Below are 72,089 nucleotides of genomic sequence, written 5' to 3' on the forward strand. Positions count from 1 at the left end.
CTGCCTAACCGACTACAAAGGCGCAAAGTATTTGTTCGCAAATATTTACAATTAGCCTTTCGCATTTTGCACAAGAGTTTGTGCTGTTTGTTTGTAGAATGGACAACGCACGCTATGTGTGTGTGTGTGCGTAAGTGAGGCAAGGTCCGTGCTCTTTTGGCCAATGTATTTTCAGCCTAAGAATCATACAGCCTCATACATACATACATACTCGATGTTCTTACTAGGCAAAACATTAGCGTCGTAAATAATCCTGCGTGTGTGTACCGTCTGCTTTATTGGCGATAATCGCAAATCAAATATATTTACAAATAAACAAGCAAATGCGTGTGCAGAGATTTGCTATCAAAACAAAGTGGAAAATTTGCATCAGCTCATAAGTGCGTATTATACATACATGCATATATGTATATAGGAAATCTGGCTGAAATCGCAAATATTTGAGGCAACATCAATTCACTAATAATACATATATACATATATAAAACAAGTAAGGAGCAAGTGAGGTGTTGGCAAAACTCTATATTAAATATTATATTTCGATTTATGTGCTGTAAAGTGAGAGAATCATATGAAATTTAAAATTGCGTAAGTAGGCGTGGAAAATGAGCGAAATCGGGTCATTTTCACAACATAACTGTTTAAAAAATTTCAGCCCACAGATGCCTGCTGCCACCACGCTACCTTGCACCAAATAACGGTTTTGTATCTTAATTTGGCGCTTAGTTATAGTCTTGCGTGATAATGAGCCGATGCCGCCCATCTGCTATACCGACACCCCTTGGGTGCCAAGCAACACATGCACTAAGCAGCGATGGTATTTGATAATTTTCAATTGTGCCGAATTTATTGCAGTAAATGTGCGAAAATGTAGTTGAGAGTGCCTAAATTAATCAAATTCGAGTAAATTTTTTTATAAAAAAAGAAATTTTAATTGAAACTATTCATTAACACAATCGAATAAAGTCTTTAGTCTGAATCACAGCGGCATTTGTCTTGATAGCTGATTAGTTTCTACATTTTGTCAAGCCGAAGAATAATGGAGTGGCAATCACTGCCCGATACGAACAATATTTGCAAATAAATATTATTTCAATTTATTCTTGTTAAAATACGTTTATCTCTGAATAGCTACTCGTAGATAATGCTCTATATTCCTAACTAATTGCTTTAGCACTTTTTATTGCGTAGAGATTTTAGATACGAGTATATTTACATATTTTCGTCTTTCGTCAAATAGTGCATAAAAGTAATCGATTGTGCGTAAAGTGCCGTCCATCACTGTTACTAAGTTGCATCACGATATCTTAATTTTTGCTCAAGTTATCGCTTGCACGGGCGGATGGACAAACGGATAGACAGACAGTCACTCGGAATTCAACACATCTTGTCATTTTGATAAAGTTTATATAAATACGTATAACTCTATATCTATCTCGATTTGAGGTATTTTAAAAAAACAGTTAGGTGAACAAAACTATAATACTCTGTAGCAACATGTTGTGTGTGTTTAATAACATTTCGGACATTTGCTGCCATATTCTTGCTTTCGTACTTAAAAGAGATCAGAAATTATACGCAAAAGCTTCACAGCTTCTGAAAATTGGCCGACATTCAAATATTCATACAAAATGCAAATAATCGATTTTAGCAATTTATTACTGCTGCATTTTAGAAGAACTTGAAATATGGCAAAATTAATTGATATATATTAAAAAAAATTTTTTTCTATTTTTATGAGTAGAAAAACTGAATTTCGGACAGTCTCGTGTCTGATAGTGTGTGTTTTTTCTTTGATCGCAAACTAGTTAATGCTTTTGTTTTTAACGGCAGGGGAATATAGAAGGGACAAATGTTTACGAAAACAACAAATTTGTGCAGTTTTTCGGCATAAATAAGAGCCACATCCATGTGGAGTCCATTTAAGGCAACTCTACAACTTGAACTGCTGTTAGTAAAACGATATACAAGTATATATACTTGTATGTTATGTACCATACATAATAAATTAATACACATTCTTCTATCATTTTTGCACTAAATTTGAGCATTAGCTTACTGCCGCAATAAGCTCGTAGAAAAAACGCACTCTTAATCGGTCATTCCTTTATTGACAGAGGTTATCGCTGCTTTAGGTTTTGTCGCTTATGGCAATTATTATTGCGCCGGATTCGCTTTTGTTTTTATTGTCGCTCGAATAGTCGGCAATTAAGCTGCTGGTATTCGCGATTTCCGTCGGCAGTTGTGGCGACCAATAAATGCTAGACTTTTATTTTAATAACCACTAAAATCGGAACGGCATATTTTAACAAAACGCTAACTAGACATTTAAATTTCAGAATGGCCGGCGTTTATATACGCACACTTTCATATGTGTGTGTATGTATGCATGAGTGTTAATTGTTGTTGTAGCACACCTAGAGATATGTCGGCGTTATAGATTTGTCGGAGCTTTGTTTCTTTTGTGCTAAACTTTTTCACATTACTTCTAAATTTTTTTATTATTTATTTTATTGCCAAAGCTCGCTGGAAATGTGTAATAATAAAAGTGTCATAAACGACAGAATTAACGACATCACGGCCGCCGTTGGTGCTGCACGTGCAGAATGCCTCAATATGGCACCGTACATATGCATGTACAGACCATATATAATTGATAGTAGTTCATGTGCTTGTGCTCGTAGGTGTGTGCGTGCGTAAAAGCAGACTTTTGTCGCTTTCAAGTATTTGCCTATTTTTCTAGCTATAAGTACAGTTATTAAAAACGCTGTGCGTGATTTTTCAGTTGAAATTGCCATTCCGCGTAAATGGAAGGTGACAGAATTAAATTTTTATTTTAATTGCGAAGGTGTGATAAGATTATAATTTGCTTATGAAAACGAACGTAAAAACACACTTTATTTTTTACCGAACACTTAATGACGTTATTTTAATTTTAAAAGTGAACGAACTTTGTTTGGGCATTGTAGTTTATGCTTTTTTCGTAGTTTAATTAACCTGACCTGCATGTCATACAATGTCTAAGTATATCACGCTTTTGACCCGCCATTTTATTAATGTTACCGACCGTAATGTCCTTCGTTCAAATCCAGTCTTAGGAATATTTTAGTTACCGACAAACATTTTTCTATCCGAGATCGCCGAGATCCGGCAGACTGCAACAAATTCACGATTACTCCTTAAAGCTACCAGACACTGTGGGGTTTCTCAAAACTTGCCGACTTTAAAATTTTCAGATTACAATTAGCCTCACCCCTGAAATGGAGTAGTTTTTTATGTGACAGCACCTTAATAAGTTTGCCGAGTATGTTGTTGTCATATACAGCTACTAATGATTGCTGTTGTATCAAAGGATTTTTATATTACTCAAACTTTTTATTTACGCTTATGCCGCAGTCATTCACCGATTTCTAATTACGGCGTGTATATTGTAAGTATGCTTAGATGTGCAATATTCTCCGTTACCTCATAAAATACAAATGCTTTAGCAGCTAGTTTCAACGCCCACATTTCTATTAGTGTGGTTCCATTCCATGAAACTGTTTCTACAGTTCGAATTACATTTTACTTTGACAACTTTCTCCATTGAAAAAGCATAAAAATGTAAATTCATTTTCAACATTTTCAAATGGAATATTTTTATGATTCCTGAATTAGTAAAGTGCAAGGCATGTAAAGCAACGAGGACCCCATTACTCTAATGCTTTTATGATAAGTTATCATTAAATCACTTAAATGGAAAATGCTTTAAAAAACGCGTGTGGGTTGCTTATTAAAAAATACTTTGCATTTTAGAGTGAGTCGTATGAGTTGAGCCGGGCTTTAACGTAAAACTAAAAATTTTAAGCTTTCATGCTTTAACATATACTTAGGTATTATATGTAATGTACGCATAGTTTTGAAATTGCATCAATGTGACGGGAAGGAAATATTTTTTCAAAAATATTCCATCACTAGAATAATTAAATCGGTCAATGTTGAGCATGAGGCTGATCTACAAGATTGACAGTTCCTTCATCATCTATCTCTGTAATGTAATTTTGACGCTTTGAAACTACTATTTGACGTCGTATTATAGTTATTATGTCGGGATCTGAGCAGAAACCGATGCAGGAGCATTTAAGACTTTAAGCAAATACCAAGCAAATCAGACTCACAAACCTTTAGAGATGTCTGGGAAGTTACAGCACCATACTAGGATTGCAACAGTCGGTCTTTCGTTTAAACTAAAATATTGTTAATTTTTTTGAATTTTTAAATAAATATTCTACCCAGAAACTTTTTATGCGCTTTCAATATGTGTTATTATGTTATTGCCATAAGAAAGCTTCCATTGTTTCAGAAACGCCAGCTTTAATTACCTTCATCAGCTTAATTTGCCAGATATACTCGTATATTCACATGTTTATTGGCAATTTCAGGCGTATCATTTTGCTTCGTTTAAAATTCAATGATTACCACAGATTAGTTTCAACTCTATTGATTTACGCCAGCACTTTAAATAGAATTTCAAAGGTGATCATTAGTTACGAAATTCTTAGATAAATTATTGAATAAAGTGTGCCATTGCAAGTAAACGCTAATATGCGAGTCCATGCGAGGCAGCAGCGGTTGGCAAGATTAATAATTACGCTGGACGATTACATCTGATTGGTGCGAATTCAGGGAACTTCAGAGGCATCGAAAGAGCATCGCGATACACAAAGATCTCCATGCAGACATACGAGTCGCAGCATAGTTCCCTTGCACGGGACCCCGCTGCTCAAACCGGTAGGGAGATGGTTATCTATTAAATTATAGCAGTGCAAACATGGCATAAATTTTCGCAGCTTATAATCGCTTCCCTGTATGGTATGGATGGATGGCTGTGTGTTTGTAAGTATGTAAGTGAAGACATACACTTTTCAGTGGAAGCTCCCAGTGCAATCAGCATTTCCAGCAACAGATGATGGATTGTGTTTGCGCAGCAGCAGCGGGTAGCGTGGAAACGACGGAGCTCGTGATGGAGAAACTGGGCTGTTCCACGCGGCCGTCTCACGTCTCATTATGCCACTAACGGCGTTAGCAGCGATGAATGTGCAGTCGCCGCTGTATCGTTAAAGTGTCGCATGGTCACGGAGTATGTGTGTGTGTGTGGTGAACTTAACGCGGCCGCCCTCCGGCTGTGTGGCAGGACAAATATGTTTTCAGCAGTGATTGAACGCATCGCTGCGAGAATTTTTCACAAACGACCGGTTGACATGAGCCCGGCTGTAATATTGAACAAAGACGCTGCGTTGGAGATAGGCACTAAGCTGACGGTGTTGGTGGACTGGGTGTTAGAAAGCTGTCATCAAACACTATTTGGTGTTGCTGAACATCAAACACCAAATATCAGAGGTACCAGAGCACAACACGAACCAACACATGCTGGCGGAGGAAACCCTGCAGGGAGCGTTTGAACTGACGATGTGAAATTATTTATAGCTCGCGCATAACGGCAAAATTTGTACGGAGGTGGGCGGTGCCAAGAATCAAGTGTTAGTTCTATGATATGCTAGGATTGGGCCTCCAAGTAAACATTAATTGCAATTAACGATGGTTTAATAAAACATACATATAAACATATTTATTTACATTTTACGGTGGTTAATGCTTGTGTATTTCGTCTATTAATAACAATGAGAAGCGTAAAAATTTAATTTATGCTATAAAACTTACTCAACTTAAGATGTGAATTAGCCTCCGCAAAGACGTACGCACTTTTACATTATCCAGAATAGCAACAGAACAGTTCATAGCGATCTTTGTTAGTTCATCCCCCCTAGATCTAATATTTGGCTAATTATACCCTGATCCGGGTATTTTAAGTTTGCCACGAAGTTTTTTATATCCATAAAGAAACGTCGAATATCCTATTAAATGTATATATTCTTGTAAAGCATGATGAGCTCAGTTGATTTAGCCATATCTGTTTGTATGTCTATCTTTCTGTATATCAGTTTTTTCGATATTGATCTGAAATTTTGCACACGTTCTTTATAGCATATAGCTGCCATACAAACTGAACGATCGGAATCAAGTTCTAGTAAAGAACTGTTTGTATTTGTGAAGTGTGATGTCTGCCAAAAATTTAAGAGAAGCTATTGCAATTTCCGTTACTTTATTTTTCATAAACAAAATCGAGATTTTAGATGCCTAAATAATGTTAATGCCATAGGTATCTTTTTTATAATTCATAGTCGCAATATGGTTCCGTGTTTCAGTGTGCCCCTCCATAATAATTTTCTGATATGTTTTTGGTCTTTTTCTCAAATGAGTTAATTTGCAAAATGTAGTTGTTATAGAAAATGTCGGGAATATTAGTGGATTCTGTGAATGAAAGTGAGTTCAATTTGTTTGTCTGAATATTCCCCACAGGGAAAGTTGTATAAGCTAATACACTCTCCCATACTCGTTTACTGACATATGAAGCACATAAACATAAAGTGATATAGTTGCCAGTGCGTGCAGCCGTCGGAAGAAGCTGCCCACAACCGCAAGCCAATCTACTCATGCGCCAGTTTATCTCAGTCTTAGAAGCCCACATATGGCCATATATCTATGATCGGTTCATTTAACCGATACGCTTGCAACCAAGTCAGTGCTCAACAAGTCTTTGCACTTGAGCCACCAACACACACACACATATATGAACAAACAAACACCAATGCTGGCACGCACACATACCTATGCACATGTGTATGTGCAACCGAGACTTACCATGCTCGTAGATCACAATCGCTATTATCTTTGGTTGTTAGAGGCATAAAATATGCGCAGTTCAATTAATTTCCAAACGTTTGACGGCGGTAAAAACATACAAGAGCACCACCTTACTCCATGTCGTTGTGTATGACATGTCTATGCATATACAAGTATGCGCGTACATAAATACAAAGCTGTTGTTGCTGCTGCGAAGTAAGCGTTTCGGGTAGTCATTATGTCCGTTGAATGCGTTGCTTGACATCTGCTGGCTGGACTTGCTCAACTCTCGGCCTAGTTAATTGACTTGCGGCGTGGTCAGTTGGTTGGCCAGCGCTGTACCTATCCCCACTTAGGTGTGTGTTGCTATATCTTATATACGGGTGTGTGCGATGAGCGTCTGCTGTAGGCTGGTGGCTGTGCTGTTGGCACGTTCACAGCTAATTTTACACTTTGCCTGCTTTTGTGTTTCGTACTTTGTGTTTTTCTGCTCTCAAAGACGACGAACAAGTAGCAAGCAGCGCACAACGGGATATCTTAGCCGTATTACGCATCCACAGTCAAACATAGCCGGAGCTAAATATTTATGTATGCTTGTGAGTATTTCTGCCGCAAGGTCATTAAAATTTCTAATTGTTGATTAATTGTGACCAAGAAGCCACTGGTTCGTTTGCCTTATGTCCATCGTTATGGCAGCGGTCACAACGATTGGCTGTAAAGAGAGTGAAGTGAGGTTTGCAAAGCGAAAATCGGAATATGGCGTATGATATTCAGCTTGCTGCATGGATGTTCTTGTGCATATAAACTTATGTTAAATATTAGAATTAGGTATTACACCAAGAGAAGCACTGTGAATTGCTGATTGCCACAAATATTTGTCCAGCATTAATTAGAAACAGTTAGGAACATTAGATCCACTAACTTATGCTTGAATGCTAACCGATTTTCGTTTTCTCTTCACTAGTTACTGCGAACTCTGATTGAAAACATTTTTAAACTTCAGAAAAACAAACTGTGAACTGCGCAATATTCTGGTTAAACTCGGCGGGATCTCAACAATTTTTAGAATTTAAGCTTACACCATAGTCAGCACATTCAGGTATTACACTCCGTCAGAATTTATCTTATCTGCTCATGTTTATCGTCACTTTCCGATTACCTTAGCATTCTACTGAGATGGTTCACCACTACCACGGGCCTCTACTGCGAGTAACGCAGTTAAAATGTTTGTATGTGTTCATTTATGCACGTTCGTTTATATTTTCACTTTCGTGATTGCCTTAGCGTTGTCGTAATCAAAATTTACATTTTATTGTTGCAGATATTAAAAGTGTCAATCGTAAAATGTTGCTAATTATGACATGCGACCGTGGCAATGAGCCCTTTATTGCAACAACAACAGCTTGCCAGAAATGCTGCTAGCCAACGAACAGCATCAGTCGGCGAAGTAAAATGCCTGGAATGCTCGCTAACAATGGGTAATGGCGACTATCGGCTATACAGAAATATCTAGTAAACCCTTTGCCAGATTTAAGGTTAAAAAAGATATGATATTTTCTACTACTAAAATTAGTGCAAATTACAAAACCATTACTTTTTGCATCAAAAATATTTTTTACCTGCCTTGCCAATTTGTCTCGAGGAATTGGTTTTAGCATGTTTTTTTTTTATTTCATCTTTATATAAACCAACGAAGTTCTTAATCTAAATTACGATAATTTATTAATGCAAATCGTTGAAAAAAATTATTGACACACCGCTACTCAGTTCATAGGTTCATTGAAGGTTCACATGTGAGCAGGGTTGCAAATAATGCATTAAAAAATAATTGAATTAACATTTGCATAAATTTTTTTTTTAATTTGTAGTCCCAAATACGGGATTAAACAAACAAAAAACGAATTTAATCCCACATACCGGATTAAAAAATAAAAACAAATTTTAATCCTAAAATCTAGTTTAAAATTTTATTATTCCCAAATACTGGATTTGAAAAATAAAAAATTAAAGTTTTAATTCCAAGCATATGTATATAATAATTAAAAATAAAAAAAAAGAATTTTTAAAATTAACATTATTTTGCGTTTGCACGAAATTTCAATTTATTTTTAATTTTTAATCCCAAACCAATCAATCAAAAACTAAAAATCTAACTTTTAATCCCAACATCGGGATTAAAAAATAAATTTTTTTTTATTCCAAAATGTTGAAATTAAAAAATTCGGAACCTCTTATGTGACCCATTGACTAGAAGGATATTGCCACTATACATAAGCTCTTTTAAAAGCATAAATATGTACTTATGTTATATAAGCACTTTATCTTCAGATGCGTTTCGAGAATGCACAATTCGTATTTGTAACAGCAGAGAATCTCATCACATAAACACTCTCTGCTATTTTCAATACAACTCTCAGTTCTGTTAGTGAAAACGCTTCTGTTAATAAACTGTTATTCAACCTACCGTACTATTCGAACATCATTTCTACGATAACGGCGAATTAGTGGCAAGGTTCACCAACAGATTCGAAGAGAAGCAGTAACTTTCTGAAATTGCAGCTTCAGAGGGAAGTTACCGAGTAAGTGAGAATTATTTGTGCTCTTCGGCCGTGAGCAGCAGGCAGGTTGTACCTTCGTCGGAGCAGAGCATTGCACAATAATGTTTTAGTGACCCCCAAAAGCGACGATATGACGTGGTATGTGCTCGGTATTTAGTAGAAAATCAGTTATAATATTGTGAAAACGCATTTAAATTGACGACGGATGGCAAACGTTGACCCAACGACCAAGCGACCGAGTGACACGCAAAGGCGTGTTGATATTTGGCGAAATTTATTTGTATTTTTAGCGCTATATACACTCTGGAACTCCTCAACGTGCAATCACGTGTGTATATACTGCAGTGTACTTGTATTACATCGAATTGTAGTTCTAGCAATCCCCAATCCCTTGCATTTAAATCATTCAATCGTAGTTGAAACTGAGCCTTTGTTTATTTTTATACACTAGCAGAGGTAAAACTTGTGCAAATATTCCTTCCCTGTTCGCTGCATAGCGTTAAGTTTCGACTTAAATTGCCGTTGCGTTGGACAATCCTTCGAGCAATAAAGTATCAAGCGCGACTGTAAAATGTGGGAGCAACCTTTGTAGTAAGCCCATTTGCTAATCCCTTAGAAGGGAATACAAACTTCCGTACAGATGTGGAAAGACTGTATCGATTTAAATTATTGGGGCAGAGTTCGTAATCCTTCTTCTAGCGATCATCTGAAACTAATCACTAATAAGCCATCATCCTATTTACATGTAAGCTGATTGAGAGAGCTTTACGTTTTCAAGGCCACATAAAAATTGTTCCACTTATCAGTAACTCGGGCATATACATGAAAATTTAGTGCACAGAGTAGATTACGCACTTAAGAAACATAAAAAGTATAATCTTGTACACAAATCATTAAAGTAGACGTAGGACTATCGCACGGCCATTGAAACTTTTCTAGCACCTCATCATCAGACATTAAGATTGGTGAGCCCAAAGTGCTTGGCCGGACATGTAAGTGGATAATATAGCCAATAACCGCACTTGTATTGGTAGACAGATAGGCATGTGCACACGCACGCAAGGGAGACGCACATCTAAGCAAATAGTTACGGCGGTTGTTTATTTGGGCGCAAAAATGTCAATATGTTAGCCAGTGTTGTAGTAAAAGTGGCGCATAAAATTGGTGTTAAATTAATTAATTGGCAATAAAACACCCTGAGTTGTACACAGTGCTAGCTAGTGTTACGTGGGTCAGGCAGTAAGCATTAGCTTAAGCATTTAAACGTAAGCCCATGTAGAGACGCTTATACGTAATATGTGTGCACATGGCTGAATTGCTTATTATTGTCACGGCAGACAAGAATAAAGAAGAAAAAAATATTAATTAATTGATCATTCTATTTAATAAGGATCTATTAGTGAACCTCACATCAGAATAACAATAAATTGAGTTGGAGAAAGAAAGTGGAAGGGAAATGAAATTTGAGTCCTTTATGAAGTATAAAAAATTGGTTAGACCGCACCAAGCCACACCCACTTACCATACGACTCCAATTTTAACTCCATCTGCTTTTTTGGCTTTACCTGAGATAACCTAAATAACTTATTAAGTACATATAAGGTTCGCAATGCGTTGAAATTTTCGTTAGAAACTGAGAAACATCGGTTCATATTTTGTTTTAACGCGCTCCAATCCTATCCTACCCTACTTTTTTTTGATTTTTTGAGATATATTGTTCAATATATGGAAATTCTTAATAAATTTATATAATAATATATCTCATCATATGATGATTTGGTACCAAATAGGCCTATAACTACCGTTAGCCGATATATAATATAATTAAAATAACAATTTTTGGTAGTTCGCTTGATTTTATTTTAGGGCAATGCAAGTGCAAACCTTCAAATGCTTTAATGCTAACATTATGCGAGTGTGTATAATATTTTGATTATTTTCGTTTTTTAATAATAATCCGGCTGCGTGCGCCTTTTTCCTTCCTTACCTGTTAAAACAAGCTTTTAACTTGAAGAATGTATGTCGCTAAATATGTCAAAGACATCTCAATTACTTTCGAATAGAGTTTTGTGAATACTCCCTCGATACAAAATACAAACACATAGGTATTTGATTCAAAAATAACAAATATATGCGTTTTTGCTCATGCAAATCATTTGCAAACAGTAAGCTAACAACGTAGAAAAGATACATGCATCCCTACATGCTCACGACAGCTGGTTAGTTGTTAACAAGCGGCAGATAAGGAAGGAAGAAAAATGGAAAGGCAAAAAGTGTGATATAGTTCACCCATCAAATGCCAACAGAAAAAGCTTGAAAGGCGATTGTGGAGAATTCCACGCTCATGATGGTAGCTAAAGTGACGTTGAGCTGAAGCTACAATCATGCTGGAGGAAAACAAATCTCCTGAGATATTGTTAACGGGCGAATGCGTTGTTGTAGCTGTCAATAAATTGCAAGAAAAGCGAGTGAAGTATGTGACAAAGTGACATTGAATCATCTTGCTTGACGTCGCACAGATATATATATATATTTACATACATATGTGTATATATTTATTTAAGTGCGATGTTGATGAATAGGGATAATGGGGGGTAGAGTTGGGCGGAAAGAAAATAGACAGAACACTCGAACCTTTAAATCGGAAATATACGTTTCAACAAGCAGGCACCTCGAAGATTTAGTTCATATTCCGATATGTTCTTAAGAACAAGTTTTGGTAGAAGATTTATTGCTTCATTTGGAATTCTTTTTACTAAACCAATTTTTTTAACACCGCAACGAAATCGGGATTGATGGTTTAGGTAGTTATATGTGATGATTATTTGTAATTGATGCCAATACTCGGAGATAGAGTGAGCTGAAGTTTAGCAATTAAAATATTGTAGAAAAGTCATAGGAACATGAATATTTTTTTAGATATGTACCAATTATTTTAACGAAGGCCATTTCTTATTCAAAAATCAACATAGGACTAAAGAATTCATTTGGCTTCGAATTACTGCGGAGCAATAGAAAATTATGTAGAAGGTAAGACCAAGTCCAATACCGTGGAATTAAAATTAAAATAAATTAGCGAAGTGGTTCGAATACACAGCAGACTATTCGCAAGAAATCAATTTAATTTTCTACAATACTCTAACTGTATTGAATAGGAAAACACGATATCTGCTCAGTTATTCTTAAAGTGCTTACTTCTAAAACAGACCCCATATATCGCTTTAAAAAAAAAATCAAAAATACTTGTCACCCACCGACAGACTTACATGGATTTTACAAAATTCTCGCAAAGAACTTATAAATCTTCGAAAGCGCCATTTGTGCTGCAAAGCGCATCAACGGCACAGTGACCATTTCATGCCACGCAGCATCAATCTGTTACACGCTAGCAAGACGCGCAGCCTTCGATTGACACACATATGCACTAACTCGCATATGTGTGCTTGTGTAGGGCAAATATTTTGTTTTGCCACATTCTCAATTCTCAATGTCATCTCGGTTGTTGCCGTTGCCATTACTCTTGCTGCTTATGGTGTTAGAATTTGAAATGCAGCATCAAATGTCGGTTAGTGACATGATACGTGTACCCAATGCTGGTTAGCGTCGAGCCATCGACATTGGCGCTCTTCGCACCACAACACCACTAACCAGCCATAACCAGCCAACCACGCAGCCATCCAAGCACTGGCACCGGCAACGCCATCGACATGCCTCACTGCGCCCGACCACAGCCCAGCCCCGCCACACGCCGCGCAGCGCTCTTATCCACTCGCATCTGGGCGAATAGCTTGTATCTTGTAACATTTATCTTGTTTCTGTTATGCTGATATGCTAATAAATAAATCAATATTTTGTGCTATTTTTTCACTGCTTTGTTGCTGCGTTATCTACTATTCGAGGTGTTTGGTTGTGGCCCTGTATCCACATCTCTGCATGCACATGTGTGTATTGATGTTTTTGTACCAGCAATACATATGCACATATATTTGCTCCAGTTTGAGTTGGCTGGCTGTTGAGCGAAAGTGAATGTTTGCAGCCACTTTGCTTGTGAGTGTGTGTATTTCCCGCTATTTCAGCTTTTGAGTGGGATAATTTTGTATGTTTGTGTGCACACACGTGCACTTATCTGATTTATAAATTGATGCAAATGCGAAGGCTTCGCGAGCATTTAAAGTTTTGCCAGGCATACTTATTCTCCTTCTTCTCTAATAAATACACTTTGAAGAGTTCTACAAAAGTTTTAATTTGGGGAATATTTGAAATATATTTCATTTTCATAATTGCTATGGGATGTACATATGTATTTGTATATCGCAGAAAATTCAATGAAGTGGCATATAACTTGAAGCGCATCTCTATGGAACCCAGCTAAGCGGCTTTTAACTGTTATGAAATAAATTAAATTAATGCGGAGATAAAAGATATAGCGGAGAAAATTAAAGAAAATTCTAGAATTATGAAACGCAAAACAAAGCCTTTCTTAAGCTCGTTTTCAGATGCGAAATACTTATAATTTGTTGTGGATTGACGAAAAAAAAAACTATGATAATCTAGCGTGTTGCCGAATATACTCTCTTGCAATTGCCAGAAATTCAAGCTTCTAAGAATTCAAGGTCAATTTCACTTATTAAAAGTTGACATCTGGCGAAATAGCGAACCGAGTAAGGAGGATGTAGACTTGCTGTATGCCAAAATCTCACTCAGTTGCTTTAAAATTCTCTCGAATTTTACTGAATAATATATAAAAAATAATTAGTTGGTCGTGAATAAGACAAAAGTTGTGAATTAATGAAATCCGGCGTTTCTGCCTAACTTTTAGTTGCACTAAGAATTAAGCCAATATTTTAATATATTTCTATATATTCATATATATGCCGTTACAGTTTTAAATACTTGGGCAACAAACGTTGAATTTATGCAGTCCATTGAATTTGCAATTGGATCAAAAGTTTTCTAAATAAATCCAATAAACATGCAAAATATATACGAAAACACGTATCAGCATTCGATCATTCGCTTTTCACTTTTTGCATTTTTTGCACTATTTGCACTGATTGTAATTCAGCTGTATTTTCATTTAGTTGTGAGCTTTGATTTGCAAATGGAATTTCGCAGTTATCAATAAATTGATTGGCATTTTTTTTACACATTTCATTAAAAAAATAAATTATCTATGTTTTTCTCTAAAACACTTCAAATTGTTTTCGCTGTGCTGAGCTGTAAAACGCGTGTATAAAAACACTACCTCAATAAATAAATATTTAAATTAAAAACAGTGGTTGCTCAAAGTGGTTGACATAATAAAATTAGTTTAGTGGTAAAATACCTTCGGAATTAGTTTGACAGGCAGAACAGACTGAAAAAAGTCGTTGTAGAATGTGTTCAGAGAAAGGAAATTAATAAATATTATTTCACAAAGTGCGCAATATTACTGCGTGGTACAAAAAACGAAATATTTGTTGTTGTGCAATGCAACAGTTATCATTTGTTGGCGTAACATTTCTTTTGTTGAAGAATTATGATTTATATTAAGGGGTTAGGGGTAGTCAGAGGCACGAAAAAATGGGAATTTTCATTAATTTTTTTTTTTGCTATTAAATCATGTTATTTTACAAAAGTAGTAATATGGCATTATTATACAATTACTAAAGACTTAAATTCACGAAAATTGAAAAAAAATTTTTTTTTTTATTTCCAAAGTTATACTTGTGGCTGTCTGTGTTGACCCAGTTTCACAAAAAAAGGAACGCTCTTTGTTATTGGTCGAATAACTCAAAAGTAATTATCGGATCAACTTGAATTTTCAGAGAATATTTTCAAGATATTACACTTAACGAAAGTGCAAATTTTTTTGAAAATTCTGACTACCCCTAACCCCTTAAAGGAGAGATATTTCAAAATTCAATATGCGACAAATTAATATGATATTGTGTGAAGCCTTACTTTACATGATTATTGCTGACCGACTTTGTATGGTAAATTATTAATCTTGCCTATCCAAGTTTAATTCGAAACCAACTGCAATAGCAGCCTCTCTTTGATGCCAAGGAACACATGTATCAAGTTTCATCAAGTTATCTAATTGTTTGCGCTAGTTATCGCTTGCACCGCCAGCCGGATGGACACACAGTCACTTCAAATTCAGCTCATCTTGTTATGCAATCAACTAACGGTTGCTTGTAACACCTAAATCGAGACAGATATACAGATATTATATTTTCCTTTCTGTTGAAACATGTTGCGAGAGTATAACAATGCAAATGCTAATTCTTAAATTGTTTACTCTAAATTCTTCTCTTCCATTCTTGTATTGTTCACAGCTACCAAAAGCGTTAATATATTAAAATTTGATGTTTGGAAGCATTCCCTTTGTAACTAATGCGTTGGACTACATGGTCGATAATGTTGGAAAACACCAACTCTTGAATAGTAGTAAATAAATTTACTCTGAACAAGGTTTATTAAGTTAACCACGTTTACCGAAGGGAAACTTTAGAGCCCCTATAAAATAATCCTCAGTTTTCGAGTTTTTGAGACATCGAACTGAATATTTGCACCCTTCCTTTTCTCCCCAAGCAGACATCGCATGGATTTTTCAAGAAATTTGGCATGTATTATTGTTTATGGCTATAGCGCATTCTCTGAAGAAACTGTTCAGATCGGATCACTATAACATATACCTGCCACACAAACTGACCAATCAAAGTTATTGTAAGGAATATTTTGTATTTGTGTAGAGTACGAGTAAAATTTTTCTTATGGGCATTCGAAAACAGGTTAACATAGAGAACTCAGAAGGGCTTTAGTAAGATAGATTGTGTTTATAGCGGCTTTCATCTGCCCTAAAAGTTCTGAATTTAAATTTAAGCTTTAAGGTTAATTTAGGATGCTATATCTATACGGTTATATGTATCTATATAAAAGTGTGTTCAGTGTATACATGTATATGTAAGCGAACAACATTGTCAACCGCATTCAAACATTATCCCACTCTCTCGTGAATTGCAGATCATAAAGCTGAAAGCGGAAGGCTGATGGCGCGGCACGTGGTTGAGGGGAAGTGTGGATGAAAGACATGCTGTTACGCGCTTTGCAGTTGTTACTCATTCGCAGTTAATTTACTTCAAAAGCCACAGGAAAGAACAATATGTGGCCTTTACCAGGCAGTTGATCAGCTCGTCGGGCGGCCGGTGGTTGACGCAGTTGGTTCGCTTGGTTAAAGGTGACTTTCGGGCAGACGAAGGCAGAAAGGATGAATGGACAAATAACTGCCAGCAGTTGGCTGGCTTGTTGGCAAGTCGCTTGAATCCTTGGCTGACTATGCGGCAAATGAAAATCGACAAAAACCCGCTCACATACGCACACTGACACACACACACACCGAGGCATAGATAGACGCAGCAATACATTCTGCGTACGTTTTCATATTTCCACATTTACACGTTTTCACAGACATTTTTAATAGCAACAGCAAGGACAACGCTGTCAACCTAACCAAGCACTTGTTAATGAGCATCAGCATGCGTGCGTGTATGTGTGCGTTTGAGGCGATGCCAGTGGTAGTGTGCGTAAGTTCTTGCCTCCCACTGCTATTTTTCTACACAGACTCTTTGTTTCCGCCGCAGCTGGCGCTGGCGCTGGCGCTGGCGCGCAGACAACACACGGCCGGGCGTGCAAATGACAGCGGTTGCATGAAAATGTGGCATATGCTGGCATGTCGCTCACTTACGAAGAGGCTATGTATTTTCCATCACTATCAATGGCAGTAACCGCAAAGTAGCAATGTCTGTGCGGCTTTATTTAAATTGTGTTTGGGCGAGAACACAAAATCTTGAGAAGCAGCACATGCAACACACTCGAGTATGAAATGTTTCGCAATTGATGGCATTTGCATTTTTGTTTTATTTATTTGTTTTCCAATGTGCTACTTTGACTTTTGTATTGGAGCGTATACAGAAATTATCAATTTCAAATCAAGAAATAAAAATGGAAAGTACATATGTGGGCACAGAGTGTAAGGCACATACATTTATGCACATATCTGTTGATTTAACTCACATCAAATCTCAACAAGGTATATTTATAGAAACGTTAAATTAAGCAGCTTGAAGATTATGACACATGCTTGCATTAATTTTAAAAATTGCAAACGGCTTTAGTTCTCAGTATTTTTTCTATATGGAGTTCATTTGCCAACGGCCTTTCGGATACGAATGATCCAATTCTAAATTTTGCCGACTCGCGACTAAGACAAAATGCTTCGAAGATTGGGTACTATTAGTATAGAGTAGAACTTTTGAAACACCAAGGAAAACGTTGCTATATAACACATGATTTTGGTGGCGTGCCACACAAGCTGCAAGCGCCGCGAAAGTTTCAAGAACAAATAAAGTGTCTGAATACTAAAAGCTTGCGAGTAAATGTGAGAAGCTATATGGTATACTTTATTAAATTGTGCTGTTATTAAAATGCTGCTCGTACACGCTTTTCAAATATTCCATAAATATAATTATTGCATTTACCTATATGAACGAAAAACCTTGTTCGAAACACAGTTATATATGGAGTTGTGTTTGTACTCATAAGTACATTCATATTCTTTTATTTGCGTAAATAAATAATGAAGTCAAATAAAAATCAATTTCATTAAGTTGTCAACACAAAGGCTTTCACATTCAAAGTCACTTATTAATACATTTCAGCGATTTCCCTGACAACTCCACAGCAAATGAATAAGTGAGCAAGCAAAACATGACGGCATATATGTACTTGTATATATATATGGTATATGTACGTATTAATATTAGTGCAAATGCCAGTCTGACAGCAGAGCTAAGTAAGACATCGTGTTGATATATATAAAGGTACACAAACGAAACGCAAGGTTAAACAGAAAATTCTTAGGTAGCACGGCAGCTTGGATACCCTACTTTTGAAAGCCATGACGGATGTCTTGTGAAAAACTAAATTTATTAAAGTGAAAATCGCACGAATACCAAATGTGTGCGTATTTTGAGCAACTTAACATTCGCACCCATAATAAAAATATTATCATATAATTTCACTATATGAACCTGATACTTTATTCGCATGGCATTGTTTGGGACCATCATCTCTAATCTATAATTAACTTCTTATGTGTTATTGTGATTTCTCGCCGGTATCTATTCCACAGGTTTTTTCATATCGATTTCTTTAGAAATTATTGACAGAAGTGCAAGTCAAGAGTGAGCCATACTATAAATACTATGTATATATTAGGGTGGAGCGATAAAAAATTTTTTTTCACGAAATAAAAATTTTAACTCAAAATTTACTTTAAAACTGAGGCGGCGCCTCTAGATGTTAACAAAAAAATTTTTTTGTCCAAAAATTTTCTTTTTTTATAATCGACAGATTTGCCCGCAGGCTAAGCAAAAAAAAAAAATTTTCGCTCCACCCTAGTATATATACTTCTATATATAGTACCTTGTAGACTGAAAATGCTCCACGCATTTGAATAGCACATTCCAATTTATGAATTGATCACATGCATAATGGCTAATGCGAAGAAAATTGGAGCCACACTCCTGCTTATACACAAATCGCACATGTGCGATGCGATGGCTTGTAAGCATAGATTTCTTTTCAACATGCAACGAATATTCATTGATACGAAGAAGCGATACATACATATGTGCACACATACACGTATACACCACATATTGTTAACCTCTACAGATAATCGTTTACATTAAGCAAGAGCGCGCTTTGAAATATTAATAACCACACGGCTGATAATGGCAAAGGAGTCAAGCGGCAGCAGAGCTTGTCAGACCATGCACGCTAAATTGTCTCGCTCATTGCCGGTGGTTATACTTGTATGTAACACACATTTGTTGTTGCTTATAACACCTTTGCAAATACATAATAGAAACGTAAGGAGATTATTGGATCAGTAATTGTGTATACTCGTGTAAATGAAGATAGAATTGTAGTTGGGGAGTGTAATGCAAAAGTGTTGGAACAATGATTCCGGGCAAATTATAATTAATAGTTGTTGAGAGATAATTACTTTCACGCATGTCGACTTCGATGCTTTTTAAGTTAAACTTTCTAAGCGTTTGTTTAGTCACTAGAGCATATTTTAGAATTTCGATTGAAAGGGTTTGCAGTGAGCACGCACTTATTGCAAAATAATGATTATTTTAGACACATGATTTAAACGATTCAATGGATACTGGAAACCCCCATATAGCGCTTATACTAGTTAAGTTGATTAGAAAAGCGTTTGTGAACCAAAAAACTAACAAAACAAGTAGCTACACATATTTATTCAAATGTTGTGCCTTGTGAAAGCAATTCTGTAAATTTAGGAACAATTCCTCTTCCTGTTAGATATCAAGAATAGTAAATAAGCGAAGCTGTTTATGCCGTCTGATTAAAGTTCTGAGCACATAGAAAGGAAATGCGGTATGCACTGCAACCTAGGGTCTATTGCGCCCTGAGTAGTGCATACGCAAACATACATATAGATTTGTTTAAAGAAGCTGAAACTCTATTCTCCAAATTACGGTGTCTTGTGTACTGTTTTAAACTCTGCACAATTATTTAAGCCTTGTATTCATATATTTTAGAAATTAATTAAGTTTGACAAACTCTTTGATTTAATGCTTTGAAAAGCAATGATGATGTACGTATGTATGTTAACCATCTCATACCGTTATGTACTTCTTCACATAGCTATGTACGCGTATATGTGCGTGTAAATATGGAGCAGGTGGGCACAAGGCAGAAGATGTCGGTTGACAGGAAGCTCAACTGATAAGCCGATTTGGACATACTTAAGTGACATGCCAATTAATTTATAAAATATCTACAATTGGAGATTTATTGAGATGTCATGAATTTAACAAAGTTGACAAGCAGACAATGAAGCTCGAACAAGTGAAATACATACGCGCAAATATTCTTTAGCGTGATGTTGAGTTATGAGAATTGGTGTTGCAGCATAATATGCACATACGCACAAATAATACTTTGCAATAAAGCGATTAAAAATTACCTTTTTTTTATTACTAATATTTATAATATCTAGTGTCCTTGCGGCTTTCTACCCGAGAAATCTTGAAAATTTACCAAAATTCATAACTGTAAATACTTTAAAATGGAATATATGTACAATCCGTTTTGATGAGTGGGCAGCTAGTTGCAGATTAACAATATTTTGGGTAAGAAATAAGGTATTTGCGAGCTATCTATGTGACTCAGAATTTTGGCGTTGGGGCCCAGAATTCGGGTTGTTTATATCAAATTATTAAATTTTGTGTGTAATTAACTATTTTATGTTTGATATTCAAGAACAAAATTTTAAAGCAGTCTGAGCAAATACATTGAAAGAGCCTCCAAAAACACTCGTACTCAACTCACTCTTTTCCGCACGAACATAAATGTACTTTCCATAAATTAATGGCAGCAAAAAACTATGGCAGTAGTGTTTCCAAGTTGATTCTAATCGATGGAAAAGAAAAAACCATAATAATAATAGTAATACACACTACAGCGTGGCTCAAAAAGAAAGCGAATGGCCACGAACGAAGGGCTAACTTTTCCCATAAATGTTTTTCCATGAATGTTGAATCGCATTTTTGTGTTCGGTGTCCAGTAAACAATCGGCATAAGCATGAGCGGCACACAGCATTGCAAAAAATAATAGCAGTAATACTCATTCGAGAGCAACAATAACTATTACTTGGAAGTTGAGGTCGCCGACGAGCGCTGTTTCCTAAGCACCTCTTCACACCAACTCGACGGGCTATAAAACCAAATGAAAGTGCAAAACTAGCAAAGTGCTGTGGGTAATTAGTCTAGCAGCTTTGAGTCAGCGGCATACCGAGTGTGGCGCTACACACGTACAAACTTGTTTACACAGCAAAAAGTGGGGTGCAGAATCATAGTCCGGTTTGAAGGTTTTGTTGCTTGTGAGCATATTTGTAGGAAATCTGCTCGGGTGATTGTGAAATAACCACTTTGGAAACAATTACCATAGTTTAAGGAAATTTATGTATGCAACTAATTACTTCAAGCACTTCTTGCGTCTCGCCTAGCGGAATAAATAGTTAGTTTGTAGGACTAAGGGTGAAGGTGCTTGCATGAAATTGTGGTGGATTAAGTCGCGCTTTTAAAGGACTATAATCGCTATAAGCACCAACATAACAAAAAAGTATGAAGTATCATACTGTGAATTAAAACTACTACCAAGCAAGATTTTAAAGGATTTTTAGATTATCTGCCAACAAAGTATATAAATTCAATATATATTCGTATAAGAGCGGAAACTGCTTGCTAAGTTCCATTGCTGGAACTGTTGATTGAGTTTTATAAGAAGTTCTTTTGTGGTTCTAGCGTATCACGCTTGTAGATAAATTAAAATTCTAAATTCGCCTCAAAAAATATAAATTGTCTTCAGCTTTTTATGCTTATATCCTTTCTGAATACAATAAATATATATAGGTAATGTTTTATTTTCCTTTAGAGAGAATAAAGCAGCTGACTTCTGCTTGCATTTTATTGGGAAAAATACATATGTTAAAATATATATGGTGTATAGTGTTTTCATTTCTTTGACAGTCGGCTTTCTTGTGGTAAAAAGTAGATTCTAATTTAGCCCAATCGTATTAAACTTACAAAATATAGTGTTAAGATTAACCAGAGAGATATACTTATCCAAATAATTCAGACCTTTATCACTAGTTTCTTCGTAACTGGATATACTGCCTTAATTGATGTTTCTTTTATTAGTTCACTGCATAACTATACTTGGTTGTCGCATAAAAATATAAATCTATAGATTTGTAAGCCATTTAATTATAAATTATATTATATACAAGTAAAGCAATATATTACCATAGAATTTTGTACATTTTGTACTGAAGCTGTTATACCCTTCACAACTGTATTTTTTAAAGCATAAAAGGGAATAAATAGATATGGTTGATCGGTTAGATTGTATGGCAGCTGTGTGCTATAGTGATCTGATCTATGGTAAACAATGTGTTCGGAAATTATAGCGTTCCCTAAGACAATAATCTGTGTCAGATATCGTGAAGATATCTTTTCAAATAAAAAAGCTACCATCAAGCCAAGGAACGTCTGTAAAATTTCAGATCTATATCTGAAAAACTAAGGGTTCTGTATAGGGTCGCCGCCGCTTCCTTCTGGTGGTTACAAACTTCGTGGCAAACTTAGTGCAAATGTATATATGCAAATGTATATAATGCATGCCTGAACAGGGTAGTTTGTCAAACCAATAACAAGTAGTAACATTTTTGACATACAAAGCTGCAATAAAATTGTTTACTGTTATTCGTGCAGACATGCAACTGAAATCCAGGCATTCTTCTGTAAATCCTTTACTACCCAATACTTCCTTCTGGTGCTCAGGCATGTATGTTAAGCTTTTTGTAGATTTAACTTTATGTTGTTGTACAGCATGTTGTTAGACAAAAAACAAAAAAAAAAAAACTGTTAAAGCATCAACCAAAGGGCGTGCAGCGTGCGCCTACAAAACCGATTGCGAGTTCGTTTAGCTTTTGCCTATATATGCCAGAATTCCCCATTGAGTAGCCACGCTTTCACTTGTGGTTACGTATTCATTATCCACAAATCTAGACACAGTCATATCTCGCTGCCTGTGTGCATAATTTGCGGTTTGTAATCACACACACAGCCACACTTTGTATATTTGTTTATCTGTGCGCTTCATCGGTGTGTTTGCATGGAAATCGCGTGACACTGACAATTAAATTTATTTATCAAATCGCAAATAAACAACTATTTTATTGCACCTGTGCGCCGGTCGGCTAGTCCGACTCCGATGTGGTTAGCGCCATCAGCATGTTTGAGAGCTTAAGCGCTGCAATGCCAACACAATTCTATTTAAGCGCACACACAAATCCACTTTCACATGCAGCCACCTATGTGGGGTGGCAAGTGGGCGGCAATTGCAGACGGTTTGTTTATTTAGTTGCATTGTTAGCGGTTTGCTTCGCACTGAAATTAATGCGATCGTGATACTATTACACACGACTGTTCCCCGTGCGTTAATATAACACACACAAACACACGATAGGTTTTAGTGTGAATGCAAATAACAAGGTTGGAACATACAAGTACGTAAGTATGAAATGTGTTCGACATATGGAAAGTATGTGTTAGGGCCGGCTGTATTGCGTTGTTAAAGCTCTGGTGCGAACACGCAGATTAGGATGCATTTCAAATTGTAAATGTACGATATGTGCGTATGTAAATGTTGTATATATATTTAGTAGTCGTGGCACAAAATTCGTGGAATGTTTTACGGCTGTAAATTTTCAATACTCGTCAGCTTCGTTCCATTGCATTCTTTAATTGAAAAGAGCGATTTGTGCCAGCACCCAACGTTTTGCAATCGCTCTAATCTCTTACTTTATAATCTACTCATTTGGCATTCAAGTCAGTGAGTTATTAAGTTAATAAACATTATAATGAATACAAGTAAACATTTTTTTGCATTCTGGCTGCATAATACAATTGTGAACATACGAACACGCCCTGCAGGAAATTACGCGATAACACTATCGTCAAAGGGCGGAAAGTGTTTATAAATGGGAAATGTTGTATTCTTTTAAAAATATTTTCTCTTCTTTTGTTTAAATTTTTTTTTAGTTTTGCAATTTTTATAGCTTACAATATCAAAAAAATTTTTTTAGTTTTGCAATTTGAAAAGTCTATCTAAAACGTGCCGAAACACTTTTTTCCTGCCTAGTCCTTTTATTGCATTCATAGGGCTAATCAAAGTGACCCACTGCCGAGTTACAAAAGCAAAGTAAAATGCATGTAACTACAATAGCAGTAAAAGTCAGTGGCTATTTCAGAACCACAAACTGACATTTTGCCGTTCCATCATTTGCATTTCAATTGATTAAAATCGTTTGACTATTTATACATGCAACACAGACATGCACACATATGTGTCCATGTACAAATGTACGGCGTCCACTACCAGTCCACGAGTACGTAACTACAATTGTACTCAAAGGCGGCGTTGCTGTCGAGACCTCACTACTTTATAGTAGCTACTAAGCTTAAGCATTGAGAATTACTGCGGCAATGAATGGATAAACGGGCAAATGAGCGAGTGCGCCGAATGACTGACAGCGGCAATTTGCATATCTGCGAATTCTGATCTTTTAATCCGCCACGAGTACTGGTGCAGTATTGTTGTTGCCCATAATCAGTTGAGGTATTGTGTTTAAAAGCGACAGCGCTGGAGTGAACGTCGCAACCAGGCCGTTTTTACCTCACGACCTCAGCGGCTCCGGGGCTATGAGTAAATATTTTGGTTGCGACTAAAATCCGCTTTGACTTGTCACTAAATGACACAAAAACATTGTAAATGGCTGACAAAGTGTCTAATTGCATAACAATGAGTTGGCCGCGATGGTGCACTGTAATATATTCATAAACGAGTCTAACGTTTAACTGCATAAGGACTATAGGTGGTGCAAGTATGTTTTAACTATGAGGACACACTGCTATGGGGAGGGTATGGGTAAAATCGAATAATAACCACGCCCTTCTTGATATATAGTTATATTGGAAGCGGTCGGTCGCAGCTGTCAAAATAATGAGGTCAGTAATGTTGAATTTGACTATAATAATTATATATTTATGATATTATAATGTTGCAACTAAATCAGTTAAACTATTGGACAATGGGTGTGTCGCCGCACATTTTTGGGAGAAGTTGTACGTCGGATTGGTCACTTTATTATAAATAAATATAGCACCACTTAAAATATCGCAACAAAACTAGAAATATGCAATAGATTTTACCTCTTAGCTTATAAATACCTTGTAACGCTTCGTGCTCATATAGGTATCCCGAATATGAGAATCTTCGTGATTCCGGCTAACTATATACTGTATATGTCGGTAACTAACATATACAAGTATGAACGAACATCATTAATTGAATGGGATAGTTCTCTAGAACAACGTGTAATTTGGCGCTCTCCGCTCAACTTTATACCGAGCATGTTCTTATATTATATAACGCTGGGTTGCATTAGAACTTAAGTTTGACTAACAGCAACACATCTCTTCCTCCAAAAAAAAAAAAATTGATTCCGCTGATGTCTGCGGCTGCGCATATGGCAATGTTCAAATGTGATGTCCATGGCACCCTTATTAGTGTGGTGGAGTCAACTGTCTATGTCTGCTGATTACATAATGACTAAGAGGCTAATGGATCAGAAGTCTCTTAGAAACACACCCGATGAATGACCGATTGCACTCTTCCAAGGCGTCTCTAAAAAGAATTTAGAGAAATATTTTAATTTATGCTTTTTTTGTTGTCTTGCTTTTTCTCTAATTCAAAGTTTGTACATTTATTACATGTTTGTTTTTAATCAGTGCGGATTTAAATTACACAAAAGTTTAGTGAAGCGAATTAAAGCAGCCGACAGAGCAGCAGCAGCAGAGGCAACATTAAACTGCGATAAAGGAGGAGTATTGCCAGGTGACGAGGGTGATGGCAGAGCCATTCACTACCCGCTTACTTTATATAAACTTTCTCATACTAATGCCGCACCAAACCCTTTACACCGCTCTACATGCAGCGATTTTCAACTATCTCTGCTGTGATAATATTCCAAGTTGTGGAAATGTGCTTTGAATTCTCTGCGGCGCTAGCCTCCATGGACGGTGTTTAGGTGGCGAACGGTTCAACGCACAAGTGAACTCACGATAGTTTCGGGTGGCCGAACGGGGTAGCTATTGGAGTTAGTCGGAAACTAAAACTAGTAGATGGATTAAAAAATAACCAAACCCTGGTCATATACATACCTATGTATCAGCAGATGAGAAAACAAGGCCAAACCATGGCAATTTGCATACTTGTTACAACTGGCCGGAGGTACACATCGAAAGTTTACTGTTATGTTCGTCGTATACAATACACATTTTTGCTGCTATTTATATAACGGTGTGGTGTTGTTGCTTCCGGGCATATTTGCACTGTGTGTGTGTGTGTGGTTGGGTCACCGATATGATTTGTGTTTACTGGGTTAGTTGCGCATGATTCCTAAATGACGTTAATGGTGTCGTCGTATGGTGGTCAGGACTTGCCGCCTATTGTGCTCACACACTTGCCTACTTGCAGCTTCTGGCTTCTGTTGCACATGTTGATTATATCTATTATGTTGCTGTTGTGGTGTTATTGTTGTCTTACTATTAAATTCAATTTCGCTTTCATTCTAAACTTCTACTGTTTGTTTTATTTTGTATGAAATGTGAGAGGGTAGACGAGGGGGGAAAAGTCTTCTCATCATGTATTTTAAGTAGTCTTTAGAGCATGTTTGTGCCGTTAATAACAAATATTTTGTAACAAAACTTGTTGTTAATTGTTATATTATGTAAGATATATATTATTAGTGTAAGAAACGTCTCACTAAAGTTTCGTTTTTATTAAAGTTTGGAAACTTTATAAAATCGTTATTAGTTTATTATTTTCAAGTTATTTTTGGAAACTAAGCTACTTACATAAAAGATATTGTTTACACGGCCGCTTAACGATATTGTTCTAAGATAAAAATAAATGGAGGCTTGCACTGCGATCTAAGGTCTATGGTGCCCTTATATTGCTCTCCAGTAGGTATAACGCGTAGTTGGAAATCAAAATATTAACTCTCTGATTCAAAATTTTAAAATTTTCATATCAAAACCGCGTTATGACACACGGTCATAAAGCTGTTTGGTTAATTTCTTTAATAATACAATCGGTAAATATATATCTCTTAATTGCGCCATTTTATATCCTAATTATCTTACTTCCAAATTTTGTTAGAATAGCGAACCTTATTCGTAGCAGAGAAGGAGGAACGTTTAGAATTTGCGTCACTGCTTTTGATAATTTAGCTGGGTCAAATTTTTTTTTTCAATTTTATTCTTTGAGAGAGCGTAATTTCATGGCATAAAGTGGACTTGGCTGTAACAAAGACCTTTTGAACCTTTAAGAAATCCAGACAACAGTTAGCAATGGTAATAAGATAGATAGCAAAAATCTGCACAAAACTATGGTGAGCTTATAATTACAAATACATATTTACATACGCTATATATGGTGTATAAATATCATTCAGTTAATAAGTTTCATGCAACCCATTTTTGGCGGTCGGAGAAGTGAAATGAAAATAAAAATAGTGTTTGTATTTATTAGTAGAGCAGTTCTATGATTTTATGGTTTTGTTGTAAATATATGCAAGTTATTGTGGAACCGACATCAATTTATACTTCAAATGCAATATGTTTCGCCACCAGAATGCACTTTATGTGTACTTTTTGTGAGTTGCTTAAAATATTGCTTTCTGTGACCGTTGCCGGCTGCACGCTGCACGCTGCTTGTTTTGCCAATCGATTTGACAAACGACTTTTGTACGAGCTCTATACGAAGACATTATGAGAAACTACCAATCTAGCGCACACATACATACACATACATACGATGGATGAGCGATATTACTACAGAGATAGTATCCAGTCCATTATATCACTCTTGAATGCACCGACGGTGGCCGCCGGCCAGCAAGGACAACTGCATTGAGGCCAGACATTTCTCTGGGTTGTGTATATGTGTGTCGCTGTGAACTTGTATTGTGTTTTATCATTTCTCTGTGTCATAATAAATGTGAGAAAATAATAAAAATAAACGAAGTGCTTTATTGTGCTCAACAGAGTCTGCATTGATGTACTCACCAGTTTCGAGACATTAATGTAACGCTATTTGTCGCACTCGTGATTGGCATGTGGAATCCACCGCCAGCAAACACTTCAGTACGATTTATTAAGCAGTGTGTAGCAAGTTTAATAAATTAAGTGAGAGAATTTAAATTTCCAAAGCAAGTGCATATCGTAACCGAATTAGTGATTAAAATATTACGCTACGGAATCGTTGCGTAGAATTACATTCTGTCAATGACTGACCAAGTTGTGTCTCAGTAACAGTACAACATGTTCTCTTGTTCATCTAACTGTAACTAACGGAAATGGTTATTGGCTGATAAATACATATTAAAACGATCGGAATCGGTTCAGCATAATTGGCATTCGACTACGTTGGCAACTCGAGGAGGTTAATATTCAAATGTCTGTATTTAAATGCATACTATAAATTTAATATAACGACCTTAATCGACCAAAAGCTGTCTGTGCATATACACTCAATGTAACGATTTCCGTTGTTCTGCTGTACTTTATATATACTATATATGTATATTAGGGTGTCCCAAAATAAAATAAAAATATTTATATTCTATGTTCGGCATCTAGTCAGCACGTGTTGTCATGATTCAATCGCAATAATATTTCTTATTTATACTAGTAAGATCATTTAGAAAAAATAGAGCGGGATTGGTATGCGATTTAATTTTCGTAAAAAAAAAGTATTGCTTACCTTGGTACACCCTAATATATATACGTATATATAAAGGTATATGACACCGTCATAAAATTAATAGCGGTATTTTTGTAGCGTAATGCTATAGTCCTAGACATCACGTACACTCTAAGTATGAAATTCCAGGCTTTGGTTGTCCAAACACCGAAAATCGGTTAGATTGCTGTTCAGTAAATCAAAATTGCCTGGATGCAATAAAAAAGGCACAGGTATTTAATCAAGTAAACAATCAATCAAGTAAGCGCATAGCGATTTGGCTTAATCGCTTAGCAATATGTGTTCATGGATTTAGTTGCCCGCGATAAGCCGTTTTTCTTTCTATGCATGACCATCAAACTTTCAGGAAAACAACCTAGCCCAAGCACAACCATATAAAAATATAAAATTTAATTATTTGCTAAAACATTTGACGGTCCGCAAAGCTGAAGCATACATCTATAATTTAACAGTCCCTTTAGGAAAGTAGCTGCACTTCTTTATGTGAAAGTTCCCCTAAAGTTTAGTTTTTATACCTTTGAGGAATTGTTGATTCAACTAAGGCATTCAAAGTCAACTAAAGGACTGACACTGATGCCAATTGGTTTTGTTGACTAGCAGATTATAAGAATGTATTTTTCTACAGGGTAGCTTTATCGGCAAAAGCGCAAACTAAACTCAATTTTGAAACACGCACACAGTCAAAACACATTTTTGTTGACCCATTTTTGCACAAAATTATTTCGCACCACTTTGCGACTTCACGGCTGCGATGGCGTCAAAAAAGTGCGAAGAAGGCAACACAAAAATGAATGCAAAGAATTATGGGTCTTTGACGACCGTCTAGTTCGGCCTGCGTTTGGCCAGCCGCACAGTTGCTAGTGTGGTTTGTTGGTCGGTTAGTTGCCTGGTCGTTTGTCTGTTTTTAAACCGCTATTCAGGCGGTCGCCTCTGTCCTCTGTCCACTCTGATTTGGGGCGAGCAGCCTGAAAGCGTTTGGGTCAGCTAAAATCTATGCGCGTCTGTGTGTATGTATGTGGGTATGTGGGTATGCAAGGGAATGTATGTAGGCGTTTAAATGAAATGTTGCAAAGGTTTTTATTCACAAGCTTGCGTAATTTATATTCTCACTTTGAGTTTGCAGATTTTTTATTCTGAAACTTGCTTTTTATACAAAAATGAAAAATCATAGTGATTTGTTTGTTTCCGTCTTCTTTGTAGTGGCTTCAACCAGATGCTTCTTAAAGATTTAAAGTGCTACATGGCGATATGAGAATTTAATATTTTAGCTTTAATATAACGGTATTTTATTCTACCAACGCTTTAAAGTGGCTAGTAAAAGATACTTATCTTCTCTTACATGCTTACTAAACGTGTGTATGTATATGGTATACATGCGTCATGAACCGACATACGCCTGCCAAACTTAGTGCGCGCGAAATGCTTTCAACTGTTATTGCTTCCGCGCAGAGATTTTTCCGCTTTCTGCCGGCTTACTGCTTTGCCTCAGCGCTGCCAGGATATGACTGGGATTTTATCTGTTGTTTGTTGTTATTTTTTATGCGATAAAAGCCACTAGGAGGCAATGACTTCCGGCCAGGAGTGCGTACTTCTTGTGCCATCATTAAGGACACATTATAAATGTTTAATACAATTTAGAGGGAGATTTATTCGCATATGCTGCCGGCGTATCACGACGCCATTAATTTCGCATTGCAAAAGTTGATAAAAAAGAGAATTTAGTTAGTTCTCGTCGGCCTGTTTTAGTGTTCGTGTGTTTCTGTACAGGTACTTGGTGACTTATGTGTAAACTGTAAATTTAGAGACTTGCAGCTTTATCTCGCCATTAATGTGAGGGTAATTTACTTAGATAAATATTTTTGAGTGCAATGATTTATTCTTGAAACCCGGAAAGCACTTAAGATATTCGACTGAAATAATATCAACTGAATAACAGTAGTTTCCTAAAGGAGGACAATGTCAGCAAGTTGTTGTCTCACAAAATAATGCACTGAAGGCAAGTAACCAAAGTGCGTTATTGCTTTTTACAAAACTTTTTATAAATATACTAATTACGAAGCTGGTATTCACATAAAAATCGAAAAATCCCAAAGGCGTAGTAAAAATTGCGTAATGCATAAAGAAGGTGTTATTTGACGCAAGCCGTTAAAGAGACAATTGAATTAAATTCAAATTAATTTGTTTATGCTTTGTAATAGCGAAATTCCTAATTTAATTTTTTGGATTTTAAATAATTACACGCTTGGGTACTTCGCGTTCTATAAATATGATTATTTTTTTTAAAAGGAAAGCTGTTTTCAATAACAACACACTTCAACAGCCTTTGCCTTATTTATAGTGTTTCAGTTGGAAATATGTAAATATTGTATTTGCTTTCTTATGCCTTTCCATTGCAGCTTTTGATTTGAAAAATAATTATATTTAGGCAATTCACAAGCTTCGTCTTATGTCTTATGTCGTATTTCAATAGTCTTAAAAAATACGACACTTGGGAGCACCCCTTAATTGTTGTATGTCATGAAATGTAATATTTCTACATTTCACCAGCTGGTAGTGAAAAATTAAGAATACAAAACTGCCACCATTTTTATATTTCACTTTTCTTCAACTTAATTTATCGTGGCTTCCTTCCATATTATTAAAGAAATTGATGAAATTTAATCATTTAATTAATTTTAGACACCCAAACGTCAACAATAAAAAAAAGTAAACAAATACAGCTGAGAGAATAGCACACTCAAAAAACATACCTCGCCGTGTTGTATTTGTCGTATTTCAATTTTGTATGGGAAACAACAACAGTGTCGATATGACAGTATGACACCTTGTGAATACCCTAATTATATATATATATATCTTATCAACTTTGCATTCTGTGGATTTTGGAATAAATATTAAATTTTTAATTTGCAATTGATAATTATTTGAGCGAGTTTTGAGATTGAAAATTAAATTTTCAATTTCTAGTTCCGATTTTTCAACTAAAATATTCAATTAAAATTATAAATCCCAAACTGGGTGAGTTTTTGGAATTTGAGGAATTTGAGTTTGAGTTTGAGAAATTGAAAATTGAATTTTAGTCCAAAATTCGCTAATCTGTTTTACACACATTATTCGTAATGAAATGCAACAACTCAATACATGATAACACTTTGACATACATGACCCTTTCTTCTAGACCCTCTCTTGTCTATGAAAATGAAGTTTTATATATTTTCAAATTACATAGCTTACTAATACTCACATAAATTTGTATGGGATTTTTGCACTATCGGCATGTTATACTGAAATCATTTCACTGTTACTATTCCTGTAGTATACCATGACTTAGGAACATCTACACTTGTTTTGAAGTTTCAATGAACACCAGTTAAACACCAACATTGAAGCTTAAAGTCGATTGTTTAAAGTTGTTACTAATAAACGGAATATCAGCACCATAGTTCACTGAGTGGTTGCAATAAGTTGCGTAGAGTAAGAAAGCAGAGGGAATGATTTTTTAGAATGAATAGAAGCCACAAAACCACAAACTTCTTTGATATGCCATAATTGTTTCACTTGAATAGCCTATAGCATCTTGGCGTAAGATATGATGTCAGTGAAAATGAAAAACATTGCCATTGGGACATTCAACTTTAAAGCGCCACCAACGCAAAATCCATTAAAAGCGCTATTAAGTGCGAACAGCTGCGCCTGCGTGAATTGCAAGAACGTCACGTGTACAGAAACACTTGTATGTATGGGTGCACACATAGGAATTTTATGAATTATATTCTCCTCAAGCCCTGTTATGTTCGCAACAATTGCTGTTGTTCGCTAAATGTATTTGTATGCAGGTTGGACGAGACTGTGCAGCTTTCATCAATGTGAGTGCAGAATGTTATTTCACTTTTTGTCGACGTCTGACGCAAAGCCCACTAAGATGACTTTGACAAATGTGATTGTACAAATGTCCTTAGGCAGATATGCTCACGCATACACAAACACACACACACTGTCACAAATATATTTGAAAAGTGCATTTTAGCCCTAGCATGTGTCAGCAATCTGCTTACTATGACGGTGTCGGTGTGTATGTGGCGAGTCATTCTATGGCACATGATGCAATAAAAGAGGTGATATGTGCAAGGCAATAACAACAAAAATGAGACCTCTACCAACGTTGGCTAGCACCTTCCATAATCCATTGCCGACAACAAATGACAATGCAATGGTCGCAGCGCCAGCAACGACAGCAACGGCGACGGTTGTGTGCGGCACAATGCTTCATAATGTCCTTTGCGAGCGCCTTCTTCTCTACTGCAATTCAATTCATTCGCATGCGCGCCGAACGCATTCACATTTTAACTCACGTGACGTGCACAACAAAACACGAACATGCTATATGTACTTACATATATACATGTGTGTGTGTGTGTATAGGCGCGCTAATGGCAATGAATGCGCCTTCGGCATTTGTCTGCTAAATATGTGCATATGTGTTGTTGTAGCTGGCTATGCATGTACATGCGCGCACTCATGTGTGTGAGTGCGATTGTTGCCGCACTTCAGTCGGTGGCGGAATTCATGAAAACGAGAATCTATGTCAGGGCAGTTGGCTATGAAACGCGCGACATTGCCGCCGTGACGCTCATTCATTCAGATAAGTGTGGGATGTTGCATGCATTTGGCAAATTGCATTAGACCTTGTTTGCCGTCATCGCACGGCTTTGCATATGTGAGCGTACAAGTGTGTGCATCGCGTTAATTTGATAGAAAAATCGTTATCGCGCACAAAACCAGCATAATAGGCATAAAAACGCACATTGACGCATTAACTCACGCGAACGCCTGCCTGCCTGCCATATTAGAACGCATCTGTGTAACATAGCAAATGTGTGTGTGTTTTTTCGTTGATGCGGATCCCTATTATTCAAAGCAACACATAATGCATTGCGTTTTACATGAAATACGCGGCGTATACGTAACATTTGTTGCATAGAACCCAAGAACATCCATGTACCATAACATATATACATATATATATGTATATATATGTACCATATATATCAGTGTCTCTTTGATGAAACTTCAGTTTGTAATTTTTTTGTACTAAGATTCTTTCAGTTTCTTTTTGAAGATTGTGGTTTTTAAAGAAATGTTTGTGTGGCGATTTTTAGCATGGAAAAAAATTAAAGAACAATTGCGGGTACGGACCCGCTGAAAATATTGCAGAAGTATTATGATGATTAATATTATTATTATTATTACTATTATTATTATTTTTAAAAATTTATTTTGGATAACATCAATAAAGTTTAAGGAACAATGCTCAAAAATCGTCATGTTGGCATCAAAGAAATAACAGAGGATCTCAACATCTCTTATGGATTAACAAATTGTGTGTACCAATCTATCGAATGGCGCTCCAAAAATGATCTGAAATTGAAATAACCTAAAGTTATTATGTAAGCCGAGGCTTATAAAAAGTGTATGAAAAATTGGATCAAGCTTTGACATGCCTATATTTTCTCCTGGTGATGAATTAGCCTAATTTAACGATAAAAAAATGTATATTAAAAACGAGAAAATTTTGTATATTTTGTCAGCTCGTGTCAAATGAGCATTATAAGCGCCGAGTACCCTACGATTCAATACCGCTCCACAAGCAGTCCTGGTACTCAAATAAAAATACTACTGTTTAGCTGCGAAATGTAGCCCCAATGCCTGTTTTATAAGATTTGAAATTTTAGTACCACCTTTGCAGAATCTTTTGTGTATCTAATACAAATTTTCATTTTTCTTAAAAAGTTTTCATTTCTGTTGTCCACTAAGTGTCCTTTCGCCAAATAAATATGTAATTAACGACACTCTCCTTCCGCGGACTAGAAAAATCATAAAATATACTCTATCTTACAGCTTCTTTTATTACCAGCTCAACAGGAATTTTATGAGCAGCAGATTACGCGAAAGTGTGATGATGACCCGAGCGCATTTCGCAACTGACCCAATTGTATGGAGTGTTTTGATTGATTCATCAACATTAACGCCAACAGGGACATTTAGAGTGGCATTCACTGACATTACCGCTCCCGATAGCTGCGAATCAACCCCGGAGCACACGCGTAGTCCATTTCGTTGACAGCTCATCAATCGTGAACATCTAAATTACTACACTAATATCCTCAGCAGTCAACATAAAAATATCGCATTGAAACTGATAATTTGTTTCAAATTGAATGACGCAATGTCTATAAGTTGTGTGAGGGGCGAACGATGCGAAGTAGAGCATGTGAGGGTTAGAATATTTCTCGAATAAAAATTTACGTTCTCAATTTTTACGATATTGGGACTATATATAATTGAAAAAGCGATTGTGCAAACAGTCCAGTAGTATTGCTAAGAGGTGTGAAATGATAAAGAATGTTAAGTGTACCAGTCGAGATTTATTTCGGAAATAAGCCGAAGTTTCAAATTTTTTATGTATATTGCTATTTTATTTTATTTATTCATTTGTACGCGCAGTATCTCTAAATAAAGTTCTGTGTCTTTTAATTAATAACAAGTCAGTTTGTGTTCGCTATACTTATATAAAAGTGTGTGAGACATGATATGTGAGTCTCTGCCATTAATAACCAAAACAATTAGTAAAAGAGAACAATAAATTAATGAATAGCGTTAGAGGCAGGGGAGGGCTGCTTGCTGAAAGAGTACTAGCTGATAAAGTTAAAGGAATTAATAAACCTCTGTAGGTCAAAATTAGGGTTATTTGACATTATTCATAGGTCATTAGAAATGTACAAATGCGGGCAATGAGGGCTTAAACTCTATATTGCCAAGTATTATCCTTGAGTTTATTACAGTGCTGAGATTGGACGAGACATTGTGAAGGGGAAGGGCACAAATACCCCAGGTCGCAGTGTATACCTCTAAAAATATATAATTCCATTACAATTTCATGTTTCTACCACACAACACTAAGCTTATTTCACGGAAAATAAAAGTATGACGGTAACAAATCTTCTTCTTAAAATAAAATGTTCGACAGCAAGCAAATCTTGTTTGCTGCTGATTTAGAAAAAGTTAATTTTTCTCTCGTAGCTTCAGACAATTGCTTTGTTATTTTTTGCAAACACTTCACTTCCGACATCTCCTCTCCTGATGTGCGGCCTTCGTTATCTTGGTTGTTGTCGATTTTGCGGTCTTTGTTTGCCCTTGCAATGATTTATTTTATTATTTTTCAGCAGCGTGCTGCCGCACTGTGCGGGACACCCACACTTTACACGGAGTACTCGCCGTCTTTGGCTACCTTTGCTTGTAGTGAGTAAATTGCTTGCAGCGCAATACATGCACAATGCCGCAACTGCAACATTACAACATTAGTAACATGCCTGATGACAACAACTGCAACATTCGCAATAATAATAGCAGCATAGCCAAGTGATTTCTCAACGTTTAGTACTACACTTTACTCAGCAGAAGTTCCTTACAAAGTTTTTGAAATTACTTACGAACGCCGCGGTGTGCCTACACACCCCCCTCCTGGTCTCATCCGTGCCAACCTGTATGCACACAAATATAAAGGCACTCACACACGCACAGGTATACATGTACACAGCATTTTCTTTCCGCTTACGAAAGCGAAAAACGCATGCCAGGCGATGGGTGTTGAACTGTGCGCCAGCGGGTGGCGGCGAGCGCGAACGGGCATTGGCAGACAGACGTTTGCGACGTTCACTTGCGAATAATTGAGGCATGCTTTAGGGCGTACCAGCACGTTTGCACGCTACATGCGCTGCTCAATCTGGAGAGGCCGACTTGCCGCGCTTTTGTGCTGCTCACTGTTGATCTTTTGCGTTTGCAGGCATTGCTCTTGTTGTTACTGTTTGCTATTATTGTTATTTTATACCCGTGTACACAGCGATGACAGGGTAGTATTAATTTGTTCTAAGTAATAGTTTCTGGCCAAAGTTGAACGTTGAGATACTCAAACATTTTCTGTAAGAAAAACTGTAATTTTACATTTGTAGATTTCTAATATGCCTAAGCGAATATATAGAGCACGATTGGCTTGAAGATTTTCGCTTTATCCAACGGGGTTTTCTCGCACATGCGTTGGGTTTGGCATGTTTACCACTGTTCCCTTTTGCTGTTTGCCCTAATGGCTTCTTTTTCACCGTTTGTTGAAACTGTAGAAGAAAATAGCTTCTACAAAAATATATATGCCATAGAGTATGCACATATGTATATATATTAGGGTGGAGCGCAAAAAAAAAATTTTTTTTTGCTTAGCCTGAGGGTAAAATCTGTAGATTATAAAAAATTAAAATTTTTGGACAAAACAAACAAAATTTTTTTCTTAACATCAAGAGGTTCAGTTCTAAAGTAAATTTCGAGTTAAAATTTTTTTTGGACAAGAAAAAATTATTTTCGGTTTAAACTCGTTACATTTATATAAAAATTACTGAATGTGACGTTTTTTGACTCAAAATTTATATCAACATTTACGGATGTTATCGTTTAAGATTTTTTTTTAAAACTCCAATAATGGCCACAAAATTTTGTTCTAAGTTAATAACTTTTAATTGGCGAGAAAGAGGACTCTCCACAGCTTCTAGAATACTTATCAAAAATGTTTAACGAAATAAAAATTTTAACTCGAAATTTACTTTAAAACTGAGTGGGTCGCCTCTAGATGTTAAAATTTTAATTTTTTTATAATCCACAAATTTTATCCTCAGGCTAAGCAAAACAAAAAATATAATATTTTTTCGCTCCACCGTAATGTATATATATCTTGGCTTTAGTAGCAGCATATCGCATTCAGTCGGTGTTTATGAAAACCTGCAGCATGAATGAGTAGATGAGGAGGACGCAAAATCGCTGCACATGGCTGTTGATATGATGGGACTTCATGAGGCCAGCAGTCCAAACAATAAGGGCGTATAATTAATTAACGCCATTTTTATAAGCATGTTAAAAAGTTTGTAATTAAAAAACGTGGTCTAAACATTGTTGCAGATGCTTGGTGTACAAATTTTGAAATACTGTTACACGAGCCGGGATATACGGACTACAATGTACTACAAGAAAGTCTTTACTATAACAGTCGGCAGCTTGACAAGCAATTTAGTGTATTAAAATTGTAAATTATCAACGGTTGATCATTTTATATTTAGCGGTGTTTTTGAAAAGAAATTTGGTATATTGAGTTCTCTGCAAGTCTTGCGAGTTTGCGTACTGTAGACTTTTAAAATTTTGGTTTTTCGAATACGTTTGTATCGTTTCTATCCAACTTTGGCTATCTAACCTGGCTCTAGTTAGCTTTGGTCTCTATTGGAATAACGAAATATATACTATGCAGCTATAAATTTAAGCAATTATACACGATAAAGTGATTCATGATAAAGGATGTTGCAATTGGTTTATTAGAGCGAGCGTAATATCTCCCGCAATGCTTTTAAATAGTGCGTCAGCCATTCGATTTTCCTGTTTTATTTTGAATTCAAAAAATTCAAAAGTGAAGAAACACAGATCACAAATCAGTTATGTTTCTTGTATGAGAACAATAAGTTAAATTAGTTAAAGAAAGTCTGCCAGCCTTTAATAGAAATCTGTGTTCTTTAACTAAGTATTTTTAATAGCTTTTTAATGTTCTCCATTTTGGCCTTAATTTATCGATTTCTTTACCGTTCTCAAACTGTCTCCCATTAAACGAAATAATTTCATTTTATTTAATTTCAGACTTGTAACGCAGTGGAATTCCCGCCAGCCATCGGCATTGCCAAAAATGAGCATGGTCCTATTGAACGCCGGCGTACAAATAACGGTGTCGCTGCTATGCGAGTATTAAATAAAATTCATTGCATTAATTAAGTGTGAAATCCAATAAAACTGTTTTGTTAAGCATTTTAACTACCAGTTGTGTCATTGAATGCAATTAGTTGCAAATTAGCAGGACATTGAAGCTGATGAACCAAACGAACTGATGAAAGTACAAAGGAGCTCAGCTTTCAATGAGCTATTCCAATGAGCAGTAACTACTGTACTTAAGTCAATCGAGCAGGCTGCTTTTAGATTACGCTGCGTACTTACAATTTTTTCCTTGAGCATTTGGCACTTCTTTGTCGTTGGCAAAGCCTTGCACAAAATCGACTCAGCTGCAAGGAAGCTCGACAAAGCGAAGAATGCCCGCTGATACATACTTAAGCACTATAAGCGAATAGCTACAAACACAAGCGCACAAATTTCTTGTATATATATACATAGTTACTGTGTGTGTGAGTAGCTACATTGACAGAGCATAAAATTGCAATGTAAAAGGGCGAATAGTAAGACTTTGAAGATTTGCTTGAGCAGCGTTTATGTAACATAAGACGCAAGATTGAGCTTAAGCCGATGACGTCGGAGCAGCTGCGTAGTGTTGTCGGCATAGAAACGCAGTTGGCTGTTAGCGATAATGAAGTTGCCATTCATTTGCTTGCGATTGTGTGAACAGTCGAATATGCGATGATGATGCTGGGGCTTCGACTACGCCGACTCATCATTTGTAGAAGCGGATTAAGTGCTTGAATGTGTGTAGAGAAAGAAATGAAAGAGTTTCTTTGCCTCATCACTTCCACATCTACTCTACACCACCGATTTCTACATGCAATTTAGTTTCGTCTGGCAGCAGTAAAGTCAATGCATGATGGCACTATCGTTGCTATTGCTGGCGAAATCCTTTCGAAAGTGCGGCAGTGCCTTCCCTGTCCATGTCGGCAACTACAATGATGTGCTTAGTGCACAATGTAAAAGCGCACTTGAAAGCCGTTGATAGTTTGACAGGCACTGACAAGCGAGAGAAAGAGAGACGGAGAGACGGTGAGAGTGTATTGCAGCTTAGTTTTTAAATCAGTGAAGGATTTGACATGTTCGAAAAAAGTGCAACAGTTGCTCAAACGCATTTTTATATTACACCAGCTTGTAATTAAGCTTTCACACGAACGCTCTAATGCGTGAGCGCGCTCTGACATATGTATAGCTTGCTTCTATGCTTCTATGCTCATACGTATATACATATGTACATGATTACAGTTATGTATGTGCCAAATTAATGATACCTGTGTGCACTTTGCGCGACTGTACAGCCGCCCATTCAATGCGGATGAAAGCGGTCTGCCACTCACACACATACGCACAAACACAAAGGTACTTATGCACACATATCTACATACTTAGCTGTACAAAAAAAAAAGCCTAAAACTTGCTTGCAACTTGACATTTCTATAGACGGAAATTTAATTGCTGTCGTTTTTTGTTGTTGCTGCGATAGGTAAGGGAATCATAAGGCATTAGTGCTGACATTATCTGCTTACTCAAGCTTTCCTTTCTTTCGAGATTCGTAGTATGGTTGATAAGATTTAGGTTGCAGTTCTGGCCAGGCTATGTAGTGAGTGGTCAATTATATTGGAGATTTCAGATTTTAGCGCTCAGTACTTGCAAATATTTGAATTAAAAAAGGAGTACTGTGTGAACATAGAAAATTTGACGTTTTTGACCTCTTGTAGATTACTTTATACTCCAAATTTCAATTTAAAAAAAATTAAAAAAACTATAATACGTTTTACCAATAAAAACAAACTGAATTTAATCGGTCTGGTTAGTAGCTATATGATATAGTATCTGTATATCGCTCTGAACAATTTGTTGGGAGATTGTACCGTTGTGAAGATAATTCCTGAAATAACTTTTTTTTCATAGATTATGACTGTAGCCAAAGCTTGGCAGCCAAGCAGGAGAAGGTGGGAGATGCTAAAAGCGAAGCTGCCAGTAGTGGGTCAGCCAGAGAGTGGCCTTCCTTCAGGATTGATGACCCGGCAAAAGCAAAGTATGCAGAGAGGCGACGCGCTGCATACCTGTTGAAGAAGGTGGAGCTGCAACCGCCAAGCAATGAGGAGCTCACAAAGGAGCTCCAAGAATCCATTGATTGCGCGAGAGCTGTCCTACCTAACTTCAAACTAGAAGCGCCGGTAGTGGCAACAAAAAGACAAAGGTCCGCTGAAGAGGCTAAGCCGTCAGCAAAGAGACCGAAAACTAAGGGCGTGATGCCCGTAAGATCTTTTGCTGATGTGGCCCGAAACCGCATTGTCATTGGTGTGCTGGATGAGGGTGATCCCGAAGGAAAAATCCCCAGAGCCCAATGGAAATGGGTGCAAGCCGCACTGACGAATGTGGCTTTGGAAGTGCTACTTAGCAATCCAGGTCCACCCCCGTCATGTGCGGATGCTGGATGGTATCAAGGGCAAATAAAGATGATAGCGTGTGACGACGAGAGATCGGTCCAGCTATATAAAGCAGCAATATCTAAAGTGGGAGAGGTCTACCCCGGAGCCAAATTGGTGGCGGTAGACAGGAAAGATATCCCATCCCGACCGAGAGCAAGGGTATGGATCCCGGCTACACCATCGCAGCCGGACCAAATAATGCAGCTCATAAGAGCCTGCAACCCAAATCTGCCAACGGAGGGATGGAGGTTCGTTAAGGCCTTTGACGACCCCGCAGCAGAATCTGGAGTGGAGACGAAGCGAGCCACAATGCAGATTCTGCTGCTTCTAACAAAAGAATCCGTAGAACCGCTAGCGAAAAGTGGCGGAGAGATCAACTACGGATTCACAAAAGTAAGGGTCATGACCTACAAATCAGACGCCGATGCAGGAGAAAACTTGGCATCGGAATCGGAGTGCGAAGTCGAGGAAGATCCAGTGGAGTCCTCGAGCGACGCAGAGATCACGGATCAAGGTGAGTGTACTTCGGGGTCTGAACTTGCGGACAGACTCTCTAAACTCTACACTGAGAGTGAGCTTTTAAGCGACTCTCATGATGATGCAGAGAAGACCATAACTAATGCGTCTTCTCCAAATTAATTTACACCACAGCAAACTAGCGTCTCTAGCCCTAGTTAACCGCATGGCAGAAGAACGGCCTGACTTTGTCCTCATTCAGGAGCCATGGGTTAACGGAGGGCGTATCTGCGGTCTGAGGACACCAGGTTACAATCTATACGCGAATGGTTGTGTAGGTAAGCCAAGGACATGTATATTGGCTAACAAAAAGCTTAATGTCTTTTTATTACACAATTACAGTAGTAACGACACTACGGTAGTAAGCTGGGAGACGAGCAAGAGGAAATACCGGCTCGCATCATGCTACATGCCGTACGACGAGGTAGCAGTACCATCGCAGCTGTTCAAGGAGCTGGTACGAGACGCCGAAGCATCCAAGTGTTCGATCATACTTGGATGCGACTCCAATGCGCACCATAATCTATGGGGAAGCACGGACATTAATGAAAGGGGTGAGTTGCTCTTTAATTATCTAATAGGAAGTAAGCTTCTGTTATGTAACAAAGGTAGTATGCCAACATTTATAACCAGAAACCGACAGGAAGTATTAGATATAACACTGGTATCGGAAGAACTGGTGGATAAAATAACACATTGGAGGGTATTGGAAGAACACTCCTTCTCAGACCACCGCTACATTGAGTGTATAATTGAAGAAAATGTAGTTAGGGAAGAGAAATTCAGGAATCATAGGAAAACGAACTGGCAGATGCACATGCAGGAGCTAAAAAAGCGTATTCCTATGATTCCACCATTCCAACCGGAAAAGAAAGAGGACCTAGACATCCTTGTTAAACGATTCACAGAGTCTTGTCGTCAAGCACTAGAGGTAGCTTGTCCATTAACACACAGTAGGGGAAGAATTAGACCTCCTTGGTGGACCCCAATACTTAAAAACATGCAGAAGAATTGCAGAAGGCAATTCAATTCTGCCAAACTATCCCAAGAAGATATAGAGTGGGATAACTATCACAACCACCTTCGGGCATACAAAAAGGAGGTAAGAAAAGCAAAAAGGAATTCGTGGAAATCCTTTTGCAACGATATCGAAGATACAGCAGAAGTGTCCCGACTGAGAAAGATAATGACACAGTCGAAACACAGCATCGGATACCTTCAGAAGCCAGATCACAGCTGGACGGAATCCAGTAAAGAGACTCTGGGCCTACTAATGAACACTCACTTCCCAGACAGTTCCGAGAACCTCACAGGGGGGCATATAATGGGGAGTGAAGTAAGCTCAGAGACCCCTCCGCTAGACATAGTGTCAGATGACAATGTTTATTGGGCAATAGGCAGCTTCAAGCCTTATAAAACGCCGGGACCAGACGGTCTATTCCCGGCCCAGTTACAGCAATCCTTGAGCTACACAATAAACTGGATAACAACCATGTTTAGAGGGGCGCTGAAATTGAGCTATATTCCCTCGACATGGAGGGAAGTTAAGGTGATATATATCCCAAAGGCGGGCAAAAGCTCACATATTAATCCAAAGGATTTTAGACCAATTAGTCTTTCATCATTTCTCTTAAAAACGCTGGAAAGACTAATAGAAATACATATAAAGGACATACTAAACCCAAGAAAAATGGCAGTTTTGCAGCATGCGTACTCGAAGGGTAGATCCACAGAAACGGCATTAAGCTCAGTGGTAGCAGAGATTGAAAAATCTCTGGAAATAAAAGAATACACCCTCGTAGCCTTCCTAGACATAGAAGGTGCCTTTAACAACATCCAGCCAAAGGCCATATTGAGCGCGCTTAAAGATCTGGGCATATTTGAGCCTCTCCGGAAATTAATTGAACAGATGCTCTTGGGCAGGTCAATTATTTCAACGCTGGGAGCTTCAACGATGTACAGATCTGTCCGAAGGGGTACACCCCAAGGAGGCGTGTTATCCCCACTTCTCTGGGTCCTGACAATGAATAAAATGCTTGTGGACCTAGAAAAGAAGGGGATACATGTTGTGGCCTACGCTGATGATGTGGCAGTCTCGGTTAGGGGCAAGTTCCCGAACACCCTCGCTAGTCTCATGCAGACAATACTAAACGAGATTAATCGATGGGCCGTATCATGCGGACTGAATTTAAATGCTAGCAAGACAGAACTAGTATTGTTTACTAAAAAACACAGAACTCCCGAAATCACGCCGCCATTTTTAAATGGCACCAGGCTAACGATAGGGGATAAAGCAAGCTACTTGGGACTAATTTTGGACAGGAAGCTTTCTTGGAAACAAAACCTGGAAGCGAGGGTAAAGAAAGCTGCTACAGCGCTTTACACATGTAAAAGAATGGTGGGGCCCAGGTGGGGACTGACACCTCGGGTGGCTCACTGGCTGTACACAGCAATTGTAAGGCCGATCATGACCTACGGGATAGTAGTATGGTGGCCAATTACAGAAAAGAAATATGCGATTAGAAGCATGGAAAGTATACAAAGAGCAGCTAGTATTTGCATCAGTGGAGCTCTCAGAACTACGCCAAGCCAGGCACTCAACATAATTTTACACTTGCTGCCAACAGACTTATATTGTAAGCAAATGGCAGCGAAGTCAGCTCTAAGACTGCGGGAAGCCTCCCTATTAGTCGCCTGTAACAAGGGACATTCTAAGATACTTAGGAAGTTCCCGGTTCTTCCCATAACTACGGATATTCGCAATCCGGTGGAGCTGAACCTAAATCCGGTCCTCAATATTACCTTTCCCTCCAGAGAGGAGTGGGAACGGGATGTAGTGGACAAGGAAGAAGGGATTAGCTTCTATACGGATGGTTCCAAACTGGATAACCGAGTAGGCGGCGGTGTCTTCTCGGCTAAATTAGATACCAAAATCGCCTTCCGGTTACCAGACCACTGTAGTGTCTTCCAAGCAGAGGTCACTGCAATTAAAGAAAGCCTTCTTGTACTAACAAAAAGCGTAATAACAACAAGAAGTGTATTTATATATACAGACAGCCAAGCGGCTTTGAAATCTCTGATGTCTCATAGGATTTCGTCGAAGACAGTGAAGGATTGCCATGATCTTCTGGCGGATCTGTCATCCTATTTCACTATAAATCTGCAATGGGTTCCAGGACACAGTGACATCCCTGGTAACTGCGTAGCAGATGAACTAGCCAGAGCAGGCACCACCCTACAACTAGATCCTGGTAAGGTGGACATAAATATGCCTCTGGCTACGTGTAGATACCTAATCGACAAACATGTCATTAATATAGCCGAGTGTCAGTGGAATCAATCCCTGACCTGCTCAACCAGCAGGCAAACGTGGCAAGAATGGAATATGAGCCGCACATGCCGACTATTAAAATTCAAGAGGAATGATATAAGAACTCTCGTAGGAGTACTAACAGGCCACTGTCTAATAGGCAGACATGCAAGTAGACTTGGCGCGCCATATAACGACTATTGCAGAAGCTGTCAGGAAGTAGAAGAGGAGGAGACCATTAGACATCTTCTGTGCGATTGCGCAGCACTATATAGGAAAAGAATCGCAACCATGGGTCGTGGGTTTCTTGACGACGTCTCGGAGGTTGCACAGATAAAACTTGTCACACTGATGAAGTTCATCAGAAGTACGGGGTGGTTCAGAGAGGAACCAGTAGAGTGAGGGGATCACAGTCCCAGTGGTATCACAATGGGCCTCCTAAAGGCCTAAGTGTGTCGAATGACAGCCACTTTACCTACCTACCTACCTTATGACTATATTTGAACACTGATTAATGAATTTCAAGGTTGAGGAAATGTTTAAGATACTTTTGATTAAAAATTTGGTGGTGTCATGAACTTTTAAAAGCACCGTTGGCATGATTTACTAGTACGACAAGTTTTGCGTTTGCATTAGAACATTTTGAACTTGCAAATAGTTACCGCAAAAACAACTCAATCTATTTAGATTAAATTAAAAATTGAGCGCGATAAAAACTACCATTTGCGCATACAACTTAATTCACCTCCAATACGTTAAGCTTATCAAATCAACCATCACCATATTGATATATTAGAGCTTTGTAAGTTTTGGTGTTAGTTTCACAAACCTCTCAATAAAGGGGACAGTTTATGGTATTTAAACATGTGGCTACCTTGTTACTCTATGCGCTAATAGATATCCAATCTCAAGAGCAAATAGTTGCTAAACATAACCACTCAGTGTTATTCTATGGGCATACGATAGCTTCGCTAGCTTTCCAAGGTTGCTTAAATATGAGATTTTAACTCGGCGCATGATTGCACATTGACATTCATAGCAATTTTATCATTGAGAAATGCATTTTTTATGTTGCTGTTGTTGAATTTCAATACGAACGTGTAGTTGATCGGGCGTGAACGGCTTAGTGGCATAAAACGCATCAATGATTGCATATGAAAAAAGATGCGATAGCTTTAAGTGCATAAGCTTTACTAATTCATGTAAACGCAATGTGATTTTTAATTTGACAATTAATATTACAAGAAGTATATTTTAAAATGTAATTGATTAAAAAACCAGTGGCGCTCTGGAAATGAACATTTTGTTTATTCAAATGTTCACTTCTGAGGCATTGCTGATTTTCCATATACTACTATAACGATCTGGCTTTTGCACACTTATTTTGGAAATTGCTCAAATTAGTTTATAACAAAGGCCCGCATTTGAAAGGGTTGCCTGCTGTCAGCAGCATAGCTCTCGTAGTTCATCACTGACTTGGGATTCAAATGAGTGGTTGACAACCCACCCTCGTGCATATATGGGAATGTAGAGCATATATGTCTACTATATTGATACCTTTAGTGAATCGTCATTATCACAACTCGGTAAAAACTCAAGTCAGTATGTATGATTGATCATGCATACGTTTAAGTTTCATATGGTGGCATTTTGCAGTTTGCAGGGAAATGCAATCGCCTCAATGAAATACAATATATATACTCAAGTATAGAAGAAAATTGGAAAACTGCATAGATCGAGCCACAGCATATAAATATAGAGCGGCCCAGTGCATTAGGCACAGTTCTCTTTAATCGCTTTCGGTGTTCGGTCATAGTATTCTGTCTTACGCATTTAGTCGTTTATCAGCATGCGTGGATTTACCGTAGTCTTAGCTGTGTTGGTCGCACTGGCTTTCCTCTATCAAAGTGAAGCAGCGGCTATTGATGAGCCATCTCCCGCAGCCGCAGAGGAGTCCAAAGCAGCAACTAATCTCTTAGACGTAGACGCGGGCGGCGAGCATAGCAGCGACTCGCAGAGGTCGGCCCGTCAATATGGCTACGGATGGTCGTATGGTTGGGGTCAGCCGTGGAGCTACTACAGTAACAGCTGGAGCCGCCCATGGGGTGGCTACGGTTGGGGTGCTTGGGGCGGTTATGGTGGGGGCTGGGGCCGCCCATGGAATTACTGGGGTTGAATTAAAGTAATGTTGTCATAATTTGCACCTTGCGTGAAATATGTGATTAAGATCAGAATTGGAGAAAAATATGGCTTGTAATTATTGAATATGACAACTAACGCTTTGAATTGAGCAATATATGTAAATTCATATACATATGTACATAAATAAAAATTGGTTTTGATTGGAATTCTGTAAGCTTATGTATTTCGTGCACATAGATTGGTAGGTACGCAGATTAGAAATGATATATGTTTGTGGTTTTCAAATCTTAGGTCACCTACAGTATATTTACTGATTTACTTAGTTCAGCCCAAAGTAGCTGAGGGCGTGTCGCTTCGGGTGTTTGAAACCGCAGAAATTAATTGCAACAATAAACTCTTTCCAAAACATTAGTTTGTTTATGAACTGTAACCCGAAAGCCTGACGTTTGAGTATTTACATTCCTCAATAAAAATGCAAATTTAAACAAATTTATAGAACTTTCACGAAATACGTTGCATTTAATTTTTGCTACAAAACTCGCTGTCTTTCAATTGGGTAAGACAGTGCTGCAGCACTGCTGAATGTCGATGACCTTTTTCAATTAACAAATGAAAATTGTGTGACAATATGAATGTGTTTATTTAAAATTATTAAATATTATATAATTGGTTAAAAAAGTAGAGAAAAAGTCGTATGATCTTTATTCATATGAGTTTGTGTGTTGAAGTGTAAAGTTGAGTTGAGTGATTTATGGCTTAAAATTTCTATTGAATCACATAAATTAATTGATGCCAATTTGTAACAAGTTCATTGTTTCCGTTTCCTATTATTGAGCTTCCGTCATTATAGCTTTAACCCTGTAGTGAATTCGGCTGTTCTTACTATTAAAATAAACTTTTGTATTCAAAATTATCCGCTACTGAGAAAAATTATGTTTAAAATAAGCGTTCCTCTTGACTTAGTTATTCGTACAGCTTGCTTAAGGAAATGAAGGTTATTATTTTAGATATAGCACCTACTGGTTGTGTGAACATACCGAATGCTAAGAAGAGTAAAATGTCCTTATGCTGCTTTTGTAACGACTTTGTTTAGCATTAAATTACAATGAAATTTACTGACCAAGCATGGCGGTAAACGCAAATTGCCAAATGGCTGAATGTGGCGATCTTGTTAGTGCAACGAGTGACCGAATTTGCAGCGTCATCATTTATTAACAATGCAACCCTGCTGGCTGTTACTATGACCACCAGTGACGACAATGCAAACCGACAAATCACAAATTGCAAATTTGCAAATGAAAATCAAATTATTGAAGTGAAAAACGACATACGACTTTTATCGTTGTTATTGGACATCATCAACAGACAGTCTGGCCAACACATCCTGCATGCACCGCACACACTCATTGTACACGCATACAGGCGGAACCTCTATTTATTTACTCATTCATAACATATGTATGTAGACGAGGCAACCAAAATATAAAAGCCGCATCTATGCAGAGGTTGAGTAGTTTGAGCGAAATCATTTCCATTCCAAGCAGAAATAGGCAAAAACCCAGCGATGCAATCAAGTGGTGAAACACTGATAAATGCGAATATTTATGACCAACATTAGATTTGCTTGGATACAGCTTTATGCGCATGTAATTGTATATTATGCGGTTCCGAGTTATTTATATGTGTAAATAAACATTGAATATTTTTCGGCAAATAATTTCAATGAACAAGCCAAACAGCTAAAATTTCCCAACAAATAACAAACGCAGAGTATACTGATTAATAATCGCATCATTTGAATACTTACAGTTCAGCTTAGCTCTTTGTACATCTCAGAAGTAGAGTTTAGGGTGTAAATAAAATACTGAAATACATAACATTCAACTATTCCTGCTCAAACCCCAAAAAATGAAATATAAAGTTCCAATCTCTTGTTGAAAATAGCCATTGTCGCGATTAAATGGTTAAAGTTTAGGCAATAGACTATAAATATATAACATACAAGTAGATGGTTTAAAAATTAGCTGAAGCTCACTTAGATGCGCTGCTTCAACGCCTGTTGAAGAACGACCTCTGTGTACTAAAAAAAGTTGCTCTAATAGTTCAGAGTCACTTTATTATTTAATAGTACGAATAGAAAATATTTAACCATATCAACACTCTACATACGAGTATGCACATACAATTAACAAGTATTCACTACATTGATAATCGACTTGGATATTGGAGGTAATAATACCTTGAGTTAAATAACCCTAATACCCTGACTTTTTTTTTAAATATATATGAGTGTTCAGAATTTCAAATCAGGAACTTATTGTATTTTATTTCAATTAAGCTCGTAATTTTTAACAATTTCCTTGCCTTGGCTTTAATTCTTTGAGCACACATACAGCATAAATTTGCTTATATGTATTTTTTCTTACAAGCATTATACTTGTATAACGAAATATGCAGTGAAATGAAAAATGCTTGTAATGCAGTACAATTGACTAAGTAAGTATTAGACATAGTATTTTGCCATATGCAAAGTAGTCGACTTTAAAAAAGCAATTAACTTGGAATCAGTAGATTTCATTGTTAATGCTTTATTTCTTGAAGATTAATAATTGTTTAGAGTACCTTTTGAAATTGGTAAAATTTTCGGTCGACATTTAGACGCACTCACCCTTTTTAATATACAATACATTCAGCAAAATAAAGCTAAATATTTTTATTACACATTTGAATTAATTAATTTTTATTCGTTGACATTTCGTTTGAAACGTAAGTTTGGAGAAATAATCAAACGACCGCTGGATGACTCTATTTCTAAAATACCAAATTTTTTATTAAGCCATACATATTTTCTAGCTTTAACCGTGAACTTTTTAATTAAATAAATCATCACAAAATTGTGCAATAAAATACGAAAAGCTTTTTCAAACTAATCTCGAATTTTTTACATTATATTAAACAATTTCAACCTTGGATATAGTGCTTTCTATAGAACGGTAGTTGTCTCCTAGGCGCTTTATAGCGACGGAGATATGGGTAGTTAAATCAGGGGTAGTAATAACCACCAAAGTGGATACGATATACGAGTATTCCGTTACCGCTTTAATAGCCTCTATGAGAACGTAGCAATGATCTGCGGTAGCATTCCACTTCTGCCGTTGAATCCTTGATGTCAGCCGAGTAAGATGGGGCATTTACAGTATTGTATAAATTCAGATGATTTGGTGCACTTGATTGACTACTGCTTGAGTACACAGTTTGGCTACGCTTTTCCGCAGTCATTGAATAAAACTTAACCGAAGCGGAGCTGGGCACCGGCCCACTGGCTGCTGGCTGCTGGCTCCGCGTATATCGTTGCAGTGCGAGTATACATATATGATAGATGCAACTCTGTTTAAAAAAATTTTGTTTTACAAGCCATATTGGTATGAAAATACTACGATATTGTAGCTAATGTATATATCCTCTAAGTATCTCAAGACGCCTTGCCATATGTACATCAATATGGCAACTAATGAAAATGTTGATATATTGCTTTGAGATTTTTAAGAATATTCTCCAGTCTAGTCATATTTGCTGAATTAATTTTGTAGCGAAATCGTATTTGTCCCGCCTTTTTGTTGAACTCATTCGCATTTTGTCGCGCAGGTTAAAACATTCCTATGAACCAAACAAACAAGTTCTTATCTTCATTCATTGATTCACCTCTCGCTAACGATCATAAAAATTTGAGTAAATATTTATGGGGAATGTTTATTTGTTGGCAGCTGACAGATGCCTTTTAAGGCTATAACTGGCTCATCACGTTTTACTATATGTATCTATATTTATAGTAAATACACTTCCGAAAAGAATAAATGAAGGAAGCTAAGACCACGTTTGTTTCGTGTACACAGTATACGAGTATATAGTGTATTGTTTATTTTTTGAGTATTCGGTAATTGAATCAAATTTCTTAACTTGTACTTTCACTTATTCAAATTAGGACTGTAAATAAACAATTTTAGAAAAATGACAGAATAATTCATACTTACATACTTTGTGGTAATATTCCATTTTCCAATCTTATTTAATACTTAAATATTTGTGCTACGTAGTAAAATAGTTTGGTTCACCTAACGGTTGTCTGTATCACTTAAAACTAAACGAGACAAATATGGAGTTATATATATATATATTATATATAAATGATCAGGATGAGGTTGAAATCCGAATGTCTGTCTGTCCGTCCGTCCGTCTGCATATGCAAGCTGTAACTTGAGTAAAAATTTAGAGATATTTATGAAACTTGGTACACGTGTTTCTTGTCAAAAAAGTGAGAACGCATACGTAGATGGGCGTAATCGGACCACTGCCACGCCCACAAAACGCAATTAAACGAAAATTTATAAAATGACACCTAATTACCAAAAGTTGACTAAAACTATTCAAGTCCCCAGAGACTGAATATGTGTACCTCAGTTCCTACAGCGAAAATTTTATCGAAAATATGGACAATATGCTATTATAGAAATTCGAAGAGAATCCTTTTCTGATACTAATTTGTCTGTATGTCAAAAAAGAGCTGTATCGGGTCAATAATTACTTCAGCCTCCATTTACCTAATAGAAAGATTTTCTAACAAACGGCTGATTTTATATCGCAAGTATTGGAAAATAGGTAAGATACCTAAGCAAAATTGACTCATCGTATAATATTAGATAGACTCTAGTTTAATGCCGAAAATATGTAAATTTGGCCCACAAATTACCCAAAATACCACATACTACAAATAATGATTTTCTAACAAAACTTATGCACCTAAAGATATTTCCCTGGCTTTGACCCAGGCAAGTTGAAAGTGTATGAAATGTTCGGTTACTGATTTATACATATTGTAGTGATTGCTTTCAGTTCGGTTATTGAAAAAAAGGTATTTTAGATATAAAGCATATACAGTAGTAATGAAAGTGAGTGAATACTTGACATGTTGTATAAGGTAAGAAAAATGACGGCACAATTCACAATTGATGATATCATTGCAAACGCTTTACAATATAATTTTGGCAAATGTATATAAAAACGCATTTAGTTCTTGCAAAATTAAGTAACTCAATATATTCCAAATTTTATACATAACTTGTACTTAGTTTTATATCTAGTACTGTAAACTCATGATACCATAGCAGATTGTTAAGGTTATTTCACTCCGTTAAATATTCGACCAATTTTGTCAAATTATTTTTATACCCTGATCAGGGTATATTAAGTCTGGCTCGAAGTTTTTAACACGCAGAATAAAACGTCGGAAAACCTATAAAATATATATTGTACATAAATAATCAGTATGACGAGCTGAGTTGATTTAGCCATGTCCGTCTCTCCGTCTGGCAGTATATAAGCGAACCCTCAGTTTTTGATATATCGATCTGAAATTTTGCACACGTTCTTTTCTCCCTAAGAAGCTGCTCATTTATTGGAGCCGCCCCTATCGGATCTTTATAGCATATAGCTGCCATACAAACTGAATGAACGTAATCAAGTTCTTGTATGGAAAATTTTTTTATTTGATGAGATATCTTCACGAAATTTGTCGTGATGGTAAAATCTCTGAATAAAATGTATATATTGTAGCTGTCATACAAACTGCACGATGGGAATTAAGTCTTGTTTGAAAACTTTTTTATTTGTGAAGAGTATTATAGTTTCGGTGCAACCGAAGTTAACGTTTTTTCTTGTTTTTACTGAATATTGATTGATTTGGGCGAGTTCATTGCACGGTTTGATTAATGCATGTCTAGTCTGGATATACCCAGACTAATCTTTTATCATTTTCTCTTCTTAATATTAATAATTACAGTCATCGTTTGTTCCAAATAATTTTGTTTTCAAATATGTAAAATAGCACTTAGCAACAATATTAGTAGCTGCAATTGAAAAAAATGTTTGGCATGCAATTTGTGAAGCATAAAAGATCTTCGTAACATCACTGAGATGCACGCTTGACGATTAGACGACTCCCAGTTACAAATTATAATTATTTAATATACAAATCCTGTCCAATCATAATGCGCGCTGTGTTATTGCTTTTGGTGATCAGCTTTATTGTTTGACTTAATTGGCCAAAAGCAGCCGCAGCAGCAGACGAGGAAGTCGATGTTGATGCTGGCGCTGGGCATACTATGGACGTCGTTATGGCAGATATGGAAGTTATGGTGGATATGGATATCACGGATATGGTCGTCGTTACGGACGTCGCTATTATGGTTGAAAAGATGTTTTTCAACGCAATCGATTGTTCCACACTAAAAAGTTATGCATTTATGCAAGTTATGCAAATATTTATTTTTTCAGTTAAAATCGATCATTTGGTAGACATGCAAGTTATCGCTACTATATTTCTTCCCATTAAAAGCTCAACTGGCATAATGAGCACTTTAATCGAGTTTTATTAGATTTTAATTGAGTGCAATGGCTTTAAATGCAAATAACCTTTTTGCCTTCAGTGAAAAATTAAATAGAAAATACAAATATCATTTTTGAATAATATGTTATTCTCCCAAAATAAATTGAGAGTTGCTTCTATTTATACAACAAAACCCGCTAATAACTCCGATTAAACATCAACTGAAAGGTGAATCTTCGATTACCGTTGATCAATAACAACAACAGCGTGTTGTCAACGAATCATTATACTTAAATTGGCACTAAATACTCAATTCTTATACACAAATTAATTTGTTTGATTATTTATTTATTTCTGTATGCAAGCTAACACGAAGTATGTAAATATTTAGCTAAAAAAAATTCCAATAATGCATGTTTGTATGTCCATTTAAGAAACTTATATGTATATATTGTATGTTGGGGATATTCTCCAAATCAAAATCACCAAAGCTGAGTCAGTCAAACTTTCAAAGTAGTAAATCAGAAAATATTTTCCGTAAACTCTAGTTAATTATTGGCTTATCAAGGTGCGTGCATACTTAGAGATCCAATCCTCCTTTGTATTATGGGTTTGTTGTTATTTTTAAAATACACATACATGCATACATATATGTAACTTATTTTTCACGTTTTATGATGTTTACGATAAAATTTGTTTGGAAAATTTCCGCATGCTACGTTTCGCATATAAAACGAGCGTTATAAGCCGCAGAAATTGTGACTAGCGCTCATTTCAAAATAAGCCCTCATTGTGTAAATTTGAAAACTCACTGACTTGTTGTGTATATTGCCTGTGGAAGAACGCTATATAAATCTAAGTGCTTTTGAAAAATCCTTCGTTTGTAAAAATGTTTGCCAGAATCGCCGTTACGTTATTTCTCATCTTTCTCGTGTTGTTGTGCCAGCTGTTTGCAGTTCAGGCGCGCAGATTGGCGCTGAGACCCGAAGTGGCTGTGCTGGAGCAATCCTTGCTGGAAAATAATGTAGCAGATGACAGCAGCTCATATTACTATGGTTAAAGGAAGCAAATAACATTTTCTTTTTGCAGCATTTAAACAAATTGTACAATAATATTTTAAAGTCTGACATATATTTAGTCGTAAAAATGCAATATTTATTTGTGCGACTTTATGAAACCTAAATATTTTGACTGTTTTTACATAAATTTACAATAAAATGTTATTTAGCAAATAAATAAATAAATTGTGTTTATATTCTAGTAACTCTGATTTATATTGAGATATACCATATTGTACATAGCTAGATATTTGCGATAGCCTGTGCCAATTAATTCTTAAAGACACATATAACTAGCTCTCTTGGAGGCAGCTAAGTTTAATAATTTTTTTTTCCATTCCACACCCCAGTGAACAATGTCAAATTAATATTCTATTATCAGCAAACAAGATTAATGATTGCAAATAACAGAAACTGCTTTTAGATGTACATAGATATGTATGTATGTGCATTCGCACATACGTCGTTTATTAAAAATTAGCCGCCCAGAAGTTCATTTTTTTAAATAAAACGTTACCAAGCAAAAGTAGTTAAAAAACAAAGAGGAATACACAAGTAATAAGAATTTACCCCCTCCACCTACAAAATATGCACACACAGCTTGCTTCGAAACTTGATTTTCGCTTAAATGGTCTATTATTGTGTTTAGAAATCTCAGTTGATGAAATTAAAAAAAATTATTTTACTGTTTTCTAATTGTTATTTCACAAATATTGTGATGGCTTCAAGTAATTCAGGTAAAATTTGTTGTATTCTAATATATTTCAAAAGTGTTAACTTCATTTTGTAGTAAAGGTTCCATTTTGAAGGAGGGTTTGTAAGAATTTTTTTAAGCTGTTGCTTTTATCACGTGCTTTGAGCGCGGCACCGAAACAAGAAATTCCGTAACAGAAATAAACCTAACACGATCATAAATTATGCGCAAAATGTTTGCAGAATTTTAGGCGTAGTTTAGCATACCTCAAGCGGAACAAATCAATTGAAGAGACAGCAGGGTGATTCAAAAATAATAATATTAGTTCAAGTAAAAAGTTCGTTCGGTTTTTATCTAAGAGATGGCGTTATTGTCCATAGTACTAGTGTTACGTGTCGCATCATGTCATACTATACGGCGCTGAAAACGAGTTTATTCGCGCTAAAAGTTTGTCTTTGACAGTTTTTCGATTGATTTACTCAGTTCGTTGTTAATTTAGTTCATGGGCCCGATACTGTAAACGAAAGTGTAGCACAAAAGTGATTTGCTAGGTACGATGTCAAAGATGCACCACGCGTCGGGAGGCCCGTCGTGGAAAATTGCGATAAATAGTGGAAACAAACCGTCACGTGAGCACTTATTTAATTGCTGAGGAACTTATTTAATTGCTGAGGAACTAAAGAAAAGCCAGAAAACCGTTTGGAACCATTTGCATAACCTTGGATTCATGATGGACCGAATTTCCATCTGCTGAATCGCAACAAAATCGACCCGTTTCTGAAGCGGATTGTGACTGGCGATGAAAAATGGGTCACTTATGACAACATCGAGCGCAAGCAGTCGTGGTCAAAGCTCAGGGAAGCGGCCCAGATGGTGGCCAAGACCTGGTTGGCAACAAGTTTACGAACAAAACGGCGCATATTTGACTTAAATCGGACAAATGTACACAAAGTTATCATCTTTTGAAAAATCAATAAAAAACCGAACGAACTTTTTACTTTACCTAATATTTAAGAATTAATTTTTTTAATGGCAAATAAAAATATAGAATTTAAATAAATGATTCAATATTCGGAGTCATAATATTTGTAACATTTTTATAACAATATTTTGGTACATAGCTACCGCACCTTTTGGAACAGAGTCTCGTTTGAATTGAGCCATACAATTGAAATTATGCATTTCAATCGGATTATTATGAATGGTAATAAATTTCCACTTATCTTGGCTGACAATTTCAACATCAACTTCGTTGATAAAATATCATATTCTTTCAGAAAAGTTGAATTTGAAAATGAATAACGATCTACAAAAATCCACGACAAAATATAGGACCACCCTTGACGCGGTATTTTCCAGATATTTAGAGAATATCAAGTCTCAAACTTTTCTTTCTTATTTCAGTTACCATAAACCTATAGTTTCAATGATAAAAATTGCTGAACAACCTACAAGTATTATGAGATAATAAAAATATTTTGAGCAGTATTAACTTCTTATCATTCAATAAAAAAAAACATTTGTTTTCTTATCGATCATCACGCTCAATAAGTGTAACTTGAATTAATATCAAAGAAAAACTTACATTATTGCATAAGTTGCTAAAAAATGATATGCAATAGCTTTACCGCGGCAGTCCCCGAGTGCCACACGTACTATTTTTATTTTTTGTTAATTTTCTTGTTCAATTACAATTTAGTTATATTATCGCCTGCTTAATATTTATTTTAGTTTTAAATATTTTACGTATATTTGCTAGCTTACGACACATAATTTAAGTGCGGATTGCTGCGAATGTCCAACTTGAAGTTTTTTTCAGATTGGAAGTCATCAAAAAATAAAATACAATTTTTGTTTAAAATGTTCTAAAGTGCATATTTTTTGGCTTAAGGTACCTCTGACGTAGAAATAGGTACCCGACATTATCTTTAAGATAAATTTCAGCTGCAAATTTTGCTTAATTTGGATGTAAAACTTAATTAATTAGAAAACTACATTTTGACCTATTATGGTGACCCACCAGATAATATATCCAGTTTCACAGTATCAGTACCAGTATAAAAAAAATGGCTCAAGGAAAAAGGTACGATACGAAAATACTTCGAGATATTCAGAATTCTCCAGCACGTGCAGGGAAATACAGAAAAGCTTACAAAATTTGAGAATCCGATCAAGCAGAAATTTCTTGTCTTACAGCAACGCAAGTCCTATCAATGTTTGTTGAAGCGAATTTAACAAAGCGACAGTATGAAATAATTAGAAACACAAATAAATTACCCGGGTGGATAACATTTTTGGTTTTTTCTGCCTTGAGTAACAAAGTAAAGCTAAAATCGGCAGTACGCATGATGGCAATAAAAGTAGGACATTTTTTGGAAACCCGCGATTGACTGCTGACTTAACAAAATTTGATTTTAATACCATCTATTAATTAAAAGCTATATCGGAAACTATTTCAAGTAGACATAAAATAGACACACAGATTTTTATGAGAATGCTATGGCAACGGCCAGATTGTATTGTAATCTCTACGGATAGCATATCATGATTCCGCTTATGTAAAAAAATATTAATACATTCTGGCGAAATGATTGAAAATGCATTATTGCCAATCGGACTTCTGACGGAGGAAGCAGCCAAGGCATGAAATAAGCAATATCGACAAAATTATGCTAGAATAAAATTATGTTGATATTTCCAATAGATTATTACACTATTAAGAAGCATTAGATAAACAAACAAAAAAATATTAAAGTAAAATCATTTTGTGCAAAAACAATAAATATGCTACTATCAGCTGAACCAATTACAGAATCTCATATATCAGCGGCAGAGAGTGAGAAATATATAAATAATGTTTTGTTATATTTGTTTTAGCTTATATCTACCATAAAAAACATACATTAAAAAATGTTATAACTTATATAATAAAAATGTGGTAGAGTTCTTAATTTTCTTTTAAATTAATATATATATTAAATGTTTAATTATTTAAATTATTATATATAATATATCCAAAAAAAAGCTAAGTACTCTGTGAAATATTTTTTAACATCTGAATTCCAAAAATCAACCTTTGTATGTGCGTCATGCGTCAACGTAGAAACATTTGAAAAGAAAGTTCGAGTAAATTTATTTAAAAAATAATTTTGCGTAATTTGTTCCTAAAAATTGCAACAGTACAGTTTTAGAAAGGCTTAATATTCCCAGAAGAAATAAAAGTGAATGTAGTAATTTTATTTAACTAAAAAACTCATACAAATTTTAATGTTATCAATTACTTTACGAATTTCCCGGTATATATGACTAATAGCTAACACATTACATTTATTTGTTATGATTATTTCGGCAGCTACGAGCGATTCCCCAAGGCAAATAAATTTCACTTCTTCAATTGAGCTTGTTTGAGTGTTATGGACATTTATTGGCTTCGAAATACAATTGGCAAAAAATTTCACGCAAACTAAACCAAATGCCAACACACGCACACATCGCTTAACAACAACAACAACAACTGGCATCCCTTTGGGCTTCGAACGAGAGATACCCGGCGTTTTATTTCGTTTTACGAGTGCAAAGGCGAATATTGTTTGTCTGAGCATCGCTAATAAATATTCGAATGACTTTCGTAGACAGAAACTAAAACACAAGCACACTTTTTGCGCTTTTTGGTTCGTCACCCAAGAAGCTGCAGAAACGAGCAGTAGAAAAAGTTGGGATTCAAGGAGAACAATAAAAGCAACAACTGCCGTCGCTCGAACGTATAAATGAATAAAATCTACATGTACAATTGGCAGAGCAAGCCATTCAAGTCGGTAATGACTTTCTTTTGTGCAGCTTACGTTACGTGCCTACAGTTGTTGCTCGTTTTTGCTGCCGCCGCCGCTGTTGTTCTTCGGCGTTAGCTTTGATTTGGCTTATTATGCAAACGTCAACTGCCAATTGCGGTTAGCAATAACTAAATGCGAAAGAGCGCGCTCGACAGACCCGCACAGTGTGCCGTATTCGAAGCTAAACTTAAGGGCACGAAGCAACCAAGTACGTAATAAGTCCAGACTCATGCCGTTCATACATTTTTATTTGATTTGGAAAAAGCATACCCTAACATACATACATAATTTTGCAATTATTATGAATTTATGAATAATTCACCAAAAAATTAAAGTCAGGGTAGTTGTGTAACATTAATATTAGTGCTACCAGACTGGAAGCGAATTTAAAGGATTTCAGATATCGCAATTTAGAGATATTTACATTTGAATGTTACATTTTCCTGAGAGTCCTTGAGGATTTACCATTGTCTTTTCGCACAAAGCAAAAGCTTTTTCGACAACCTTTGAATTTGCTGCGCCGCGACCAAAGTCCACTAACCCCTGAGTTTTCATTTTAGGTTTTTGGGTTTCCTTGTGAAGTTGTATTTCATTATGTCGCATTCATCGTAATTTATGAGTACAATATTCATCTTATGCATGCCTCACTGTGCTGCTTTTACATTTAATATATTCCTTTACACCCTGACCAATCCTATATTAGCCGCTATCGAAAATAAATTTGTTTTATAAACACTAATGTACGAGTACACATACCTGTACTCAGCGCCACAACTTTTTAGTGCTCCGAGATGAGCTCGTCATCTTTCAAAACGGGCGGCCAGGAAATTCGCTTTAATATGAGCGGGACGCCGGCGTCGACGACGTTGCCGACATTGCCTTAGAGCTCCAGTGCTATATTGATTTGTAATAATTTCCGTTGATGCAATAAAAGTAATTGGCAACAGCAGCCAGAACTTTTTAGGTGGCAGCAACAGCGCTACCGTCAATTGTTGTTGTTATTGTGTTTTTGTACGAGGTGGTACTTGAAATATGATTTTGACGTCGATTCGAGTGGCTCTTCGTGACTTGTGCAACATTCAAAACCATAAATCATCGTACTGACACATCCAAACGCCATCACCAGGAGAGGCAGCAACGTACTTCAGTAGACCCATTCACACGAGCATACATATCTCGGTCGTTCTAGAGATACATACATATATATATATATATATATATATAAATAATGTATAGTACATATATGTATTGTATTATATGTTATGTACGGGTATGTTGCATAGCGTTATATGCTATATGTTTTATATATGCCACGATCAGGCGAAGTCAAGTGCGAATGGGTGCTCAACATCTTTTTGGGTGTAGAGTGAACACACCCAACGCCCCGCAACGCCGTTTCCGTATTTATGTGAAATTTAATTTGTTGCCTGCACTCGACATTAATTGACGTTGATTGAAGTGAAAATATTGCGTGTGAGCCATTTTGCCATTAACTTTTATGGCGAAATTCGTGAAATTTCCGCGCTCTGCCAAATTATGTAAGAAAAAATATTAATCAATTAAAAATGATAGGAAAAATTATGTAAGACAAATGCTAATAAAAATTGATGTATGCATGTGTTTTAATTTAAATTGGAAAACAAGCAGTAACAACAACAACTTAACTTGAAAATATTAATTAATATTTAATATTACAACTCAAAGCGAATTCTTTTTATAGTACAATTGTTCACACATATTTTGTATTCTCTTCGCAAATCCATTTACTTTGCTGCCTGCTCACTTTAAGTGCTCGCCTGTAAAAGAAATTTTCATACGAACAAAATTATCGAACTAAATTCAATACATGCGAATATTTGGGCACATACTCATACTCATTTATTCGTTTAATTAGGCCAGTATATTTAATTTATACCAGTGACTTGTTCGATTCACCTTTCTCATGGTCTGCCACATCAATGTCTTCTACGAGTTGCAGCGCTATATTTATTATAAGCTTATTGTGTATTTAAAATCTTTATCCTTTACTAAGAATTTGGATTATGGAACAATGAAATTGAAGTGCTTGTTCTGCCAGGTGTCGGCTTTTCTACCCATTAGCCGACAATGAATACAGACACACAGTTTCGGAGCAATGCGAGTGGGTTGGCGATGATTGTTTGACCAGTGTATGTGGCTATGAACAAGGGTCGGAGTGAGCGCTTTCTGCAAATGAATTTTATAGCGATATTTTGGCAAAATTTGCAGCTTCATTAAAATTTAACGTAATACATCAGAGCTGAGTGAAAATCTGCTTTAATTGTCTGACTTAGTACCTGCTAGACTTGAGCCTTTCCTCGTTGGAATTCTATGCATTCAGTAATAAACATGGAGTGCAGTATGTGTATAGCTATATATATATACTGCTACTGTATATATGTATTTGCGGAAAAAAATTTGAAGACAGTGCGGCGGAGATTTTTTGCTCTTCTTTCAATGTGGGTGGGTAATGCAAAACTCATGTTTCTGCTCATCGTCGAACAGTTTCATTGTGAATATGAAGTCGCAAGAATTGGGAATTTCGTGCTCTGGGCAGAATCAATTTCACTGATGGTATCAAACCGGTGAGTGCATTTTAATTAAGGGTAATTACTATATTTACTGTTGAGACCCGTTGACCTATAAATCACGACGAGCTTTTTGTTTTGCCGAGCGGTGAGTTGATAACTGCTGACTTTTTATCAGTTTGTTCTGTTTTTTGTAAAGAGTAAGATGAAAAACAGTAGTAGAGTGAATGGTGAAAGTTGTAGAACTAGAAAGCGAATTAATGTCAATTGGCTAGGCAAAACTTTTTCTATTACACATCCAAGTATAAACTATTAATGCAGTTTTTATAAAAATTCTGTCAACTCAATTCATGGAATGACAAGTGATTTACAAGTGAAATTTGTTTCGCTTTAAATATGTAAATGTATTTTTGAAATAAAAAATGTTAATTATATTGTGTGTTATATATGTATATACTTGTATATATAATCCTTAATCTTAAACCGCAATCAAATTTATCGACTTTTGTCTGGCTTAATATAGAAACCAGAAACCTTTATACATTAATAAACAGTTAAATTCTATTAAAGTTACACTAATGCTTCGGATATAATTAGATATTTAAAATTTAGTCTCTTCTGCCAGATTGCTTCATCAGACGGTTGAGTGCGATGTGATATGACATTAGGGTGCGTAAAAAAACGAATGTTGGTTGATACTTCGAAAAATTAATTGGTAGACACGTCTACGAAACGCTCTGCGAGTATGTGCTTTTCATTTTAACGGGAAAGTCCGCCGACCGATCTAATTTCCTGAAGATACCTCGTCAAACAAAAAAGTTTTCCATACAAGCACTTGATTTCTATTGTTCATTTTATATGGCAGCTATATGCTATAGTGGTCCGATATCGGCCGTTCCGAGAAATCAGCAGCTTGTTTGTGAGGAAAAGACAGGTGCAAATTTCAGATTGATAGCTTAAAAACTAAACTAAAGACAGACGGACAGGCAGACCTACATGGCTAAATAAACTCAGCTCAGAAAAAAACAAATTTGCTCTAAACTAGTGAAACTTCAACCGTTAATATCTTTTAAACGGTTAAGTATACGAAAAACCCGTAAAACGCAATTTTATAGAGCATTCAATTTCCTATTGTGTAATATCCATTAAACAAAATTTGTTTTAAAATAGTTGGAAGCGAGATATGAATCTTTTTATGCGATGATAAGAAAAAAATAAATAACGATAATGCGGAGAACCTTTCCGTTACAGTTAAGTGCTGAAACTTGGAGAGCCATTCTTAGAGGTGTCTATCAATTAATATTTTGGAGCACCAAGCGAAAAATAAACATTCGTGTTTTTTGTCCCACCCTAATGCACATACACATATGCTATTTAATTGCGCCTCAAACCCGTGTCAATATTCCGACAGCTGAGCTCCACTTGCCTATGTCAGTCGTCAATACATTCTTCTCTTATTTTGACTGGCGCATAAATCGCAAAAATGTGATATCCGGTTACATCCGACTCTCACGCTTGTCGGATTGTTATACGAGATCTTGTTTACAAGTAAATTTGCTGCTGGCACTTCAGCGGCGCGGCTTGGTGCAGAATCAGCATAGAAATCTTGAAGTGTTTCTTTTCGATTGAATTTAATAAAATATGTAATAAATACTTATAAATATAATAAATGTATTAAGTCAATATTTTGACGTCTAGCCCAGTCATACATACATACATGCTTAGTACCCGAAGCGAGTACATTTCATTAGCGTCGACGCCATTTGGGAAGTTTATCTTATTAATTTTGAAGATTTTTGTGATTTAGGGCGTAGCGAGTCTGTCTGCAAATTAAGCCCTTAGTGAGCTTGAAGCATAATTTTAGGCTTCAACCTATTACTGTTATTTGAACAATTTACTTTATTCTTGCCATTGCCCAACACTATGGAAACTGCGTGATTTGTATCCAATTTTTTTATTTCTTTATTATAATTTATTTAAATTTAAATAATTTCTAACGGCACATTTGTAGCGCCAGATCTTTTGAAAACGAAAAAAAGCAGGCACCCACATTTGTCAACGAACAAATGACTTAACCAAAGTAAAGAATGTGAGCAAAAAATCGAAGCGAAACGAGAGACAGAATGCGAAAGTTAATACCGTCAGCAATGTTATTGGAAACATCATCCAAACCACAATTGTTCATCCGCAAAATGCCACCGAAATGGTTGTGGTCGTAATGCTCTAATGGGCCGCATCGAGTGTGCGTTCCTCATGAATGCAAACGAAACGAGTTGCAAGCGAGGCTATTGCGAATGCCACTTCCAATGCCAGCGCCGCTGTCGCTGCTAATGCGTCCACAGTGGAAGCACGTGAGCAAGCGGACGCTCATTGCAGTGCCTGTTAATGTGAGAAAATATGGCAAAAGGAAATAAAAAAATTATCCAAAATGCTTGCAGTTTTCTGTGAGTACAAACAGAAGAGAAGAATAATGGTGAAATGGCAAAAGGCATGCAGAGAGTGTAGACGTGGCATAGCATGTGTGAAATAACAGATCGAAAAATCTAAAAAAGAACAGAAGAAACACGGTCATTTAGCTAGGAAGGTAAATCACACTTGAATAGTAAAAATATCCTGCAGTGCTTAGAAAACGATATCGTCAAAGGCAGCGAGCAGCTAAGCAGCGCGTGAAGATTCCGTTATACTTTTCTTGCAGCTGTTTTGATATAGCATTTTTGCTTATAGATTAAATAGCGAAAGAGCGCCATATCACGGCGATCCGGGTTCATTTCTGAGTTTTTTTTCTAACATATTCTGCTGTCCGTTATGATCACTGCTGCACTGAAGCTACAATACTCTTGATAGGTGTGTGCTTTTTATAGTAACTATATGTATAACTAACTCTGACAATCTAACCGGTCAGTGGTTCGCATCCAATGGAAAACGTGTGCGCAATTTCAGATTGATATCTTAAATGCGTATGGGCTGATTCTAGTATATATGCATGCAGATTTTACATACACACACACATATTTTGTTGATTGATTATCTGCAGAAAGGTAAAATAATCAACGGTGAATATTATTGCAGCCTTTTGAATTAGCTGTATGAAAAATAGACCTGATTTGCACAAATAAAAAAAATATTTTTCATCAAGACAATGCACCGGCGCATAAAGGTATTTTAACTCCTTGAGCATACACCGTATTCACCAGTTTTGGCTCCCAGCGTCTTCTACCTCTTAAGAAAACTGAAACAATTCCTACGTGGCAAGCTTTTTTCGTCGAAGTAGCTATTACAACCGTAGACGGGTATTTTGCAGAGCTTCCGGAAAGTCAGTTTAGGGATGGCATAAAATTATTGGAGACAAAAATTAACAGCACAAATTTATTAAAAACAGAAGTAACCCTTTAATATTAATATGTTGAAAAATTGCTGCAAACTATAAAATTTTTGTTTTCGATATGGGGACGGCGTGTCGTATACGCAACTGCAAATTGAGTTTAATGGGCGAATTGTGTAACCATTAAATGTTAAAACAACATTTCTGTAATAGCACATATCTATAAATCTACATATATTCTGCATGCAGCTGCTCTGCGAGTCTCATGCGTTTCAAATTTTTATATAACTTTTATTCATTCAAGTCTCTTAAAATTTTGTTGCCTTATTTGCTCGCATATTAAAGTCGTAAAATTGTGTTATTTTAACAAGCTAATGTGGCTGCAGACACGCACATGTAATAGAAAATGGAAAAAAGGGTGAAGTGTACAGTTCTAGAGGCCTCGAGCGGGAAGGGCGGCAACTGTGCATATTGTGGCACGCAATGTCAATATCGCGCCTTATCTACACACGCACACCAAAGTAAACACAATCACCATGAAATTCGAACTGGAATGAATGGGCTTTTTTGCTAAGCCGACTGTATTTGCCACACTCGTATATGTATTAAGCTACAAGACTTAGAAAAATACCAATTTTGTAACCAAAATAGCAATCCAATAATGTGTGCCTAAGATTTTTTCTAGGATAACGTCCGAGCAAACAAGTCGACGCATCCACATACATACACGCCTGCACGAATGCACAACAATCGAACGCGAGAGTGTAAGCAAATAAAGCCAGAAGATATACTGTGTTATTGAGATGCCGTGGCAGGTGGAGTTGGGGGTGTGTACTCACTAGTGAAGATAGCAGGCTGTATCTGCTGTTTAAAATCATCGGGGTGGACTAAGAGCTTTGCGCAAGTTTTGCTTTTATATTGGAAATGTGCGTGCCAAAATTCTAATGTATGTAGATAATCATTGCATGTTTACAAATGATTCTTAGCATTTAAGGCGTGATAACGCACAGACGGATATTTCACTCAAATTACCGCGCAAAAATGTAACTACTATGAAAGTTTTTTTACTAAACATTTTCATGCGTATGTACTTTTTCAATAAAGTTTTGATTAGTTAATTCGTAACATAATCACATTACGGTGTTTTTAGTGTGACAAACAGACAAAAATGAGGCACAGGGCGAAATTTGTCTCGATTCCCTCCCTTAAGCTTGACGTTTTGAAATTCGAACGCATAACTTTTTCAACCGGCTGACTTTATTTTATAATCCACTTCCAAATTTTTCGCAGGAACGAAATGGCGCTTAAAATCCTACTGTGCAGCGCAGGCAATCGCCGAAGCTCGCACTGCGTACCATTTGCGAAAACTACAAAATTGAAATGTTAAATTTGTACATCGAACACGCACGGTTGGACGCACATAAGACACTCGCCCATATCAGCAAAAGCAGAAAAAAGCACACATTTATTGAAATTACATACGCATTATGTTTTTGTTTGGTTTTTCCGCCTTCACTCAAGCCCAAACTTGAATGCTCGTGTAAATGAATGTGTAAGGATATGTCAGTGCTTATAGATATGTATGTATGTACCTACTAAGTCCACCGGCGATTTCCCTCCTCTTTTGATATGCTGCGTTGAAACAATAAACAGATATCGCACGCACGCACTAAACTATAACAACAACAAGAAAGTGCTGCTGCGCAAAATAGCCATGAAGGCTAAGTAGTTAATGCACGTGCAAATTGACAGCTTTTCCTCCACATTTCCCCGCAAATAGGGAATGAAACACGAGAAACCGTTGACAAGCGAAGTGAAAGTATTTCCTGTTGCATGCGTAAGTTTTGTTTATCATTCGAGAAGGTACGCCAGAGACGGACACTTTGACTGCTTCTTGAGTAGATTCAAGGGCTCGAACGTAGGCTCTCACTACCCTGCAGAGAAATATCAACGAAAGAAAATGCAAATTAACATTGCTTCTGCGGCTATAAATTCAATTAGTCCATTTTGAACTATTATGAAAGCGGTAAGTCTTTGACCAAAATCTGACAAACTCCTGGGACATTGTCTGGGCCAGTTGTTGCATGGAAAAGTTGTCTCCTTTCCGCTTGCGTTTCTTACTAGTTGCCTAAAGTAGTTCATTTCTCTGCGGGGTTTATACAAACTTGCTTTAATGTGGGAAATGCATCCAAGCGGAAACACTTCAGTATATTCGGTATATAAAAAAATGCTTGGACATGGATGTACGAGCAAATAATATGCCTTACAAATGCGACGCAATGTGATAAAATCTTCCTTTTGGTGTATATGTAAGCGATACAAAGGTATTAAACTATATATTATATATGTATATACATTTATATAATATTATATAATATTTCTCTCTTCTTTATCTGCTTTCAGTAGTAGTGGTTGCGGTAGATTTGTAATATGTTGTTTGCAAAAGTGTGATCTTGTGTACACATTTGTATATATATATATATATTGTATGTATGTACAATGTATATATGTGCTAAATATTTGTGTGAGTGCAAGCCTCTGCTTTTTATGCCCATAAAATATTACAGTTTGTTAGTTACATTTTATTACTTTCATCCTTATTAATACAAGTAATGCCCATAAACCGCATACTCGTATATGCTCACGTGGGCTCTCCCACACACGCGAGTCCCAAGAAATGCTGACATGCAAACTAGTGCTGTTGACAACAATAAGTAAGATTTGATTACGGCGCACAGTAATCGTCATCCATTTCAATAAAATCAATTTACAGCAGATCCGAAAACCATAAACATAACACTTGCGTTGCTTTTATGTATGTACATACGAGGTGTGTTCAAAAGTAGCGCGAATGGTAAATATAATGCTAATACTTATGCCAGCGATTCCCTATCCTCAAAACACTAAAAAAAATTAATTTTTTGTGATCTTGTTCAGCTCCTCCTTCAATACAGTTTATATCTCCTCAATCCTAGCGTAGCGTCGTCCTTTCGTGGGCCTTTTCAGATTTTGGAACAAAAAAAGTCAGAAGAGAAGAAAGAAAGTTACCAAAAACGTGCTATTTTTGACAAAATACGAGGTTTGTTCAAAAAGTGTCGCGAATTATGAAAATCGTGGGCTACGTGTATCGCATCTTCACCGATATCTACTTACCCAATAGCGTAAGTGCATTATGACTAGGGGTGATTACTTTGAAGAGGACTAATTAGATATTCATGAATAAATAAACACTTTTTTAAGAAATACAAAATTGACTATAATTTTTGAACTAACCTCGTATGTATGTGTCCTATGCAGTGCCGACAACATAAGTGTTTCTTGTGAGAATAGAGAATATTACAAAAAGTTGCAAGCAAAATGAGATACAGAATTTAGTGGGTTAATCGTTTGAATTATTGAAAATACACCTACAAAAAATCATCAGCCCGAATTAGTTTTTATTATTATTATTCCTGCCAAATTTGTCTACTTCGAGATGAGTTTTTAGCAAAAATAAAATGTCAAAACAAAACAAACTTCAATTTTAAAACGTTCATAAAGGAGTTCAAAATTTCCTATCACCCTGTATTTTCGACAATACTTACTACATATGATATATAATATATGTTAAGATGTACAAATTGACTGTCCAGTGTATTTTATGCTACTCTAAAACGCTTAGAAATACTGTTAGACGCATCTTCTTTTGAATTAAATCCCAGATTAAGAAGATTATACCTAAACACCTCATACTAAGGAGGTTTTTCAATAATTGAATAATGATAGAATAAACATGTAATATTATACTCGTGTGGTCAAATTACATACAAATTATTTAAGGAAATATTATAGATTGTGGAATATTTAATGGCTCTTCTTACACGAATACTAAAATTATTATTGCAAAAATAGTTGTTTCAGCTATATATTGTAAAAAGAAAGTTTCCGGAAATTGCAAATAAAAATAAAAATTTTTAATCTTCATCAATATTTCATTTGTTGCCTTTAAAATATGCTACTTCTGAAGCGATACACATACGCCACCTCTTTTTCCAATCATCGAAACATGCCTTGTCGGCGCTCTCCGGGATCGCCTTCAGTTCCCTCTGCGAATTTACTTTTACGACCTCAATCGAGTCGAAACGGTTGTTACCGAGTGGTAACTTGCGTTTGGAACAAAAAAAAATTCGCATTGGGCCAAATCCGGTGAATACGGTGATTGATTGATGGTATTGAACGACTTTTTGATCCTCAGATCGTTCACAACTATGGTCTTTTTGCAAAAAAATTCAGCTCTTTTGTAACAAAACAAGCATTGATGTGTCTCATGCCCAAATTATCGGTCACAATCAAACGAGCTGCTTCACGGCCGATGTTTAGCTTACGTGCTATCACTCTAACACTCGGATGACGATTTTTGAGCACGATTTTCTTCAATTTTTTGAGGTTATCGTCAGTGGTAGACATGTCTCCGACGGTTTCTAAACCATCCTTAAAGGCTTTGTACCAGCCTTTTCTAATATTCGCAACGACTCCGCACACGAAATTTGGTTCGAAACATAAAATTGTATGCAAATTCTTTGTTCAATATTTTTTTCCATTGTAAAAATCGCAAAACACTACTGAGGTCGACTGATTTTAACGGGTTAGGGGTAGTCAGACAATGTTTTGACTTAAAGAAGAAATTTCAAAAAAAAATGTTAATTTCCAAAGTTATAGCTGTCTGTGTTGACCCAATTCCAAAAAAAGGTCCTTGCGGTGACAATCATAAGTCCTTGGAGATTCTAAAATCAAACGGATAGAAAAATTTTGTTTTATAAATATATAATCCTGGGCCTGATGGAATTTACAAAACTGCGGCCTCAGGAATTTTTTTCCATATTTTTGGGAAAAAAATCAACAGTTAATTGGCCTTAAATTCCTTCGATCAGGCCCGAGTTTATTATTTATTCTAAAAGCTGTATAAATTTCATTAAAATCTAATGATCGGGTTTCGAGTTACAGTTGTCACCAGTTCGAAAAACATAGTTTTGAGAAAAACGCATTTAAAGTTTCTTGCAGCCCGAGCGCTTTGAAGTGCCTGAGCGCTCTTTGTTATTTGTCGAATAACACAAAATGCAATTATCGGATCAACTTGAAATTTTCAGAGAATATTTTCAAGATACTACACTTAACGAAATTGATTCTTTGAAAATTCTGACTACCCTCAACCACTTAGAAGCTGCTGCAAAAAAACTGGTTGACAGATCGCGCTTAATTTTGGCATGGTAATTATTAGTATTGAAAATATTCAGCGCGTGCAGTTTAAATGACAATTTCCGGAAACTTTCTGGTCACAATGTACATTATCTGTCTTCTGCTTTTCTTATTGTTGCCATAATATGTATTAACGGAATTAAAAATTTAGTCCTAGAAACGGTTTTAAATTTGCGGATGTGTATATCTATCATATCAGTGCTGCAGTAAGGTTCATTACTATAACGCCATATAATGTCCGTATGTAATATGTTATACATAATATAGACTATATTAAGGCTAGGGGAAATAAATGAGAAGGTTTCACACAGCATAAATCAAAGTGTACGAAATCACCATTTGGGTAGATGGAGAAGATAAAAAAATCTTTGCTTGCTGTTAATTTAAAGCATGCCCGAGAAAACATTCCAATTTCATTAAAATAACTCAAGCTGTGTGCGATATATGTTATATCAAGGTAATTATAATAAATAATTGTTACAATGAGAATATGGATGCTATGGAAAGATCTGAACCATTATTATACATTTTCAACACCAGATCACACTGTTATTAGATAAAGATGTTCCCTCAAGTTCATGTCTCCAAATTCAGTGTATGTATATGTCTATAATAATTTCTTATAGACCTCGTAGCAGCCGCAAGAATATAAATTTGTATTTTCAATCAAAGTTAATTATTAATAACTATAATTATAATTAATAAGAATAATAATAATACTAATTTCGTAAAAAATTACAAATATATGTTATGTGAGGGTATACAAATATGTTATGCTATGTTGCTGATTCTATGGTAAGATGAGATGCATTGTGGCAATAACGGTAATTGTTTACCAGCTGAGTAAAGCTAGACGAAACGGAAAACGGGAAGGAGAGATAAAATCAATGAAAAAAGCCTGCTTGACCATGAAAAGGATCGAACGAAGTATTTACAGTTGCATATATATGTAAATGTGTGCATATGTAAATGATAAAATGATAAAATGAAAATATCTGCGTTTATGAGCATTTTAACTGATTAAAAGCGTTGATCCGCACCCAACGGCAAAGATAATGACGACAGCTCTCTCTGAATAATACGCCGCAGTGTGGTGTATGGCTGTGTGTGCTTACAAAGGCAGGCTTGCATAACGGCAATGGCAATGTAATTGTTCGCACCAGAGATTGCTTTATTTGCACGGTAAATTGCATATTTGCATACACACACATTTGCATGCGTTAGCATTTATGCACTTAAAGGCTTGTGCATTTGCGGTGTCCATATAATTATTGCTGCAATTCAATGAACCAGATTCACAATGATTTGACCCCCATACATACAAGTCTGTGAAAAGTAATTATTTTAAATAAGTAGCAAAGTGCATACCAAAAATAAAGTACTACGCCCAAAAGCTGGAGAAATACCTATACATATAACTGTGTATATATTGTGTATGGCCACACTAATAAATCATTCTAAATTACAAAATTTTTGTAAAGTTATTGATATTTATAGGCAGTGAATTAGTTGTGTTTTTTACAAAAATTCTCCTCCTTCAAAGGAAAAGATAGACCCCATATTTAGTTCTTTAGTTTGTAGGTATAGCAGGCACTTTTACTTGACAACTATTCTTCTATAAATGCCTAATACCGTTCATTGAATTCTTTAAAATATATAACTGAAGTTTCTCTGAGTTGACATGCGTGTGTAGATAGAAGGGGTTTCTTTTTATTTTTAAATAGAAATATTATCTTCTTATGCCTCCTTAAAATTTTTTAAATATTAGACGATCAATAAATGTTAGACGATCAATAAATACAAAATTTAGGTGCGCTTAATTTATATTTATTTCAAAAGTTTATTTCGAATGATGTCTACTAAAAATTATCCTCAATATATAAGAAAGTAAATCAGCTTATTTTTGACATTCTGAATATTCAAAAAACTTTTACAATGTACACGGTAAGCTAATCGAAATCTATAAAGCTGCAATAAATGTTTTCTAGTATGGCTTTTACTATAATAATCATTAGTATGTCGCGTTTAATAACACAGCGCTGAGCAATTATCGCTGC

The 72,089-nt window shown here is 36.3% G+C and overlaps 2 protein-coding genes and 1 long non-coding RNA gene across 3 annotated transcripts; all 3 read left to right on the top strand.

Annotated features, from left to right (window-relative positions):
• Positions 1-9,420: 9,420 nt before the first annotated feature.
• On the top strand, positions 9,421-38,646 carry LOC138855788 (uncharacterized). The gene is made up of 2 exons (XR_011394884.1): positions 9,421-9,609; positions 38,476-38,646. It is a non-coding gene; the product is annotated as an uncharacterized lncRNA (long non-coding RNA).
• Positions 38,647-40,850: 2,204 nt separating this feature from the next.
• On the top strand, positions 40,851-42,097 carry LOC138855872 (uncharacterized; the record flags this gene model as incomplete). The annotated part of the gene is made up of 2 exons (XM_070106106.1): positions 40,851-41,791; positions 41,856-42,097. A coding segment is annotated over one exon (786 nt), but the record flags the coding sequence as incomplete, so codon positions are not given.
• A 4,575-nt stretch (positions 42,098-46,672) lies between these two features.
• LOC106624465 (major prion protein) lies at positions 46,673-46,999 on the top strand. The gene has a single exon (XM_014244206.3). It carries the CDS (start codon positions 46,673-46,675, stop codon positions 46,997-46,999), a length of 327 nt encoding a protein of 108 aa, XP_014099681.2.
• Positions 47,000-72,089: the final 25,090 nt, after the last annotated feature.

The sequence above is a fragment of the Bactrocera oleae genome, chromosome 2, assembly GCF_042242935.1.
Source record: "Bactrocera oleae isolate idBacOlea1 chromosome 2, idBacOlea1, whole genome shotgun sequence".
NCBI classification, from domain to species: Eukaryota; Metazoa; Arthropoda; class Insecta; order Diptera; family Tephritidae; genus Bactrocera; species Bactrocera oleae.

Coding starts and splice junctions, on each gene's coding strand:
- LOC106624465 (XM_014244206.3), top strand. CDS start 46,673: ATGCGTGGATTTACCGTAGTCTTAGCTGTGTTGGTCGCACTGGCTTTC.